Here is a 72,089-nt window from a genome sequence, read left to right as displayed (position 1 = left end):
ATGAGTAAACAAAATGTGCCCAATATTAACATACTTTCGACAAATATTACTGCACTCGGTTGTCTAATGATTTGTTGAAAAAAATGACTTCATCTCCCATGCGTAAGTTCCACTACAAGCAACTTCAATGTGGTATTTATATAACTATTGCGTTTGACATGAAAGCGTCTTACAATGTTTCTAATATATATATATATATGAATATCTTTCGATTAATTTAATGCTGATGTTGCTTTAACTATTTATTGAATAGTTTTAAAGCATCAATACATTGATTTACTGTCATTTACAGTAAACAATTTACATATAACGGTAAACGAGGCTGACAAAATTGGGTAACGACAATGCATTTTAAATATCTTTATACCGATGTTCTCATGTCACGTTAATCTCAACAAGATAAGATACAGAAAACCATTTCTCTCGACATTGGCAGGAAATACTTTATTACCGACCTCTTCAGTTCCCGCATTTTGTAGTGTTGATAATCGACCTTTCCATGTATTTATCACGAACTTGGCCTCTCCTATAGAGTTATTATTATGGGGTTAAAACCTATTTCAGGTGGATGGAATCGAAAGCCGCGAGCATATTGAAAAGCTCTGGAATCCGTTACCTGCGTATAACCAGTACTTGGTATATGTTTTGGGGATCTAAAGAACGCGTCGCCAGTGGGGCCGACCTCGTCGCCCACGGTCGCTAGCTTCACATATTCATTATGCTCCGGTGAGCTAAACAACTTCACCAGAGTGCAACCACACAATAAACTTTTCATCAATATCTTCAGAGGCTGTCAGTGGTAGAGTTACGTCTAAGTGTGTTGTTACGTCTTTGCCGTTTGGCAATCGGTTCCTGAGCATATATACAGCACCACATGTAAACATAAATTGACTTATTGACTTATCTTGTTTTTCCTCAGCATTATATATACGAGTTTAGCATTACCAATAAGTTTAACTGTAATTTCAATATAGAAAAAACATATGTCTACGTATCATTTTCATAACTTTTTGAGTGAAAGATTCATACTTATTTTAATGTTTAAGACTCGATACCATACACAATTGATTATTTCTTAATAGACTGCGTTTCATGTGTACACCTTTCTAGGCGACAATCTTGACAGAAGCCCAATTTACGAATTCTGCATACGCATGTACACAGTTTGTTTTATCTTGGGTCGTTACATATATGTGTCGCGTTCTGAGAAAACAGGGCTTAATGCATGTGCGTAAAGTGCCATCCGAGATTAGCCTGTGCAATCCGCACAGGCTAATCAGGGACGACACTTTCCGCCTAAACTTGATTTTCGGTAAGGAGGGACTTCCTTTAAACTAAAAATACCATAAAAGCGGAAAATGTCGTCCCTGATTAGCCTGTGCGGACTGCACAGGCTAATCTTTGACGACACTTAACGCACATGCATTAAGCCCAATTTTCTCAGAACAAGACACATATATAGACATATTTTCCTGTTTGGTACTAGGAAAAGATCGTCATGGGTTTGATGTACATCAACTTAATTGATAAATAATGCGGTACTCCTGCTAACATATTGACATTTACCTTCGGATAGGCAGTTTTCGATTTAAAATGTGTTTAAACAGTGGATTAATGCAAAGTTGAAATGCAGCCGCGCAAAGTAAGAAATGAGGAATTATTTTGGAATTTACAGCAGGAACGTTGAAGGAACATAAACACTTACATTTACAGCAAAGTCTTTTGAAAGTGTTGAGTAAATAACCTTAACTTCATTGACGTTGCCAATAAAATAAAGCTGTTGTCAAGAGAGTGCAGATGGTATAACTTGAAAAGTGGATTAAAATAGTAATTATCCCTGCATGCATGAGGAAACTGGTGCTTATTCAGTTTCCCATTTATGCTTGGAAAGTCGTCGAAGGCTGGAGAAGGGAAGTAACTGCGCGTGGACCAGATTATGGATATGAAAAACACATAACAGGGCTTGAACGGCACGTGAATCGCATTGTTAATACACGATTTCTCCCGTTCAAGCCCTCCTTTTGCCAAGTTTCTGCACCCCGCCAGAGGGCATTATAGATAGAGTCTATGCAATAATATTTGTTCTAAATGGTAAAATCCGACAAAGATGTTTTTAATTCAAAATAATATTCAGTACATGTCTTGCTTGTCAATTTAAAATAAACATTGTACAACGTTAATAGAAAAACAAAAGAAGATGTGTTTGTGAAACACTGTATACCCCCATAGATTTGACCTTTTACCTTGAAGGATGACCTTGACCTTTCACCACTCAAAATGTGAAACTCCATAAGATAACATGCATGCCAGATATCAAGTTGCTATCTTCAATATTGCAAAAGATATGACAAATGTTAAAGTTTGAAGCAAACAAACCAACAAACCATCAAACAGACAGAGCAAAAACAATATGCCCCTAGTATAGACCACACACACTCATAAGCCAGCTGTATCCCTCTGCTGTAAAAAGTGAAAATGACCCAAACAAGTATAAAATTCAACGTAATACGCGAATCGTCTTTTATAAAGAAGCAAGAAAATGCCAGCGACATCCTTCAGCTCTTATTCATCAGTGAACATATCAAATACATGTATACAATCGAACTAAATTTAAAATTCAGTCAAACAGCACCGAATGGAAATAATTAAGCAAATTGCAAGAACATGTACGCAAAATTAACGTGTTTTTAGTTGTGAGAGCTAGCGAGCAACTAATGTAGAGGCAGTTTTGCAAGTCAGTATGCTCTTAGCTACGCTAGGAACGATAACCACTGCCTGTTTATACTTCACCACTGGTACACTGCAGACAGCCTAGTCTGCTCTTAGCTACGCTAGGAACGATAACCACTGCCTGTTTATACTTCACCACTGGTACACTGCAGACAGCCTGTAAGTAAGTAAGTAAGTAAGTAAGTAAGTAAGTAAGTAAGTAAGTAAGTAAGTAAGTAAGTAAGTAAGTAAGTAAGTAAGTAAGTAAGTAAGTAAGTAAGTAAGTAAGTAAGTAAGTAAGTAAGTAAGTAAGTAAATAAGTAAGTAAGTAAGTAAGTAAGTAAGTAAGTAAGTAAGTAAGTAAGTAAGTAAGTAAGTAAGTAAGTAAGAAAGTAAGTAAGTAAGTAAATAAGTAAGTTGTTTACTTTCGTGACATGTGCAATATAACAAAACATCATATTAATATATATACAAATATGGTTTGCAACCGACCCGATGGGCCTATAAGTCACCAAAACAGAATAGTAGCCTGTATGTAATCAATAGTGTTTAACAGCTTGTGCGACAATATTGGCCAGTCTAGTGTTTATAACAGCTTGTGCGACGACATTGGCCAGTTGATCATTGAAATCTGTACATATTGGCTGCTTTCAGGGAAAACGGGGCTTAATGCATGTCAAATAAGATTAGCCTGTGCACACTGATTAGCCTGTGCAATGCGCACAAGCTAATCGAGGACGACACTTTCTGATTTTATGGTGATTTTCGTTAAAAGAGAGTCTCTGGTACTTGGATGACAATTAATGCACAACCAATTGTGAAAAAGAGACATATTGTTGTTATTTTGTCTAAGTTATCTCCATAACATAAAAATGAGGATAAACAGTGCACACACATCGCGACCTGTTCTTTAAGACACACTCTTTATAAATTTTAATTGATTGTGTTCATTTCAAACTTGCGATATAAAAAGCTATAACATAATTTTGAAAACTGAGTTGCGTCTAAGATTATGCAATATATAGCGAACAACTTTAGTGCCCTCAGCGCTTTGATTAACAAACGTCAAGTGTAACACATGCCGGACACACAAAACATTGTTCCAGCATGACGTAGTCCAATCAAGCACTCTTATTTATTCAAGTACTATAATTGCACGCACTTAAACATTCGTGTTAAAATTGTTCTAACTGGCGGGAATGGGTTGGGAATCGGTATTTTATCCAATGTTTTGTTCCGATGATCGATGATTGTTCTCAAACATTTCGCTATTGCAGTCGTACTGCAGTTCATACACAAACTGTTGGTTTTTACTATATTTACTAATATTTTACTTGCATTAAATAATATAAAAAAATCAATAAGGGCATTTTGGACCAGCCTTCATATTTGTGAGTACACGTTATTTATAAAATAAACACAACGACATCAAATGTTGACCTTTCCTATTCACCCCCGCACAGAGATTTGACTGGAAACAGCATAGCTGGATCAACTCCCTGCCTTCATAACAAACCACCTGATGATAGTTTAGCCACGTGGTACAATAATTTTACCGTATTTATTCATTTTTACTTTTTTTTTTTACAATTTATGTAATGTATTTTTTAGAATGAATAATACTTCAACAAAACAAATAAAATCCTACAAATCTGGTAGGATTTTCTAATGCTTGCAGAGATTTATGTGAGAGCAAGGAACGACAACACTGCGTGGAGATTGCGTTCCTATAACATCGTCCCAAGATCTTTGTTCTCCAGTCAAGATATAATGTGTGATAAACAATCGCGCGCAAGCCGACGGATCCGGATTCGGCTATGATTTACTTAAGCGTTAAATCATAATAACATCAGTTTGTAGTTTAGTTCAGATTGTATCAAGAGCAGATCCCGTTCAATGAGTACCTCTTCCCGATTGGTCCGTAAAATTTCCTGGTCGATATCGTCAAGCTATTTACCAGCTGCTCAACATCCGCGATACGTTAGATAACAGTGTAAAAGCGGTTCATTACCGTCGTAATTATGTATAACCTCATTTTATATCACGATATGTTGATTAACCCATTTATGCCTAGTGGACTCTCCAATCCTTCTAAATTGGATCAATTTATTTCCAACATTAGTGATGTCAAGTATATTTACTTCTATATTTATAATATTTCTTACAGAAATTCCTTTAAGCAAACAGCGCAGACCCTGATGAGACGCCGCATAATGCGCTAGGCATAAATGGGTTAATTGAGGAACAACACGTGGCCAAAGTCAACAGTGCTATTATGTGTTTAAAAATGTACTTTGCACGTCACAAAAGCATAATAAAGTCATAGTAAAACGTTTTTGTTTTGTGCTTAACTAACACTATATGTTTTGTATAATAGGCTACAGCCCACATATATCGAATAACAATTGTATTATAAATTTTGTACCTTATTTAAATGTATTTAGAAAATGTCACTAAAGAGTTCACCTCTGTTTATTTTGTATAGACAACAGATGGGTATATTAAGCAAAACACATGTTTTATAAGCATTTAAATGTCCAGCACTTCTTGAAATCCATACAATTTGAATAATGGCGATTACACTATCTATATTAACGAATTTCAGTTTTAATCTACCATAACTGTTTCGTGTTGATTTTGATAGAGAGACATGTAAACCGTTACGAAGATTAAGCGTTTTGTGTTACATATAACTTAGAGAGTACTGAAATGGTTAAACACCGTGAATATGTTCGCAAGTGTACAATGTACTTCAACGATCTTCTGACGTTGCGTGTCTTTGTTCTATGTGTTTAATGTGGTAATTCACAGATGCGAAACCCGACACTACCCTTATCTTTGTACACATATTCCAAAGTTATCCCAAATATATGCAATATATATTGATACATCTGCAGTAAATCGTAAAACCCGTATAGTATAGTACCAGCGTCGCGTATAGTATATTTGGCCTGGGGCGTAGCCCTAAGGCCATAGTAATGATACAAATTTCTAAAACAGTCAGAATTGGCTGGCTGCCAAAACCCACGAATGAATGAATTACCAAAAGCCCGAATTACCACTTGGCGGTAATTCATGCGAATTCAAAGAAGTTCTTCGCAGATCTCAATAACCCGCCTTGTTAATAAAGAACATCATTAAATAACATGACAGTGTCATAAAACGTGTAAAAAATATTATTGAAGCAAAATTGCTAAGCATTGGCTACGACATAGTTTTTACTATTGTTTGCATATTCATGCGAGAATAAGTTCCTCACTTGACGGTCTAGGCCGAAAAGATAAGAGTGTCTACGGAGAAGAATTTTTTTCTGATTCATTTTTTGAAGACATTACATTTGATATTTATAAACATATTTTAAGATATTGTTATTTTATTTTGCGTTCTCGTTCAAGAAAAAGAAAATGAAAACAAACAACAACAAATATTCATGATCATTCTCGGAAATATACGAAGTTACCGGATATGATATTTCAGTGTGCAGATCGAGCGCGCAAATCGAGCGCGGAAAGTTCTACGTGAGACAACGTACACAATCTGTACACCGTTCTTTATCAGGGTTAAGGCCCAGTCTCACTATGATGCCGACGGAGCCCATTTGCGTGATCCGGGATCTACCGGGATGAACCGGGGCTCTACCGGGATGAACCGGGGCTCCATCGGGGACGACCGGGATGAACCGGGGAAAACCGGGGCTCCACCGGGAAAGTATTAAAATGTTTAATACCTCCGGGATGAACCGGGAGTCACCGGGAAGGACCGGCAACGACCGGCGCGGCACCGGGAACAACCGGGACGCTACCGGGAACAACCGGGACGGTACCGTAGCTCCACCGGGGCCCATACAGACCCCGGCAGAGCTACGGCAACGCCCCGGCGAATGCCGTTAAAGTCCCGGTATAGCCACGGTATATAAGAAAACAGGAGCTCTGCCGGAACGCCACCGGCATTCACCGGGGCTCCGCCGGGGCATTACCGGCGACAACCGGGGTAAAACCGGGGCGTTGCTGTAGGTGTGCCGGGGTCTGATGCCGGTATAGACACGGTGAGTACCGGCGGTGTTACGGTATACCGGGGCTCTGCCGTCTTTCACCGGGGCTCAACCGGGGCACTACCGGCGACAACCGGGGCTATGCCGGGACGCTGCCGGCTTTTTCCGGGGCACTACCCGCGACAAACGGGGCTCTGCCGGGGCTTCACCGGGATAAACCGTAGCCAGTCCGGGTTGACCGGGACTCTGCCGGGCTGTTGACCGGATTCAACCGGGGCGGCACCGGGAAATAGTGTGACTACGTTAAAAAATTTCTACGAATCATCCCGGTCCTCGCCGGTCGACCGGCGTTAGCAAACCGGGATGGACCGGGGCTCTACCGGCAAAAGTGAGACTTGGGCTTAAGTGGTTTTTCTTTTGTATACACATTACAATGGAAGTATGAGTGTTTTCCTGATCTGTTAATTATGTAAAAGAAAGCTATTTTAGGCTTTTGAAAGTGATTTATTTGACGCCAACAATAACAGTTCTTCGCGGTCATGTTGTTGTTGTTGTATATCTTCACCGCCTATGTAGACGAACCTCTATGTAGAGTTGAACATATGTTATCGTTCCAACAACCAGTATCGTGTTGTCCTCCACCTTCTATGTACACTGTATAAAATAACACAACTATTGTCTTGTCTTACAGTCTCTGAGCTTCTGCACTCAGCCGCTAGGGTCAATCCGTATAAATTCGGACAAAGGGAGAAATTTGGACAAAACATCGTAAATGCATTTTACGTCACACAAAACCTAGCCACAGGCCTTCAGCGCCTACAGCGCTTTGATAATTATTGTATTACATTCAAACCCAGAGAAATCGGACATACACATGATTTTATGTATTTCTTACGAATAAAATAAAGTGAAGTTTCTTTCAGTGAAATGAACGACACTTGTATAAATTTAATTGGAATCCCTTCTAAATACATGGAGCTATTTTTTGTCAAATGCGACTTTAATATCTGAAGGGCGGCTGTGATGAGGCGCTTACTAGGTAATTGTATGTTTACGGATGTAATGCTATTATGCGTTGTATTGATGTGTCAATAGGATCCGGAAATTGAGTTCAAGTTGCACTAGGAAGCTGTTGTGATGACCGACTAGAATATGTTAGACTTGGGAGCTAGTGGAAAATGTCATAACAAATACAAAGCACCGCCAATTCATCTTTAAGGCGTATCATTTGAAGCGCTGAAATCCGTATAATATATATATAGAGCCCCACTGCATACATATCGATACTCTGCCGATATCATTACATACTAATTAACAGACGGACACCTCATGAACAACACAAACACGAATGATGGTAATTCTCTTTAATTACCTTCTGTAGCATACAACATCGCATACAGCCCATATCTTTCTCTGATACCAAGATACATTCATTTAACAACCAGGTATGGAGATATTGCATGACAATACATAGGTATAAAGAGCTGCATCAACAAAGTGTGTATATATAAAATTGATGTACACACGTGTATATACACGTGTACATTATCTAGTATTGAATCTGGATGGATGGATGGATGGATGGATGGATGGATCGATGGATGGATGGATGGATGGACGAAGGAACACACAGACGGAAGGACGGACGGACGGACGAAAGCGCGTGAGGGCGGGCAGCTGGAAAAGTCTTTTGTTTCTGTGGCGTCATTGTATGCTTGTCGTTGTAATTGGTTAGTTCTTCATGCATGATTACATGTAAGAACAATTTAAATATCAACGTTTACTTGTTCAATCTTGAAACATGATTACATACAAGAAAGTATAACACAACAGTCATAAAACGTTAATTGTTCTTTAAATCCTTCAACCTAAAGTTGTATAATCCTCACGACCACGTTATTAAAGGCACTAAGTCGAGCATATATAAAATACTTGCGGTAAAGAATGAACCTCCTGATAATGTGTCTGCAATTAAACTTTTCATATGTATATGTGTGTTGTAAAATCATCTTTTAGCACAATATTTACGATATCCCCAGTGTTTTAATAAATAATTATTTTTATGGTTTTGTCCCTTATTACGAACAAAACGTAGTATAAAACGTTTATTTCGCCGATGTTCTTGTACCATTCATTCTTTAACATAAAATAATTTATGTTTTTTTATAAACGTATTATCTGTTTTGAAAAAGTAAGACCGTGTTTACCGTGTGCCCTTTCCTTTTACAGGCTAATCTGGCATTTTATTCACATGCATTAAGCCCAGTTTTCTCAGAACGCAGCTCATTTACTTTCTGCTCTTCAGAATAAAAGACACTTTAGGAGATTCGGCTAAGACAAAACTAGAACAGCGGATTGGTAAAGGACAAGCACAGTTTAACCTGCTGTTCAGTGCGGGAACCCGCAAATTAAAGAAATTGAAGTGTACAGTGTAGCAGGTTCGACTTTCTACAATTTTGACTTATGTGGCAAAATAGAATTATCCACATTTTAACTGCTTTTTATATGTTAATACATAATTGTCGTTGTTTACCTAACTACATACCTCAATACGTGCCTACCTACTTACCTTCCTATTCCGGTGAAGTAACACATCTTCAGGTTATATTACGCCACTCACGATTATGTAATGCAGCTTTCGATGATGTAATGCCCTTTCTAGTGATATACTACCCTTGCTGTTAAGCAATTCCCGGGAATGTTTCGTCTTTTCCGGTAATGTTGTGCCTCTCAGGAGCATGATATGCTTAATACAGGGTTGTTAAGCCCTCTCGTTAATGTAAAGCCCCTTTAATTCATATTACACCCATTTCGATGATGTGACGCTCCTTATGGTGATGATCCATTACTTTCGGTGATGTTTTGCTCATATATTTAATAGTTTAGTATCGCGCCTCTTTTGGGAATGTGATTTCTCTTCCGTGGATGTAACATGCTCTCAGAGGATATTTAGAAATGTTTACTAAGCTTCAATTTGTACTACAGTTTAAACCAATCATCCATTAAAACACTTAAGTATTTGATAATACAGACTGGCGGGAAACAACTTCACGCAAGTCGCTGGAATGTCGATAAGCAGTTGTTTCTCTTTAAACAATATATTTAGGTTTTGTAACGTTGATAAATTACACAATTAAATACCGGGAAGCATTTGATCGCGGAGGAAATGTTTTGGAACATATGTTCACAAACAATTGAAATAAATACATGTACTTCAAGAAAATACATGTAAACATATTCAGTTATTGCAGAATAGACATACATAACTAATAAACACCTCATTAAAGTTTAAAGACATAAACGTTAACATAAGTATTTAGAGTACATACTTTGCCAGATATTTCAACACCATGATGTCGATATACGCAATGAGCCGATATCTTAAAAAAGCTATAATGACTGCGTAATATCCTTATTAACACCTGTTTCCAAACAAAAGATAATATAATTACTGCATTATTATCTTTATAGATAGCTGTGTCCATAAAAAGCTATACTTACCGCGTAATTGTCCTTTTTGTAACATAAATACTCAAAACCAACGAATATTTCGCAAAATGTTTCGTAAAATAAAGATAACCCATACAAAAGTAATGTTCCTTATAGCAACAGCCAAAATTAAAACGCAAGATGTGGTATGGTAACATAGATTTAAATAGATACAAAATGCTCGTTTTTATTTTTTTGTGGCACAATATATTCCAGCTTTATTTTCTGCAACGATACCTATTCATACGACACATGAACACTAACATGGTACATGAACATGTGTTGAAAATATTGTCCCACAAAAAATCAAAAAAGAGCATTTTCACATTTTTTTAAATAAAGGTGGTTTATTACATGGTTCTATAACATAATTTTCTTGCTATTTTAATGATAAAAAATCAGTAAGTTATTGCATAGGATATAAAACCATACAGTAATAATATTGTCATTATATAAAATTCATCTTCTATTTTATTGCTGTGTATTTCTTATGAAAATTATTTGAGGTTGCTCATTCTAGTTTATTTTGTGATAAATTATGTGGCAAGTGTGAACTTTTACGCGCCGTTATACCGCGTTACCTATTGATATACATGGGCCGTTCGAATGAGGTTACCCCAGTGGTTTTCGGGTTTGATGCATATTATTTTGAGGTAATACTTATCTTTAGTGTTCAGAAGAATGGTCAATGGTCTTAAGTAAAAGACTAGTGTATGGTTACAAGAATGCCTCTCTCTGTTATGATTCTACAGTATCATCATTTATTATATATTTGAGCACTGTTCTGAGAAAACTGGGTTTAATGCATGTGCGTAAAGTGCCGTCCCAGATTAGCCTGTGCAGTCCGCAAAGGCTAATCAGGGACGACACTGCAATCAGTGCAATCTTAAATTAGATATCCATAAGTAAACAGGTAAAACGGCTCGTCAAACTTTGAAGAAATCGCGAAATCGTATTTTTCAGATAATAATTAGATCAAAGTCAATATTTATAGTGAAAATAATGTTTTCTAAATGAATTAGGTAAACACATATCCACATTCGAAGTTTAAAAAAAAAAAATGCATCTCTCGGAAATAACCGATCATTGAAGATCGGCAATGATCGTAAAATAAATCGCGGGAAATCTACCTTAACTCAGAAGCTATTTTTTGAAAATTGCAAAAGACAGTTTTATATTTAAATCATAATCGATTACTGTCAAACGTAAAAAAAACAACATGCAATATGCGTGGGCTCTTGAGTGAATAAATGTTTAAGACCCAAAGCTAGTCTACACTGCTGTAGCTTTAAAGGCATTTTTACCGAGGTAAATCATTCAAGAATCATGAGAACAAAGCTATATAGTTCATTGTACACTTTTACTGGATACAAATCTTAATTTATTCGCTAAAATATTCGAGCATACGGTCTAGCTTTCGAGGATCTTATGTAATGATCGTGAAAGTGTGTAATGTTTTACATTTAAGTGCTCTACAATCCGACGGAATAAGACACCTAATAAAATGATACTAGCTTTCGTGATCTTATGTTATGATCGTGAAAGTGTGTTATGTTTTATATTTAAGTGCTCTACAATCCGACGGAATAAGACAAATAATAAAATGATACTAGCTTTCGTGATCTTATGTAATGATCGTGAAAGTGTTTATGTTTTATATTTAAGTGCTCTAATATAATAATCATGGCAAAGGAAATTCAATGGCCGGATTCTAAACAAAAGCATAATCGCCAAGACCGTAGCATCAGTTCAGTGCGTTAGGAACGCGCGCTACTTTCTTCCGCCTTCATTCCTTAATTACTTTCGTTTTTAAACAATTTTTTTTCTAGCGTATACAGAATTCTATTCTCCTAAGCAAGATGTAATTTTTAAAACTGAACTCCAAATATAAACGCTACAAATTGGTATTAAGAACGCACATGTCAACCGTAAATCTAGATTCTAAAACTCCAAAACGGTATAATATTTGCAAAAGTTAAAGTTATAACTCGCCGGGCTGTCGAAATCAGAAGAACGCTACAAATTGGTATTAAGTACGAACATGTCAACCGTAAATCTAGATTCTAAAACTCCCAATACGGTATGATATTTGCAAAAGTTAAAGTTATAACTCGCCGGGCTGTCGAGATCAGAAGAAAAACTTAATATATGTTTATATATCTGTTTACTACGTAACGTAAGCTTTCTAATGATATATAATTTGTCAAAATCGGCCGAGAATTGAAACTATAATTCAACAAAAGACGTGAGTGGGTACATCAAAATGTAGAACCTCGGCGCTTCGCTGTACGCTAATTGTAAAAGATCGATAGCCACAACACGGTAAAACGCGCGGTGGTAAAACATAAAATGTGTATTTCTTGTGTTTATCTCGCTATAAATCCATTAATAACAACGGGAGTATACTAAAACGTATATTTTTTGAAAGAGGAATTAATAAGCAACAAGATAACGTATAAACCAATAAAATCGGATGAATAGTTTTTGCATAAGATTGAATTTACTACAGTAAGGGTCAAATACTCGATTCATCTCCTATCAATATACACTCCGTAATACAACTGGTAGTTTTAACACACACATATAGGTTTCATTTAATAAAAAAATACAGAAAGCTAAAAAGTGATGTGGTTTGTTGTACAACAACAATTGTTTATGTGTAACCTATTCCAAAAATAATTTCGTTCAAGATAATTCAATGTAATTCTATAAACGACAAACACACTTCGTGTGTTGTGTATGTTTATTTTTAAAAATGTACATAAGTGGTTTAAAAGCACAATTTTTACACATTTAAGAGGTAATCGCTCACATTTATGTCTAATTAATGATAATTTTATGCATGAGCAAAGATTTAACGAGAAAAACTGAAGTTTAAGTTGAACTCAATTTGCTATAGGAAAACGACGGTAGCCGTTTAGACGTAAGCGGGGTAGCTTACGTCTAATTATTTGGACTAAGTCAAAGTGTGTCAGATAAGTCAAAGTGTTTCGAAGCTTCAGGAGCCCTGCAATTTAAGGGATGAAGATTGAGAAACATATATACAAGTCTTTGTGACAAGATTGTTATTTAAGATTTAAAGGTGCCTTTTCACAGATTTTGGCATGAAATGAATTTTATCATTAAATGCTTTATATTGATAAATCACAGCCATTAATCACGCGCGCCACCTCTTTTTTGCGATGCATTAATATATGAGCCAACGTAACTGCCAAGGTGGCGCTCAGGCCCAGATGTTTTGACATTTCATGGACAATTTTATAGGGTGAGTAGGTTTTATATGTTGTTTCAACATAATTCGCATTATTTTTAAAATCGGACAATGTAGTGCGATTCAGCGAAGATTGATTCGTCCAAAAATGTACAGATACGTACATTCTCAACCCATTTTAAAACGTGAGAACCTTTATAAGTTGTGGCATGGTTGAGTTTTAAAAAGCATTTCGATGAGTTTTTCCTGTGTGACAAGAAAATGTCCACCCAATTAAATCGCTAACGGCATCAAACGATTGCGTACAACATACATTAGATGCTGCATGCACACAATATTGGCTTCTTGTCGACGTAGAGGATAATTTTCCATTTTTCCAAAAGAGATGGAGCCAATACTTAGGAGGTGGCGCTAATGATAGGATGTGGCGCCAATGCAGGATGTATCAATTAACAGTCGTATCGCAATGACATTATCAAATGACGTAGATTTGACAGAAAATCTTATTTGTAATATAATATTTAATATTCTAAAATAAATAAGATGCAGTTTTTAAATAAATGAATATAAGTGATAAAATCAATTAAGAAGTCACCAACATGAATAAAACATGGTGTACGATGTATACCAAACATTTGTAATACTTAATCAAACCAATAACTTATTTTTCAACATTATCAAAATAATTAAGGTGTATACTGTATGATAATTCACGAAATAATTATACAATAACACTTCTTCTTGAAACTATGATTTGTGGCCATTTATCGAAATGCTTAATTTATTAAAAGGCCAAGGTCAACGAATCTTAATTAGGCTCATTTATGTTGTTTTTCCCACCATCAACTCCACAAAATTTAGATAGCTGGGTCTTTTTCCGTTTAGATTTTTGTATTATACATGTTTAATGTTGTTATCTTACAAAGACGAAAGTTTTAATCCATCAATATATTATTAGAAAACTTTTTTTTTCTCATTAAAAATGCACGCGACTCAAATGTGCTGAAGTAGTCGACTGACAAAACAATAATGTGAGTCCTGTAAACATAATAGAAACCATAATATAAAATATTTCACTTAAAAATAGCTTTAAATGTGCATTGGCGCCACATCCTAATCTGAGCTCCACCTCCTCAGCATTGGCTCCATCTCTTTATGAAAAAATGCAAATTTATCTATAAGTTCGGCTAGACGTCGATGTTTTGTGCACACATTAACTTGTACAGGTTGAAAGCAATCGTTTTATGTAATGAGCGTTATAATTGGCAGGGAATTTGCTCGTCACACAGGCAAAAGACATCGATTTGCTTTTACGAACTCTACCATGTCACAACTTATAAAAGTCCTCACGTTTCCAAATGGGTTGTGATTGTATGTTTCTGTACAGTTTAAGATTGATTTTTAATCGCTGAATCGCACTACATTGGCCGATTTTTATAATAACAATATTGCGACATGTGTTGAAAAACATATTAATCCTAATCACCCTGTTAAATTATCCGTTAAATTTCAAAACATCCGGGCCTGAGCGCCACCTCGGAAGTTGCATTGGCTCATGTATTAAATTATTAATGCATCGCAAAAAAGAGGTGGCGCGCGTGATTAACGGCCGTGTAAATGTTAACATTGGATCTAAAAAGCTTCAGTAAATGGCACAATAATAAAATTAAAGAAAGAAAAAAGTAACCCTCAACTAAGCTCAAACTACTGACCCCTGGAGTAAAAGTCTGTCACTTAACCACTCAACCATCCGCGCTCATACAATGGGTGATTAATTTTATACTTTATCTAAGCAATCCTCGTAGTATCCACGGAGCGTATAATGACAGGAGTTGAATCGAGTATTTGACCCTTACTGTAGTAAATTCAATTTTATGCAAAAACTAATCATCGGATTTTATTGGTTTGTACCCGGGGTTTGTACCTTATCTTGTTGCTTATAAATTCCTCTTTCAAAAAAATATAACTTTTAGTATATTTCCGTTTTATTAATAGATTTATAGCGAGTTAAACCACCCCAGGAAATCCGATACCTTGTGAGTCGTGTAATACCATAGGGGACAGTGCTGTGTATTTTGGCATAAACTAACATAGGGTAAGTAAATTGGAAAAAATAAAATTTTCAAAGTCCAATTCGAAACAACTGTGTATTAACATTGATAACATGTATCGGCCTACATGTAGAAAAAATCCTGACCATTTTTTTTCTTAAAAAATGAGCGAAATGTGGCTCCGTGAAGTAGAAGATCGGGCAAAACAGGCCATGTTCAGGCATTTAGGGGTGAAAAACTGCTTTAATTTGCAAGCCACTACAATAATGAAAGGATTTATACAAACTTTCACATGTCTAAGCAGGTTTTCTCCAGAAAACTATTTATTGTGGAGAAATTTTCGTTTTTAATGTCCATATTGGGAAAACATTTAGGGCTCTTGCTAGGATTTTTAAATTGGAGTCCATGGACTCCTTCCTTGGAAAAAGTAGGAGTCCAAAAGGAAAAAGAAGGAGTCCAAAAGAAAAAAGTAGGAGTCCAGTTTCATGTAGCACACATCTTCAAATTTTCAGCAAAATAAACACAATTTTCTTATTGGTTTTATTATTAAAAACCCACATTACACTAGTCCTTACTTGAATGTCTAGTTTAATCAGTGGTCATGATACAATTAACATAACACAATTTTTATCAAATGCCAAATTCGACAATCGGCAGAAAGGTGTAATATGAGCCTCATAGAACTAATTATTTAATTACCAATCATTACTTCAAATATGGTAAATATTCGGTAGAAAGATAAAAAGAGGTCAGCTTAGAAATATTTATTTACGGGTATTGTCACGTTGTTTTTTTCATTTGCTAATCTCTTTATACAATTTAGCGTCCGGTCGCTATTTTGTAGGCAGACGACGATATTAACTGTGTATTCAATGTATACAGTGTCTGCGCATGATTCATGAATGACCTAATATTATCCGATAGCTCCACCCATTCTCACATTTCATTTGACAACGTCATTTCATGTGTAAGCGAGCTTGATATTGATTGGCCCAGCTAGCCTGCGCGCTTCCATAACAAAAAGTTCACGCGTGGTCGCTTACTATGATGCAGACCGGGTTTCGCTTTTTGTTTGAATGCTTATGCTGACAATAAAACCAAATTGAAAACCAGTCCGGATTTGAATGGCAGACAATATTGCCACATTTCAGCTGCTTGATATGACGCAATTTTCGATATTTTTATTGCAAAATACGTGCGTACCAGGGACTCTCGATTGGTTTGGAACAAGCGTCCTTTTTGAAATTTATGCGTACAAATACGCATAATTAAGCGTTTCCGAGAGCCCTGAAACATGGATACCATCTGGGGAAGACCAGGAAACCTTATGTGGGCAGTGACTTAATCATTCTTTTTTCGTGACAAAAAACCTAATTTTCAGCCATTTTGTTGCAATTTATTTGCTTTGTAGAGGCCTACAGTAAGTGTATATGGGCACATATGCATACAAATGTACTTTTAATGCTTTTTAATACATTCTATGATATTCTTTGCCTTTCATCCAACATCATGTCAGAACCTTGAGTCCTTTGTTTGATATATAATGTGGTGACTCAATGTTCACTTTAGATATGTAAAGCTGATAGTTTTATCTTAATAACTAACTTGTTTGCCAGTCTGTGCTAAAATTACAATTGTATCACAATGCTAGTGTTGCCCACCCCCACATTACTATATCGCCAAAAACTCTGTTTGGGGGGGGGGGCTATATAGAAATCAGTTTGTCCCGACCGTCCCTGTCCCAAAACGTTACGTCCCTTCCGATTTTTTGTCCGTCTGTCCACCCGATTTATTTTTATGAAATAAATTTTGAACAAATGAACATACAACCTTCAAACTTCATATGTTGATGCAACCTTATTAGCTTTATATATACACCCCACCGTCTTTTAGGTCACTAGGTCAAAGGTCAAGGTCTCTTATAGAAAACTTAAGCATATGCTCAATATTTAAAATCAGTCAGCTCATTGAAATTAAAAGGTAAAAATGAACTATTTGTTTGATAGACAAATCCTTCCATGGCCAGTCTGTGCCGATTTTTATGTAACTTAAATACGCTAAACAGTAAAATCACAAAAAACATAAGGCAATCTAAACAAAATTAAGCGCAAGTTTAGCGACGTGAATTCAAATAAGTTTTTCTCATTATGACGCTTGCTGAATTAGCACCAAAAGTCTCTGAACACGCCATATAAATATTATACACACATCCCCCATATACACTTATTAAGACATCATTTGTATGTACCTAACCAATCAATTTATGCCAAAAAGCAGTCAAGTCTTTCTTTAAATTTTCCAAAATAGTGTTGGTAAAAAGAAATAAAACTCGAGAATGTTGAAAAGGCACTTGATAATATATAAGGCATTTAAAAAGTACATTTGTAGGCATATGTGCCCACATACACTTACTATCGGCCTCTAGAAAGCAAAGAAATTGCAACAAAATGGCTGAAAAAGAATTATAAAGTCACTGCCCACATAAGGTTTCCTGGTCTTCCCCAGATGGTATCCATGTTTTCCCAACATGGTCATTAACAACGCAAATTTCTCCACAATAAATAGTTTTCTGGAGAAACCCTGTTGAGAGGTTATAGCAGACATGTAAAAGTTTGTATAAATCCTTTAATTATTGTAGTGGCTTGCAAATTAAAGCAGTTTTTCTCCCCTAAATGCCTGAACATAGCCCGTTTTGCCCGATCTTCTACTTCAGGGAGCAACATTTCGCTCATTTTTTAAGAAAAAAAATTGTCAGGATTTTTTCTACATATAGGCCAATACCTTTGTTATCAATGTTAATACACAGTTGTTTCAAATTGGACTTTGACAATTTTAATTTTTCCAATTTACTTACCCAATGTAAGTTCATGCCAAAATACACAGCACTGTCCCCTATGGTATTACACGACTCACAAGGTATCGGATTTTCTGGGGTGTAAACACGATAAATAAACATTTTATGTTTTTCCCCCGCGCGTTTAACCTTGTCGTAACTTTGTCACGTGACCAGTAGCTATCGATTAGTGTACATCGAAGCGCCGAGGTTAGACATTTTGATGTACCCACTAACGTCTTTTTTCTAATTTTACTTTTATTTCTCCGCCGAATTAGACAAATTATATATCATTTGAAAGAATACGTTTCGTAATTTTCAGATATATAAATATATATGAAGTTTTACTTCTAATTTGGGCAGCCCGGCGAGTTATAACTTTAACTTTTGCAAATATCATACCGTTTTAGAATCAATAGTTACGGTAAACTTGGTCGTACTTTATACAGATTTGTAGCGTTTATATTTGGAGTTCAGTTTTTAAAACAACATCTTCTTAGTAGAATAGAATTCTGTATGCGATAGAAAAAAGAGTATAAACATGAAAGTAAATAAGGAATGAATTTGCACGAAAGTAGCGCGCGGTCATAACGCTCCGAACGTTTGGAGTTTTAGAATCTATGTTTACATGTTCGTACTTTATACCGATTTGTAGCTTTTATATTTGGAGTTCAGTTTTAAAAATTACATCTTGCTAAGGAGAATAGAATTATGTATACGATACAAAAAATGGTTTTAAAAATGAAAGTAAATAAGGAATGAAGACGGAAGAAAGTATTGCGCGGTCTTAACGCACCGAACTGATGCTACGATCTTGGCGCTTATGCTTTCGTTTAGATACCGGCAATTTAATTTCCTTTGACATAATTATTATATTTTTAATGGAATAACTTGAAATATTTTGTTCTAGAAACATATCAATTAAGCTAATTATTATTGAAGCTAAATAAATTAACGATTACAGCTCTTGTTTATAACACAGACAGGGTGTTAATTTTATGACGAGACATAAAATGGGTGTCAACACATTCATCGTTTGTTGCTTATTTTCAAAGAGGTTATTTTGTATAATTATATGAAAGGTTATTTACCTTTAATTATCAATTTATCAAAATTATTTAAAGATTCTTGAAAATCCCGGCCGAAAAATATCAAGAAAACATTTTGAGCAAAAAAAATCATATACAGTTGTAAATAAAAAATGAATATAAAATAATAAATAATATAATTTTTAGTTTCATTATTAAAAACCCAAATACAAAATGTACATTAGGAATCCCACTCAATATGTTCTCTTTATTGTCTGTCTGTCTGTCACACTTTTCTGGATCCTGCGATAACTTTAAAAGTTCTTAATATTTTTTCATAAACTTGCAACATGGATAGATGGCAATATGGACATTATGCACGTCATTTCATTTTGTTCCTACGTCAAAAATTGTGGTTGATATGGCAACCAAAAAAATATATTAGAAAATGGTGGAATTTCTGACAATGGTGGAGCCGGTAGGGGACCATATTGCTTGACAATAGCCTTGTTTTTATCTTTATTATGTTATCTTTATTTTTATTTATCTTTATTTACATACACACCCCACTCATATTCATTGACTTTTTTATAAACAAAACATTAGCATTACCTTGCAATGATATTTCCATTTTAAACACCAATAAAACCAAAAGTGTTACTGGATGACATGAATAAAACCTATGCCTAAAAAAACTGCAAGTTGTTAATGGTGTCAGCAGACATAAAAAGGTCTTTGATGTGAATAACCAGTTGGGGCAAGTTTCTAGGAAGTTAAAACTGTAAATTTGTAACACATCAGCAAGTGGCTATTTCAAAGGCGTCAATTAATACTACATTACTGGAAGCATGCTCCTACTGTCAGATAAAGCATCAGGGCTTAGCTCCCTAGAGGATGGGATGTGGGATACTATCGGACAATTTAGAAACATTACTGCACTTGATTTATTCCATGTAAAACAGGTGTGAGGAAATTAATTATGCTTGCTTCAGTTTAAATAGGAGGCAGTTAACAGGTTTTGTTTGTTAATGGATTGACTTGAAGAACCCAGTAATTAAAATTTTTTAATTGTGTTTGCTTGAGTTAAATAGGAGGTAGTTTACAGGCTTTATTTGTTAATGCATTGACTTGAAGAACCCAGTTATTCAAAAAGATGTGTCCTGGGGACTCTCAATCGGCTTCCAATTAAGGTCATTTTTCAAATTTATCGTACAAATACGCTTGATTAAGCGTTTTTGAGAGTCCTGGAAAATGTGTCAATCTGAGACAATTTTTTTAAATGTTGTCAATTTTCCAAAACGTGAAAAGGCCCTTTTAATCTGATCTCAAAGTTGTTTTGATTGCCTTTTAACACATGTTTTTGTATTGTACTAGAATTATTGTTCTGATATTTTACCACAAAGACAAAATTGCAAATTTTATATTTGGAATAACATATTCATAATCAAAACATAATATTTAATATCTTAAAAACTTGTTGCATTTAGGAATATAAATTATTTAAATTAGCCCATACATTTTATTTTAATTTATTTCAAATGCTGATTGCAATATAGCTTCCCCAACTTTTCAAAGTGTCTACTTTTACCCACTATTTTAAACTTACCAAATCCCTATCCGTGTATTCGTAAACAATAGTTAAGGATCAGATATTTGGTAGGTTATGTGAATACAATACCACATTGTTGCAATGTATGGAGTGTGTAAAACGAAATATGGTTGTACAGCGAGATAACCTTGTCGATTGTAGTCGATCTTCTCGCTCATGTGTCTTTAACATTAAAGAGTCTTTTTGTCTAGCTTTGAAGATATAGAAATTTACTGTCTTAATAAGATTGACAAATGTAAGTTACTAAATGTGTAATAACAAGAACAATACTATCAACACCAAGAGACAAAATGTTTGCTTTTGTTAAAAAATGTACGTAGAGTTGAATATTTGCCTATAAATAGCGATACTGCAAAATGTATTCTTAATATTCCTCTATTGTTCCCAAAGAAGTGGGAGGGCCTATATTTTTGCGATAATTATATGCATCGGGAGCATTGGGTTGACGTAGAATTATGTACATTTGCATGCTTGAATGATTCAAATGTACAAAAATGGTTAAGTCTTATTCAATCAATCAATCAACCAATTGATAAATCAGACAATTAGTTAATAATAAGAAATAAATAAATATATAATAGTATTAACATTACTAACTAAATAAATAATAAATAAATATATAAATAAAGATATAAATAAGGTCGACGTGGTGTAATAAAGGTCGCTGTCGCGTAATGGGTATGGTGTCCGTCTAACGACAAGGAGGTCACAGGTTCGATCCCCACTGTAGAGCTTTCTTAATATCTCCTTCAAAGACACCAAGTACTGGTTCTAGGCCCAGGAAACGAAATTTTAATAAGTAGTTAGTACTTAAAATGCAATTGAGCTAAAATAAATAGGTTGGAATCAAAAATGTATTCATAATTAAATACAAAATAAATGGATAAAAAATATGTTCATAGTAAAATGGACACCGGTTATTTAACAGACAGACAGAGGGACGGACGAGCGCGGGGGGGGGGGCAGCGGGAGGACGGGCGGGGCGGGCGGACGGACGGACGGACCTACCCATAACGATAGCAGTGGCAAACTTTTCCAATCTTATAACTTAATTAACAAATTGTTTATCTTCTTTATTTTAGTATACATTTGTATTGTAAATATTCATGTTTGTAGACGTTTATTTTCTGCGCATAAACATCTTGACATTTATCAATACCAACTACATGTGATGTTGAAAATGTACATTGTGCACGTCAAATAAAACTTACGAAGTACATAAAAATGAAATTTAGACACTCACGCTAAGTGATAATATAGGTTTGCCACTGCTATCGTTATTGGTAGGTATTTGCTTTCAGAATGGATGGCCAACTCAGCAAGTCAGATCAGACCCAACTTGAGCAGTGGATAGGTCAAGGGCCCAAAATGTTTACCCTTTTGTATAGCGCAAAAAAAGATGGTTGTTCTGCGGAAAAATTCCACGAGAAATGTGATTATCAAGATGCCACACTAACGGTTGTTTACAATAGATGTAATTCTGTATTTGGTGGATATGCAACCACCAGTTGGGCAGGTGAAATTAACGGATATATAAGGGATGACAAGGCATTTGTTTCAACTCAAATACACCGGAATGGAAACCTTTAGAAAGTTTCCAAACACAAGCACGACTGAAGACATCTTTTCGAATATATTTTATGGCCCAGTATTCGGTGGGAAATGCGGTCACGATATGAGTCTTTTTAGTGGAACTATACATGCCAGCAAAGGTAATTTCCTGCTCAACGGCGCATTCGACGTGAACAGGACCTACAGCTTTTCAGGTGTATCAAGCTGGCAACAAGTACACAATGGAGGTTTGCATGCTACCCGATATTGAAGTGTACAGTGTAGCACGTAAGTTATGAAAGTGCGTGTGATATTTTTGTCACCACCACAGCCAACGTCACCACCACCACCACCACATCATAACACAGTCGTTGAAACATCGACTGTGCATGTACTTTATTGTGTGTGGTAGTTTTTTAAGTATCTGCAAGTATATGAATTCGCAAATAGAATCTTCATAGTAAATGTATAATCTCTACAGCGGACCTATGTTCCATCCAAGCAAACCAATCTACTAACAAAATCACGATTGCAAATATGTTTTATTTGTAACAACGGCGAACAAAGGACGAAAGCGATTTTTTTTTGAAAGCTTTACTAGCAAAAATCGCTATTTTACGTTACCAAATTAAATTTACATTGATTTGTTTCTGTCTGGATCGTTGTAGTTAAACCGTCGATACAAGAACCCATACATCATATATGGAGGAACGTACCTGAGTGGAATAAGAAGGTCGGATAATAGGCATGCACATAGTCGCTGATTGTCTTCCGATTTGTAACCTTATAACCTTATAAGTAAAGTGACGTATTCAATAAAAGTCCGATATACCCAATAAAGGCATTAACATTTGTAATATCTAGCTTGTACAGGAGCTTATCCAGGAGGTTCAGTCTATTAAACCGAATCCTCGTCTGAAGATTCAAGATTATCGCATCGTCCTGATTGAGCCAGTAGGTTCCGGGAAATCCAGTTTCTGCAACACTGTCAATTCGATGTTCAGAGGACGAATCACACAGAGGGCAATATGTGGTGATGGAACACATAGCATCACAACTTCGGTTTGAATTAAATATAGTCTTACAAAAAGCTTATATATTTACCTGTGATGTTGATGCATTACGTATGGTAATTCCATATTTAGCTCGGCGTTTTCGAAGAAAACCCGAGGTATTGTCATAGCCAGCTCGTCGTCCGACGTCCGCCGCCGTACGTCCGCCGTCCACGTCGTGCTAAAACCTTAACATTGGCTCTAAAATCAAAATGCTTCCACCTACAACTTTGACACTTCATATGTAGATGCACCTTGATGAGTTCTACACGCCACACCCATTTTGGGGTCACAAGTTCAAAGGTCAAGGTCACTGTGACCTCTAAAAAATAAATTCTTACAAGCTTTCATTTATTCAAAATTGCACCCGTAGCCGAGCGTGGCACCCGTTATGCGGTGCTTTTGTTTATAATGTATGTTTAGTGTTGTGTCCTTTTTATGCCCCCGGTACGGTGGCATATAGCAGTTGAACTGTCAGTCCGTCTGTTTGTCTGTCTGTCAGTCTGTGTGTCCGTCCGAAAACTTTAACATTGGCCATAACTTTTGCAATATTCAAGTTAGCAACTTGATATTTGGCATGCACGTGTATCTCACGGAGCTGCACATTTTGAGTGGTTAAAGGTCAAGGTCATTCTTCAAGGTCAAAGGTTAAAAAAACAAAATCCAAGGGAAGTAACAAGCTTTAAAGGGATATAATTTCTATTTGATATCATTTGGCAGGTACAGATCATCTTCATTTATACAAGGGTAGTAATATAATTATGCCCCCGGATCGAATGATTGGGGATATATTGTTTTTGGCCAGTCTGTCACTCTGTAACTCTGTCACTGTGTCATTCTGTCACTCTCATTTTGTCCAAAAACTTTACCCTTGGTCATAAATTTTGCGATATTGAAGATAGCAAATTGATATTTGGCATGCATATGTATCTCATGGAGCTGCACATTTTGAGTGGAGAAAGGTCAAGGTCATTCTTCAAGGTCAAATGTCAAATATATGGCTTCAAAGCGGCGCAGTAGGGGGCATTGTGTTTCTGAAAAACACATCTCTTGTTTAATGGCATTTTTAGCACAACGAACTTAACAACATTAAAAAATATGTATTATATCAAAACATTTATCTGGTAAGCCATGTTGGAACAGGTCAACATAACTTCGCATTGAAACATGATTCCTTTTTTCCGCACCATATTAGTATTTAGAGTGCAATTAGTATTGTTTGGCGCATACAGGTTTTAATTTACCTAATCGCAAAATGATATTCTTAATTGACAGAACTTAAAGTGTCCGTTTTGTTCTGAAGATCTTCTTTTGTAGTACACACCATATTCAATAAAATGCAATCAACAAGAATCAACGCTACGTTTGCGACTGTGTGACACGAGAGGCCTGGGGCCTGAATTGGGTCTTGACGTGATGGAGTTCACCTACTTGTTGAATGGTCATATACCAGAGAACTACAAGGTACGTGCACTCTTCTCTTGGATTATCAAGGGTGCATATGTGGAAATAACGACTTAATCTCCACTTAGGAACTTAGAGCTTTCCTTTGACATTTTTGTATTCACGTTAAAATTGTTCTTATCACCAATAAAACCAGAACAGATTTGGAAAATGTGTGTTTAAAATTCTAATTTGTGGCGAACATTTAATACATGTGAATGGGGTTAGCTGTAATACGAGCCAGTACCCATGCGGATAAACCAATATCTTATTGTATGAAATTCGGTTTTGAATGCATGGCCAATGGCAGTCTTTGTCACTTAATTGTATTTAGGCAACACATGTCCATTAGAGCTGCTTTACTTTTTAAAAGCCCATCTATTAAAGCAGACATGATGGTATTGAACAATGCACAAGGTTCATTCATGCTACTGAATAATTCCTTCTTATTTACCTTACATAAGACCAAGACATACAATAATTCCATTTTAATTGAAAAAGACCAGGATCTAAAAGTCGTACTTGTGTTGATGTTCTTAATTTACTTGTCCCATATGTATTCAGTAATTCAGTACTCATTTCATGACTATAACAGAAATACATGATAACAGTAATAAATAATGTAAAAATTTGCATTTATTTTGGCCAGCTCAATATGTCTCAGATATATTAATAATGAAACCCCAGATATATTATCAGGATATAATGCAGAGAGACCGATTGTTTTTGACGATCCTGCTTTTGTGACGAAATCAGGATTACAAAACAGGATCCATTATGTGGTGTTTGTTGTTGATGCATCAAAGCTACAAAAGTTTGACCCTAAAGTCATGGACAAAATCAAAATAATTCGGACTTCAGCCACGAAGATTGGTATTTGTTTTACTTCTTTATGCTAAACTTGCGATCGTTATGTTTTATGTGACCATATTTTTTGCGAATAATGTTAAAGCGGGTATATACGATTTTTTATATGTGTTTAATTGTAATATATTGATAAAATATGTTACAATTACACAAAATAGACAAGAAAAATTATACATTAAAACCGAATTTCATAAAATGCAGCAAAGACAAATTAGCGGCCCGAGCCGATTGTGACGAACATATTTTCCTACAATAACCGAAGCATTCGTCTTTGTATTAGGATTAGAGTTAGTGTTCGTGTGTCGTATGAATAGATATCGTTGCAGGAATTCAAATAAACCGTTAAACTAAGTTTAGATTCACATCGTACATGTATGATATACATGCTGGCGAATTCGGCTGTACAGCCGTTTTCAATTTCAGAATTAAATATATGGCTTATTTCGCATTTTTCGACACATGTTCTTCTTAACTTTTATTTTAATTTATATTGAAATATATATATAATAAGTTTTTTACACATTTTATATAAATTCATAAATATTTGACAAAATCGTATATACCCGCTTTAATAAGGACGTGCAAAACACGTCATATGTCATGTTGTTTTTTCTCGCACAGTCTCACCTTTGTTTCTTGTTTACAAAGAAATACCACAGGCACTCCTCCTGACAAAAATCGACATCGAAGACAAAGAAGTAGCTAACAGATTAGAGACGGTATTCTCGAGCTCTGCTATTGAGACCAAAGTACAGCAAGCCTCTGATATGTTCGGATTTCCAAAGAACCACGTTTTCCCGGTGAAGAATTACGAAAATGAGATTATGCTTGAGGACGGGGTGAATATTTTGGCTTTATTGGCTTTGAGACAGATCCTGCTCTTTGCTGAAGACTACATGGACAATAAAATAACTGAGGGAGTTGGATGTCCTGATAAAGTCCAAGAACATGATTTAGAGACTGCATCAGAGTCTATTTAATTGCTTGACGGGAAATACGACTACTGTCATAATGAGCATTAGTGTGCATTCTACAGGATATCTGACCACATTTCAATAATCAATTTCTAGTGATAATAGTGTTTACCATGTACTCTATTCGTTTTATGCATGTAAATATTCTGATATTTACTACCATTTACAATGACACAATCTTTTGATTAATTATACGTTGTTTGACTTTGGTGTTATCACCGTATACATTAAATAACTTCATGTATGATAACCAGTGCATTGTTTCTGGGGGTTAAGTAATTAAAATTAGTTTGGAATCTATAATTGCTCAAAAGTCCTCACATGCCTTAATACTATCATGATCGATGTCACAACATCATATTACAATGAGAATTGTTCAATTGAAGTTTGTTTGGTATGGCTTAAACAAATAGTTTGTTGATATTGTTGGATGAAGTTTCTTTGATTACAATTACCAAATCATGCACACATGTTTATATAATAATAATAGTTACGTCCAAATTTATCTTTAAGTGTTCTACTACAATAATAAGTACTTAAAAACATTCGTTTGCTAGTTTAACAACACTTTAATTTACATAAACTGTGTAAAGGTGTTAATTTTTGACTGTATTGTTTCAATTGTTAAAAGCCTTTTTCAATGCGTCATGGATAATGCTTATACGTATAAATGCAATATGAATCAAACGCTGAAGGCACTGAAGTTGTTCGCTAGAGCATAATTTAAGACGCAACTCATTTTTCAAAATTAATCGCACGTTTGAAATCACAAGCCATTCAAATTTATAAAGAGTGTGTCTTAACGCACGGGTGGAAATGTGTGTGCACGTTTTATCATCCTATTTATTTTTATGCCCCCCTTCGAAGAAGAAGGGGTATATTGCTTTGCACATGTCGGTCGGTCTGTCGGTTTGTCGGTCGGTCGGTCCACCAGGTGGTTTCCGGATGATAACTCAAGAACGCTTGGACCTAGGATCATGAAACTTCATAGGTTGATTGATCATGAATCGCAGATGACCCCTACTGATTTTGAGGTCACTAGGTCAAAGGTCAAGGTCACGGTGACCTGGAATAGTAAAATGGTTTCCGGATGATAACTCAATAACGCATACGCCTAGGATCATGAAACTTCTTAGGTAGATTGATCATGACTTGCAGATGACTCCTATTGATTTTGAGGTCACTAGGTCAAAGGTCAAGGTCACGGTGACCCGAAATAGTAAAATGGTTTCCGGATGATAACTCAAGAATTCATACGCCTAGGATCATGAAATTTCATTGTTAGATAGATCATGACTCGCAGATGAAACCTATCGATTTTGAGGTCACTAGGTCAAAGGTCAAGATCACGGTGACCCGAAATTATAGTAAAATGGTTTCCGAATGATAACTCAAGAATGCATACGCCTAGGATCATGAAACTTCATAGGTAGATTTATCATGACTTGCAGATGACCCCTATTGATATTGAGGTCACTAGGTCAAAGGTCAAGGTGACCCGAAATATTAAAATGGTTTCCGGATGATAACTCAAGAACGCATACGCCTAGGATCATGAAACTCCATCGTTAGATAGATCATGACTCGCAGATGACCCCTATTGATTTTGAGGTCACTAGGTCAAAGGTCAAGGTCACGGTGACCCAAAAGAGTAAAATGGTTTCCGGATGATAACTCAAGAACGCTTACGCCTAGGATAATGAAACTTCATAGGTAGATTGATCATGACTCGCAGATGACTCCTATTGATTTTGAGGTCATTAGGTCAAAGGTCAAGGTCACGGTGACCCGAAATAGTAAAATGGTTTTCGGATGATAACTCAAGAACGCATACGCCTAGGATCATGAAACTTCATGGGTAGATTGATCATGACTCGCAGATGAGCCCTATTGATTTTGAGGTCACTAGGTCAAAGGTCAAGGTCACGGTGACCCGAAATAGTTAAATGGTTTCCGGATGATTACTCGAGAACGCTTACGCCTAGGATCATGAAACTTCATAGGTACATTGATCATGACTCGCAGATGACCCATATTGATTTTCAGGTCACTAGGTCAAAGGTCCAGGTCACATTGACAAAAAACGTATTCACACAATGGCTGCCACTACAACGGACAGCCCATATAGGGGGCATGCATGTTTTACAAACAGCCCTTGTATAGAGATAACTTAGACAAAATAACAACAACATGGCCCTTTTTGACGATCAGAAAGCATAGAAAGTATGATGAAAATGGTTATGAGAACTGAATGTAAAGACAATTTGCAATCATCATCATATTAAATGAATATTGTTGGAATATCGCATACCTATCTTACTAAGAATACAATTTCATTATAGAAATTCCCTGTACAAAACGTTTGATTTTCGATACCATTTATAAATTCAAAATATACAATAGGATAATTAATGAAAATAAATAAAATATAAATCTGCGAGCAATAATTTTTACTCACGAATTAGGTAGTCATAAAGACAGCCCTGTTGACCCGTACTTTGTTGTTTTTGCATTACTTGTTACCCTAGCAGTTCACACGGTGACAACAACTCTGACCTAAACATGAGTATAGAGCACAAATGCGCCATTTGGGCGTGGCTGTTTTACCCAGCCTTTAACCTTAAATGACTTTTACATAAAGCAAGCAGACACGCATGAATATTTCATAGGCTGATTCGAGATTAAACCTCTGAACTTTGGCTACAACACTTATTATGTGCTCAGCGCAAAAGATGTGTCACTATTCAGTGTAAGGCATTTCGGACTACTCTTTGTATGTTCAAACGACACAAATTGTGGCCCAGTTACAATTACGCGTTATGATCCATCTCACAGAATTTAAGGGTCAGTACTCGTTCACTAAATCGTCCGGGAAATATATTATTAACTATCGATACACACAATTATGCTTTCAATATGAGAAAACAATAAATAATATAGGGTCACAATAAGCGGAAAATCGTTTAATTATCCAACAACAAATGTTGTCCGTACTCGGTCAGCACGTCTGGAAATCGTTCCTAAACGCCTGGATAGGCTGCCTTATTAACAAGTTTGCTATATTGAATTTTATTTTGTATCGAAAAGCATTGTGCTAAAATATGCCATTTACAAATTGCAATGAGTTTTGTAATGAGCCACGTCATGCAAAAATGTGTCTTATTCCATATGCGCCCATCATATGTACAGTTCACTCAGCCTGCGCATCTCTCAGTCTGGTCAGGAGATGCATAATGACACCACAACACATTGAGTGATTTTATAGCGAACAGCATCGCCTCTGATCAAACTGCGCAAATGCACAGGTTGGGCTTAAGATACGCTGGTCGAAACGCATAAGACCCATTTTCGCAGGACGCGGCTATGAACGTGTGATTTTAATGTGTCGAAAGAAAACTGCGTGTAAATCAAACATTAACAAACGATATATTTCGATGGTGAAGAAATACACTCATAATAAGGTATGTGGGGACTTATATGTTTGCACTCCCGTAGTATACTTTTTATCTACTTACACTTGTGTGTTGTACTCCCGTAGTATTATTCTTTATCTCCTTACACTAATTAGTGGTTTGACAATGATAACACACATTTCATGCGGTGAATTTGCGACTAACAAGTTAACAAACACTATAAATAAACTATTGTTTTCAATTTAATTATTTAGAAACTATTGCAAACTTTATTTCAAAGTCAGCATTCACACCGACTACCTTTAAAAAAAAGATATTTCTTTTGATATTAAGTTGTTTTTATACGCTGGGCTTAACATATATTGTAGGGTGAAGACGTGAAAATTTAAGCTGTTACGTTATTATAATTTTGGGACATTAAGAAAAAGGAATTTTAGCAAAATAAATCGCACAGTGATAGGATTAAACCATTCCAGTGGAGACTCTTGAGATGTTTGGAAAAATAGAAAATAGCGTTTTTTTTACTCTTTTGTGCGTCTTTTCTGGTGTTTCACATATTTTCGTGGATATAAAATAATAAGCTACATCAGCAGGTGAAAACGTGGGATTTTGTGAGCATTTATCAGGTAGCTCGGACGTGTGCGACAGTGCGAAACGGTGTGATATTTAATTTGTGAATTTAGGTCTGGTGTTAAATAATGTGATTAAATTTCAATGGAGAAACATGAGCGAAATAGAAGAGAAAAAAGGAAAAAAAGCAGTGAAGGTTATAACAATGGACAATCACAAAAGGCGGGCCGTTTATCTGATTTGAATTCAGCGGACGCTTTGAACGTAAGTGAGGTTTTAAATAAAACAAACAGTGTACTATACAATGAAGTGCTTGCTGAAACGCTTAATTTATCTGACGTATTTTATAAGGCATCTTCACCTGAAACAAACCCTGGCAATATGGCCACCCTCACCCCACCCAAAACAGTGACATGGCAACAACTAGTACCTGTCCTAAAGAGCCATCAAATGCAGATATTGTGACATTTTTAAAGCGGATAGATGATCGTATTTCTTTGATGGATAACACATTCGAGGCAATTGATAAACTTGAGAAGAAATTTGAAGGGTTCAATGGTGATTTGAAGAAAATTTGGGCGTACCTGTATGATATTGACAAAAAAACAAGTGAAAGGTTAAGGTTGATTGAAACAAAAATGAAAGTGTAGATTTTGCATTAGCTCAGGCAAGCAGTAATATATATTCCCTCGAACAACAGAGAGATGAACTTAAAAATGAACTGACCTATTTACAGTCGTAGTATATGCGTAATAATCTTGTATTTACAAACATTCCTGAGGCCCCGACTGAAAATCCAGACACCACTGAAAATAAGCTACGATAATTCATGGTCGACAAAATGAAAATTGCACAAGATCTAGTTAACCAAATTTCTTTTGAGCGAATGCACCGTATGGGTTCCAAAGTTGACGGAAACAATCGTAGCTTAAGATTATGAAGTTTTGCTTGTTTTCAATATTTTTCAGAAACGATTTTTTTTTCGAAACGGTGTATCGTTCGTGAATCTCACCGGTGTACCTACTGTTCCAAAATTACGGCGAACATGTGTTATATTCTTGGTGGTTGGTCCACTGGTATAGCCATCAAATACGACTGTTGTGTTTCAATACTTTAGAGCAAAATATTGGTAATATTGTTAAAATATGGTTTCAAATGTTTCATCGTTTTTCCATTGTATTATATGTATCAAAGATCCGTCATCGATGACACAGCTTGACATTTTTGGACAGCAACACAGTCTCCAAGTTTCCACATTGCCTCAGCGAGTTGACTTTTTTGCGCCACTCAAGGTAATCCCGTGTTGTCAAATAAAGAAGATGGGTTGGAGCTCAATTCATACTTTACGATAGTGGCGATGTCTTCGTTACATCTATCTACAACTGTCATTAGCCTTTGGAAAAGTAGTTGAGGATCGATGCTGACAGTTTCGTCATCAATCTTCATGCATTATTGTCACTTAATGTGACTGACCTGTCCTTTTTTCTAAAAACGTATTCATCTATAGACTTTCCAACCATATTCTGAATAACTTTCTCTCCAATGTCAAGAGCCGATGCAACATCAACACATTTATCAGCTGTGACACCAGTGTCAATGTTTCGGAGAGATTTATCACTTTCGTCAAATTGAGATCTTTGTCGCAAAAAGCGCAATACTTGCATCGCATCATGGCTATTACGACTTCTACGAGAATGCGTGGCATCCTGATTTTGTAATTCATGCCAATAATCTCTTGCATGGCTTGATTCATTTCGGCACAAGCTGGAATGGACGATAGCCAAGATGTTCGCTGGATTTCTGACATGCCTCTTCCTCTCGTAAGTCCACCAGTTCTCTTCAGTGATCTCATCAGGACCTGTTCAATGATAAGATCGGTCGACAGCCCTACCCAATACTGATCAGTCCGCGGTAGACAGCCCTACCCAATACTGATCAGTCAGGTGCACAGTGTGGTGTCCTTGTAAAAACTGTTGGTGAATATCTGGGTGAGTTTCATTCAATCTCTTCAAACTTTGAAGGTATAAGTAGGCAGATTTCAAATACAGATAGTGGCCAGATGCAGCAAAGTAGGGCAAAATTTTTCTTATGGAACTAAGATGCCCAAGCCGATCACCGGTTCTCTCTACCCGTATATACTGTTGGAGTATAGCAATCATTCCCATATATTGAAACCATAATCTTGCTGTTCTATGGTTATGCAACTGTTCTTTCAATGCATTTATATTTTTAGACACCTCTGTCAGACTTTCATTTTGACACACTTTTTGTTTTGAAATAAGGTTGTTTTCCATTTTTTGATAAACTTCAGATAAGTTTCTTAATTCTTTTGGACAAGCGTCAGATATTTTAGGATCGCAATTAGTGTTTCCATTATGATCGACACCATGTCTTCCATCATCTTGTAGTTCGTCTTCAGTACTAATGTATTTGTCCTCACCATGTTCGTCTGAAAATAACTCCCATTAGTATATGTTTGAGAGCAAAATAGCATGCAGAGCAGTGTCCACTATAAAATGACCCCTTGTCGCGCGTGAAACTGCCCTTCCTGATACCATATGTGTTACTGCATTTTGCGCGTAAATTGTCTGAAGTACCTACTGTAAACCGGAACCCGACATGAGGACACCAACTGATCCCAGAAAACACATTTCCGTATGAAATGCACCCAATCTGAAAACAATGTTTTTCAATGGACAGTCACTTTCAGACAAAGTTACAATTTCCGTTGCTTTCTGAAATAACGGCTGATCAAAAGTGAGTACTGGTGTCACTCCATATCTCTTCGATTGCTCACATCCAAAGTGCAGTGTCGAATTTATACAAGACAAATCACTCGGACTTACGTCAATCATAGGTAAGTATGTGACAGAAGATTTGCCAGGACTCAGAGCGTTTTCTTGCTTGCTATACATCTGCATGAAACCTGACCAGCTTGGATCTTTTAAAGGCCAAATAACATTCGAGAATAAATCAAAAGTCCTATTTTCATTTCCCATTTCTGATATTTCAGTGGTTTGACCGAGTTCAAGAAAATATATTTTCTCTAGTTTCGGGTGGTCATGTCGATTGAAATATTTGATTGAAATAGTTCCTATGTCTGATAGATCACTGCGTTCTAGGGATTGTCGAGCTAACGTTCGACACGGGTGTTGTACAGGCAATTATTCCCATTCCGTTAAAGGTTCCATGACCATCAAGCGTACGGACATTATGGTCTACATTGTCTGCAACGAACTGAAGGAATTTTCCCAGGAAATATGATGGAATAGTTGTGTTCAATGTTGCTGCTGCATTCTTATCAAAAAGTTGAACTTCAAAATATGACGCACAAAACCCCACATGGTTATGTAAATCCACTAATTACATAGAACCAAAGTGATGATGCAGCTAAACTGCAAGGCCTATCTGTAAAGGCGCAAATACACTCCTTGGTCTACATGCCTGTATAACGGCTTGTCCAATCGACGCTAACTTGACATCTACGTCATTCCCACAAAGTAATATTGAATGCAATACGTGTAAACTGTTGGGTAAGAACGCTTTGTTTTCGGCTTTAGACGATACTGTGCAGAACGGCGGGTAAACTTTCTTGTTGGTTTCCGATGACATTGAATTGGTGACAGCCTTGCTTAACTTCGCCGCTGCATTAATTAGTCTGTTCATTTGTTCCTCTTCAGAAAGTTTTTGTGTGTTATTTGAAAAGTAATGAATTATTTCCGATGCTTTTCGTTTCATTGTGACATTGGTTTCAGTATTTTCTAAAGTAGTCATCGCTACAGAATTTCCAAAGTGGTCGATTATCTTTTTCTTCATACGTTTGTGTGAGAAAGCACGGTCCCCACATGTTTCTTCCATTACATCGATAAGTTCAGTCATTGTCAAGACACATCCCTCATTTTCCTCTATGTAAGCAACAACATTGTTGAATGCTTATGTTGTGTCTGCTGATTCAGGTCTACGGGGACATTTTCTCGGCGTTTTACAGGGAATGATATTGAGGTCAAACTCCTTTGGAATCTGACGATTCGTCCTGAAGTTTAAACTGCATCATTCGCCCACTGGGCATTTCGTTGCAAACAAACACGCTAAATTGATTTCTGGATTTCAATAATTCTAACTGGTAAAACATCATATCCACGTTGTCTGTGGTTATACTTTGCATTATGTGAAACAAATATGCATTTTTATTTGAAGTCAAATACACCCAAAGACCTTGTTACGCACTTTGACGATTTTCCGTTATTGTTCTTGTCAGAAATATTAGCAGTGTTTATTTTGTGTATGAAGTATCGTCTACATTCAACATGAACTTCTTGTCCTGTGAATACGTGAATATTTGACTGTCGCTCAGCACTGGCTTTGGTTATTGACTCGCTTCCTTCTTCACGTAGCATTACAGTAGTAAGGTCTGTGAGAGGTTTGTTGCATAATTCACAGTCGTCCATCTGAAATAAATAAACTGCAAGTTAACAAGAGTCATTCTATTCCTTAATAGTTGCACAATGTTAATGCATATTACTTCACATATGATAAAATGGGTTATACGTCTTGTATTCATTATAAGGGTCAGAATATATTATATATAAATCTTTAAAGCACCGACTCAGTAAAAAGCTTTAATTTCCTGTTTAATTTTGTGTATACTTATATATTTGATCTGTGTATGATAAACTTACTGATGAACGCTATAATATGTCATAAGAATAACTGTCATAAAATTATTAATAATTATACATAATTCTATTAATGCTTTTATATTTAATGTTAAATAGTTTGAATGAAAAACAAAACTTAAAGAAACATGAACCTACGTAAACCATCTCTTTATCTTGGTAAACAATATTACATTTGTGACACAAATGGTCTTCCGTAGTTTAAAAAAATGATCGAATATGAGCGTCCTACTAACTGCGTTTTAATATTTAAAATAATTGTATCAGCATTCCATTAACAACAATTGTTATAAAAAATAATGGTTAACTATCAAACGAGTATTTATATAAAGTATTTTTATGTTTTTGAAGGATCTTCCACGTAGCCTCCACGGACTTTCATTTGCGTAGTAAAAAAATAAATGCGTACATATAAAGTTCTTACACAGATCCTATCACAGTAACTAACTGACATTACATTAACATCATAAAACAAATATAAGTGTTACCTACCGTGCTAAATGTTTACATGTCAATGATGAAGTTTTGAAACCGTTCCGTCATTAAAATTGTGACGAATTATGACGTCACCGTACCTTCCTCTGAAGAGCGTTGACTATGGTGAACTGTACAAGCCATAGTTTTTAAATTACAATTACATAATTTGTTGATTACTTTTTAAGTCTGTATTTTTGTTTTGCCATATAGTTTAATGTGCAACTTTTTTTAGAAGATATTTAGACAATAGACTATCATATTATGAAAAGATTAACTTTGTTGCAAAATGTCTGAGTATATATTTTCAATTGATCAGGCTATCATTTCGAGGTCAATGACGTGTGACGTAGTTAAATGTTCATCAAGTGCATAGGCCTGAACACATTTACATATTGCTTGTAGTGGTGACAGGATGGCTTCGGGGTCTGTATTTAGTTTTTCTAAAACAATTATTACAGGTCCTGAATGCAAAATCGTCAGTTATTGTGTTACGTGGATTATTTATGAATTTAAAAGAATAAATTAATGGTAAGATATTTTTTCGAATGTTTTGTGTACTTTTGTTCATTTATTCTTTATTACTTTCGATAAAATGTTTAATCTACTGAGGCAGTTTTTCATTCAATTTTGTTTTTTGACAAGTGTATGGCTAAAATTTAGTAATGACCTAGTTACATTACCTTTATGATCGCATGTTGCTTGCACGTTGATGCTATGTTGGTGCTTTCTGTTGACGTAGCTGCGTTTTTGGTCTCCACCTGAGGCAAGGATTTTTACATGCGTTCCGTCTAAACAACCGATTACGCATGGCATACCGCGAAAAGAATTAAAAAATATGTCTGGGCGTCCTTCAGTTCGTCAGTCGAGGTCGGAAATCGTATAGTCCGGTCTTTAAGCTCAAATAAGGCGTCAGTAACTGCCGTCACATCCCTTGACACCGTGGCAACATCTTCCTCAAAAGTATCCCAAATAATTTGAAGGAAGTTCCACGAAGCATAAAATCTAAGCGCTATCATTATTTGTTGCCGCGATGTGACTGGTTGGTTTCGTCTCGTATGTCGTTGTAGCATACGCATGATCAAGTCACTAGTTTATCGATGTTTGTCGTCGAAAATCTGTATCGTCTCCGTAATTCTTCGCCGTCGAAACCCGTCAATTTTCTGTCAACTCGTCGAAATTGTCTGGGTCGACGGTGGTTAGCGTCTGTTATGTCGGCTTTTTTGTCTAAATAATGTCGCGCGACTCCGCCATTTCGTTTAAGTTACCTCTCGGTTACTTGACTTACCCACCTACAGCAGCAGGGTATGTTTAAACCGGATTTTAACCAACCGGTATAACTTAGCAAATTTTACCGACAAGTTACCAACAAGTTACGTGATTACCGACGGTTAAACTGTTTATACAATCGGGTTCGGGTGTTCTGACTTCTTTATAGTCATATCTTTCATGACTAGATATTCATTTTTTATGGTTATTTTAATTATGGTGTATTGGGCAGATTACCAGTAAGAAACCCCAAAACAACCTTCAACTCATATGTTCTACTTTATAAATCTGTTTTTTACTTTGTTCATATACAGGTTGGCTCAGGTCTCAACATTTTAAAATAAATCTTGCATGTGCTTTAATTTTTACTATGGCCCATATTGATGCAGATCATTGGGAGTGGGGGGGGGGGGGACGCACATGCATGTTAAGTGTATTGTCTGGCTGTTACATGTAGGTTTTATGTACGTTTGTGGGGAGAAATATATTGGAATCACTCAATCGATCGGTTGGTTGGTCATTTGGTTTGTCTGTCACATTTAGAAGTCGAGAAGAAACAAACAGTCAAACATCAACTTAAAAACAATCAAATATAAAGAGACAACTGTGAGTGTATACATTTTTTATCCGTTTCTGAGATTAATCGCCCCTTATTGATGACATTCGATCAAAAACAGAAAACTAGATCATAAATATTTAACGAATTTTAAGTTAATGTTAGTACAGGTGCTGCTTTCTACGTAATATAACACGAAAGGTTTATCTATATACCAGAATTTGATGAGCCATGCCGGTTAAAAAAATTAATTTATGGCACAAGTTTCCCGTACACAAAATTAAGCGAATTGTGCAAATCGTTTTCCTGGACTATCTGGATCGAAAAGAATAATCAGGTTTGAATACTTTTGAAACAGATATATTGCAGTGTAAAACAAATTATTGTTCAAATGCACAGAATGTATATAATAAACATTAAAAATCTCTGTTCAGTTTATGCCGTAAACTCACTTAAAAGAACTCCTTTCTTTTCTGCCTTGGCCAAAAACTGAATATTTCTTTATGAAATATCAAGATAAAACGAACGTTATCTATTAAACATTGGTTAAGGAATAACATGCCTCGATTGATTAATTCTGTTAGTTGAGGTGAAATATAGAAATAAATAAGCGTTGTGACAAAATACAGCGGTAGACTACGCTTCACTAATTTTCCCAAAGGCGTCCATCTTAATTGACTGGTCCTCAATTACTGAGCTTTTATTTGTGTCCTATAATAATTTTGATAAAACCTAAAATGAAAAGTGCAGTTCTTGTTGTGTTATAAGACTTTTTAAAATTATTTAATTCATGCGATTTTTTTTTAATGTGCGGTGTAAAATAAGAAAAAGTCAATACCTCTACGAGCCTTCTGTACTTTTTGTGACCTCTCAGTAACAACTCAAACATAAGATATATTAAACATGACCGATGACCTACCGGCCTTTTAGTAACCTTCCAGAAACCATACAAACATTAAAAAAATATCAGTCATCGGCTTCGGTGCGCTTTATGTTTACGGGTTACTGGTCAGCCACTAAAAGGCCCACAATCTTTGTTACTATTTATTATATAGAACGATGTTATGGACGGGCGTTAATGTTTTATACACAACATTTTTAAATCCACTTTTTCACCAAGTAGATATTTGTGTTTTCTTCGGGTGTGCCTTTCTGTTACGGAGTATCTTGCATTGCATGCAATAGATATATGCAACACACATAGAAAGAGAAACACTACCAAAAATAAATTATGCTTCGTTAAACATAATTTTTTATAGATTGCGCCTGCATTTGTTGCAAGTTTCGTCAACACGTAGGTGGCACTCTGTCATGAGTAAATATGTGCATATGTTACGGTGTCTCGTCTGTGACAAACAGTCGGCCCTAAACTGACAAGCTCGACGCTTTAAGAAACACATTTTACTGCACAGGCATTGTCCCCTACCGGTCTCACCGGAGGGGACTTATGGTTTGCGCTCTATTTGTCCGTCAGTTAGTCAGTCAGTCCGTCAGTCCGTCAGTCTGTCACGCTTTTCTGGATCCTGTGATAACTTTAAAAGTTCTTAATAGGTTTTCATGAAACTTTAAACATGGATAGATGACAATATGGACATTATGCACGTCATTTCAATTTGTTCCTACGTCAAAAATTATGGTTGCTATGGCAACAAATAAAAAATATCTGATAATGGTGGAGCCAGTAGGGGACATATATGGCAATAGTCTTGTTAAGTCGTGATCTTTAATAACTTACTCCTGCGACCGATTAAGCAAGTCCCAATGACTAAATAACTGCAGTTTGGTAACGCCTAATTTAGCTGTATAACAGAGTAAAGTTATTGCTAGATTAAGAAAGTACATTTATATGTGGGAGACGAGTTACTAAGGCTAGCAACGATTCAATCATTTATGCAAAATACACACGATTTACATTCTATACATAGATGGTGACGTCACTACGTTATTGTCACCTCTATACTAAGACGCACCACATTCCCCTGGTTTGGGGAATTACGCTTCCGCCAAAGTAGTTATGCATAGGAATGAAAATGTTAATAATGAAAGAAAAATCGTTTTTTATTGTGTGTTTAAAACGGAAAATTGTTTAAATAAATGTTATTTAATTATGTTTAAATGTGATTTTAAATATCTATTAAAACTGATAGCGATTATCAGAAGCACGATTACCTAACCTACTTTCGCTTTCACTTTTCACTCGTTAAAGGAGTGCTACCCACAATTACTTTCGCGTTAGTACACAGGTCAGTAAGACCGGTGTTTACACAATGCATGATTTGCACAATCTTGGAATTGAAATAAATTCAAACAAGCATACCACATTTGTATACCATTACTTTAGACTTCCATTCAACTATGACATACTATGATCATTATTTGCTAACAACATTTATAGTTGTTTATGTATTAAAAGGGCTAAATCAGTTTTGTAAGCCTGATTGACCCAGTGGTAGAGCGTGATCACCTTCAGGAACTAGAAAACATACAACGCACGGCAAATATCTTACATAGGTTACCTCCCATACCAGTACAAGCAGAGAAATAAATTGAAACAATGCGACGACAACTTGCAGTGGTGACCTACCCTAACTGTACAAGCAGACATAATTATGTTTCTTAATGTGTAGATAATTATACCCCAATGGGGGCTATATAGGAGTCACTTTGTCGGTCTGTCTGTCCCGAAAATTTCATCCGATCTTCGCCAAACTTGGTTAGCAGTTGTATCTAGATGATGTCTAGGTCAAGTTTGAATATGGGTCATGCCGGGTCAAAAACTAGGTCACAGGGTCACCTAGTGCGTTTTAAACCAAAAGTTTGTCCGGTCCATAACTATGTCATTTATCGTTAGATTTTAAAATGACTTGGCACATTTGTTCACAATCATGGGATGGTATGTCATGCGAAAGAATTACGTCGATATCTCCAAGGTCAAGGTCACACTTGGAGTTCAAAGGTAAAATGCTTGACCGGGCCATAACTTTGTCGTTCATTGTGAGATTTTAAAATCATTCGGCACATTTGTTTACCATCGTTGAACGGTGTGTCGCGCGTAAGAATTACATCGATATCTCAAAAGTCAAGGTCAAAATTTGAGTTCAAAGGTCAAAAATGGCCATAAATGAGCTTGTCTGGGCATTAACTATGTCGTTCATTGTGAGATTTTTTAAATCATTTGGTACATTTGTTCACCATCGTTGGACGGTGTGTCGCGCGAAAGAATTACGTCGATATCTCAAAGGTCAAGGTCACACTTTGAATTTAAAGTTCAAAATGGCCATAAATGAGCTTGTCCGGGCCATAACTATGTTGGTCATTGTGATATTTAAAAATCTTTTTGCACATGTGTTCACCATCATTGGACGGTGTGTCGTGCGAAAGAACTACGTTGATATCTCCAAGGTCAAGGTCACACTTTGAGTTCAAAGGTCAAAAATGGCCATAAATGAGCTTGTCCGGGCCAAAACTATATTGTTCATTGTGAGATTTATAAATCATTTGGCACATTTGTTCGCCAAAATTGGACGGTGTGTTGCTCAAAAGAATTACGTCGTCATATCCAAGGTCAAGTTCACACTTTGAGTTCAAAGGTCGAAAATGGCCATAAATGAGCTTGTCCGGGACATAACTATGTCGTTCATTGTGAGATTTTAAAATCATTTGGCACATTTGTTCACAGTCATTGAACGGTGTGTTGCGCCAAAGAATTACGTCGATGTCTCCAAGGTCAAGTTCACACTAAGAGTTCAAAGGTCCAAAATGGCCAAAATGAGCTTGTCTGTTCATAACTATGTCATTCATCGTGAGATTTTAAAATCATTTGGCACATTTTTTTCACCATCGTTGGACGGTGTGTCGCGCGTAGAATTACGTAGATATCGTTAAGGTCAAGGTCACACTTTGAGTTCAAAGGTAAAAAATGGCCCTTAATGATTATGCCATAATAATTATTAAAAATCGCCATAAATAAGCTTCTCTTGTGATGTGAGGACAGCATGCAAAATAGTCTGTGTCAATGCAGCATGTGGGGGTATACGTCATGTCTGTGACAAAGCTCTAGTTTTAGTTTATGATAAATATGATAGTTTATCTAGTGAATACTTTGATTGACATAATGACAAATGAACACGAGGTATTAATCGATAGTTTGATAGCTCGAGCTATTTTAAACCGACATTTATGTAAAATTTAAGATTAAATAGAACAATCATGTTTTATAACTACTCTTATATGTTAAAAGGGTTTGCGTTTTGTTAGGTAAGTACGCTTAATGTGTAGTTTTGATTCGAGATTCCGCTCGTTAAAATACCTAATTGGTACCATGTGTGCTCTATTCAAAGAGTTATTTACATTCGTACACGATATTATTTAAAATGATTGACCAGGTTATAAAATTTGAACATTTAAACGCGAGTCTCAATTATTTCTTGTGAAGAGACAGCATTTTTGCTTATTTTACATTAACGACAAGCTAATTCGCGTGGACCTATATCTGATACAACCATGAAATAAAACGAAAACGATTTATGTTTCACCTACCGTTATTTTCACAAGATAAATTATCGAATCCCGGGGATACAAACTCACGTATCGAAATGTTTTATGTACTTTATATTACTGGTTCACCGGTGTTTTCGGCTTTTTTGTCTGAGTGCCTCGTAAATACATTTTAAAAAGCGAAAGGTTAAACATAATAAATTAAAAAAGCAACGACATGTTTTAACCATTGAAATCCAAAAATAACGTATTCTTAATTACCGTATAAACGTATCGAACAGCTAAAACGTTGACATTGACCTAAAATTGAGATACCCTCTGCAACGATATTTCCAACTATTATTTTCAGATAATTATGTTCATACGACTCATCAACGCAATTTTCGGTTTCGCAAAACATACGAAACATTGTTGGTATCGATATGTCGCAATTGGTTTTGTTTTTAAGCTAGCTAGTCCCTTTACTTGATGTTCGAAATACATAAAATACATCAACATGATGTTTAAGAACGAAATCAATCGGAATGTTGATCAGATAAACTGGGTTTTATGTTAAAGTGACGAGTAGGTATTTGATCTGTATGCCTTTAAGCACTCGATCTGGCGATTTGAAATATAACAATGTTCGTTTCAAAATCCAGAATTTATATATTATTATGTTTTGATCAAGCTAAGGCCCTTTTTTTCAAAGCTGAGAACTCCATTCATCGTTTTGTTCAGTTTTCCGACTGTTTGTTATATAATTACTAAAACACGAAGAGTACATTTAATCGGAACATTGTTCACGCTGTATATAATAACAAAACCGATGAGTACATTTATCAAAAGATTGTTTAAGGTTTATATAATTACGAAACCGAGGAGTACATTCGACAGAACATTGTTTAAGCTTTATATAATTACCAAATCGAGAATTGTATTTAACAGAACATTGTTTAAGCTTTATATAATTACGAAACCGAGGAGTATATTCAACAGAAACACTTTAAGCTTTATATAATTACTAAACCGAGGAATACAGTTCTACAAGCTGTATACAGAAAAAGACATTGACAGCACAAGCTTTCTTGCATTCTGCGCTATATACACGACATGTCTAGCTGTATCCGTTATCAGGGGAAACACTCAGAGTGGTTCGACGTCCTTCAAGGCACGAGGCAAGGTGGACGCAGCTCCCCGTTGCTCAACTTACTCTACATCAACGGGCGTATTAGTACCTTAGAGAAATCTGGGGCTGGCATCTGTGTGTACGATATTCGAGTCAGCTCACCTTCAGTCGCCGATGACATGCGGTTGCTGTCATACTCTGTTAATTGGTTAAATGCAATGCTGGAAATCTGTAACAACTACTCAAAACAATGACAGTACCAGTATGACCCGAACAAATGCTCAGTCGTCGTTTTTAACGAACGCTTGAAGGGAGAGACGAACCGAATTTTCAAACTTGGTACTCACACAATCAAAGAGGCATCTTCCTACGTTCACCTCGGTTTGAAGTGCGACCCGTTTCTACGTTCTACAGGAATGGTTGATGACGCTTGCAGCAAGCTTCGAGGGGCATATCTGAGTATTGTTAATGGTGGGATATCGCCCCTGTCACTCAACCCATCAACATCTATAAAAGTTTTCAACTCGATTATGATACCAAAAGCATTATATGGTTGTGAACTATGGACTTCAATGAGTGCAGAGGATAAAATAAAGTTAGAACGCTCTCATAGAATTTGCCTAAAACACATACAGGGTCTGCCACAAAACACTGCAACTAACTTTTCTTTATGTGCTATCCATGCCGTGCCTATGGAGACAAAAGTCGATTACAGAAAGCTGGTTTTTCTCGGACAACTTTGCAACCTGCCAAATACATACATGGCCAAACACTTGTTTAACAGCAGACTCGTACATTATGGAAACTTTGACAAACAACATCATTGTTTCATTCCGACATCCGTGCGATATTGTGCAAGTACGAACTTCACCACATTATGGATCAGTACATTGCAGAAGGCCTGTTCTTGGCGAAAAGTGTGTGGAAAGCCATGCTCCGGCGACATGTTACACAAAAAAAGGAATTTAGATCTGCTGCAAGAGTGTTTAGTAAAGTACTCCTTTCTTGGCTCAACAATATTACGATCCGACGGAGTGTGTGCTTTATGGAATATAGCCAGAAATAATTCCGAACTCTCCTCTCTCTGTAGCAAGACAGTGCGAGTAATTGGGCGACTTACTATGCCCGCGTATTTAAATACATGTGCACTTTGGAATGAATTGAATTCAAATATAGTGCACCATCGTATTCTGCTCTGTAACGCGAATTCAAACACTCGTGAACAGTTATGGAATACCATACTGGACACCAATGGTCTTAGTGGTTTCAACCAGATGTGTCGCTCTTGTCTTTCTGAGCAGTGCAATAATATTCTTCGGATGTTTCTTGACATAAACTATGACAACTTCATTCATACAAGACTTTCATCTCTAGTCTGCAAAATGTTTTCACAGTAGGGAACTCTTTAAATGATTAACTTGCGCGAGTATACATGTATGTGTGTGTGTTATGTATATATGTGTGTATATATATATATACAGTATATATTATACAGTTCAATTAGATATTGGTTCTCACAGCCATGAATCGTCTGTTTAGCAATTTCGTGTTTCGGTGCTAGGCTCGAGATTGGCTTGTTATATAATTTTCTAACTTTACATAATGATAAATATAACACGATACTCCTGGCGCCTGAATAGAATTTTGTTTTTGCCTCCTAGATAGGACAACCTGGAGACTCTGTTAAAAAACAAAAATAACAAAGCATCGAGATTTTACTCAATAATAATGTTTATACTTTTTTCTCTTTTTTGCTGATGTTGTTGTTAACATCCATGTAAATCGTTTGTTCGTATTTACCCGAACCCTTGCTTATTTATAGTTATATTGTGTTTCAATCTTGTATCTTGTATATGGAGGAATAAAAGTATATATGAAGGCGTCCTGCTGAATTGACCTGTCCTCAATTACTTAGCTTTTATTCGGGTCCTTTATTTATTTTGATGAAACGAAAAAAAAAGTGAAGTGTTTGTTGTTTTATTAAGCGTAGTATTATTACAATTATTCAATGTATTCAACATTTGTTTAATGTGCTGTGTAATATACAAAAAGTCAACACCTCTTTGAGCCTTCTGTACATTTAGTGACCTCCCAGTAATCCCTCAAACATAAGAGTATTAAACACGACCGATGAAGTACTTTCCTTTTAGTGACCTTCCAAAACCATACAGTTATTAAAAAATCATCGGCCTCGGTCCGCTTCATGGTTACGGGTTACTGCTCGGCCACTCAAAGGCCTGCAGTTTGTGTTACTATTTCTTAGATAGAAAGATATTATGGACGGGCATTAATTAATATTATATACCGACTTTAAATCAGCTTGTGGCACCAAGTAGATCTACGTGTTTCCTTCTGGTGGTGGTTTCTGTTTAGGGCGTATCTTTCGTTTCTTGCGATAAGTATATGCCACAAGAACTGTCAAAGAGAAACACTGCCAAAAATAAATTATTGTTCGTTAAATCATGATGTATTAAAAAGGCTAATTCAGTTGTTTAAGCCTGACTGATCCTGTTGTAGAGCGTGAAAACATAAACCAGAGTTCAAATCACAGAGGTTTCCTTTCGGACTAGAAAACGTACCACGCACAGCAAATATCTTACAGAGGTTACCTCCCATATCAGTTCAAGCAGAGATAGGACATTGACATAATAGTAATCCTTAATATGTAGATATATTTAGTTTATGATACATATACTCGTTTTGTTAGTGAATACTTCGATTGGCATAACGAACAAATAAAAACGAGGCATTGTTTGATAGTTCGAGCTATTTTAACCCGACACATAATGTACAATTTAAGATTCAAATATAATAATTTTGTATAACTACTCTGATATGTTAACAGCGTTTGCGATTTGCTCGGTAAGTAAGTCTAATGTGTATTTTGATTCCAGAGTCCACTCGTTAAAATACGTCATTTGTACCATGTTTGTTGTATTCAAACAGTTATTTACATTCGTACACGATGTTATTTAAAAGGATCGACCAGGTTATAAAATTTGAACATTAACTCGCGACACTCAATAATTTATTGTGATGATATAGCCTGTTCGGTTATTCTACATTAACCACAAGCTAATTCACGTGCATCTACATCTGATATAACACAGAAATTAAACATACCGTTTTTTCACAAGATAGATGATCGAATCTCGGGGATACAAACTCACGTTTCGAAACAATGCGTGTCAGTCGTTTTGTTTGATTGAGTTTGTCCTTTAAAAACGAATGAACTTTCAGTTAGTTTTATGTACTTTATATTACTGGTTAATCGGTTTTTAAGGCTTTTTTTCTGACTGCCTCGTATATAAATTTAAAAAAAAGAACGGTTAAACAAAATTAATTGAAAAATCAACGACATGTTTTAAATATTGAAAGCCAACTACATATATAACGAACTGTGTATTACCGTATTAACGTATCGAACAGCTAAAACGTTGATGGATAGCCATCGTGAATAAAGGTTCAGAGGACATGACACATGAACATCAACAATATCATAGTTTATACACTTGCATTAACTGCCTGTACAGACTAAAAGTCATTCACGTAAAATTGACATGCACTCTGTTAAGATATTTCCAACTTTTATTTTCAGAAAATTATGTTAATACTACTCATCGACGCAATTTTACGTTTCACAAAACATACGAACAAAATATGGTATCGACATGCAAGCGCGTTTGTCTTTAAGCCAGCTGGTTTCTATATTTAATGGATGAAATACGTAAAATTCACAAAAATGATTTTTGGAACGAAATCATCAGATAAACTGTATTATATATTTAAGTGACGTGTAGTTTTTTTAATGTTAATGCCGTTATGCACTCAATCTGGCGACTTAAAATACAGCAGCATTCGTTTCAAAATCAAGATTCAATATAGTACTATCATCAAACTTATGTTTTGATCAAGCTGAATGTTCTTTTTGCAAAGCTGAGAAGTCCATTCATCGTGTTGTTCATTAGCTGACTGTTTCTGATATAATTACAAAAAACAACGAAGAGTACAGATAACACCATATCTCTTATATACAGTAACATAAAACATGACAAAACGGAATGCTAGGTATGTATTTATCCTGTTCTATAAGTCCAATGTCAGAACTATGCAGGAAATTAAGTACAAGATAACAGAATATTTAAAAAGCCGTTTCCCCGAGTTGGGCATTTTTTAAACCTGGCGACATGATTTTAACAAACTTAGTTGAGGACCGCAATAGTGGAGTTTTTGTCAACCCAATTCATCCATTAAATGTTCAAAAGAATCACTGGTTAGTTTCGGGGTCTGTCCCCGAAATTAGAGAATGTCAATTAAGTAGCGTCAGTGGCGGTCCGAGAGCGAAGAGGGAACTACTATTTGGCGTCTTGGTTGGCCCCAGAAGGGAGAAGGAATCACTTTGTAGCGTTGGGGTGATCGCCGTAGGGAGATGGGATCACTAGGAATCGTCGCGGTGGCCCTCGATGGAAACTTGGTTCACCAGATAGCGTCGGGTTGGTACTTGAGGAAAGAGGGGATCACAAGGAAGCGTCGGGTTGGTTCCCAATGGTAAGAGGGGGGTCACTTGGTAGCCACGGGGTTGGTCCCTGAATAAGATAATGGATCACTGGGAAGCATCGTGGTTGCCCCCAATAAAAGATGGGATCTCTGGGTAGCGTCGTGGTTGTTCAAGAGGGGAGATGCGATCACTGGATAGCGCCGGGGTGGTCCCAAAGGGGAGATGGGATCACTGGACAGCACTGAGGTTTACCACGTCTGGAGAGGTAAACAATGGGTAGCGTCGGGATGGTCCTCGAAGAATAGGGAGGGTAGCATGGCGAAATGTCCCTGGGCGAGAGAAGATCACTGGGTAGCGTCGGTTTTACCTCCGAGGAAAGAGGAAATAACTGGGAAGCGTCGGATTGGTCCATGAGGAAAGAGGGGATACCTTGGTGGCGTCGGGGTGGATCCGATGGGACAGGGGATCACTTGGTAGCGTCGAAGCGTCCCTGAGGGAAAGAGTAGATCACCGGGTAATGTTGGGCTTCTTTCGCCGATAGGGGAAGGGTTCACTGGCTTGCATCGGTGGTGGTCCCCGAGGAGAGTGGGAAACACTGAGTATATTCGGGGTTGTATCTAGAGGACGAAGGATCACTGGGTAGCGTCGACGTGGTCCACAAGGGGAAAGGATGCAACATCGTTGCGTCGGGGTGATCACCGTGGTGAGATTAGATCACTGGTTAGCGTCCGATGTTTAATCGCCGAGAAAATGAAATAGCTTCGGAAATATCACCGATAGGATAGGGATCAGATGGTAGCGTCGGAGGTAATCCCCGAGGCGAGAGAAGAGATCACTGGGAAGCGTCCAGGTTTGTCTCTGAGGGAAAAAAAGATTACTGGGTAGCGACCAAAGTGGTCCCCGAAGACGGAAGGGATCACTGTGTAGCGATTGAGGTGGTCCCCAACTAGAAAGGTGTGGTTTAGTATATTTGGGGAAGAAGTGAATGGGATCAAATGGTATAGTCTGGTGTGGTCCACGAGGAGAGAGGATTAATAGGAATGCGTCAGGGATGGTCCCCGAATGAAGAGGGGATTACTGGCAAGCATCGGGCGTAGTCTCTAAGAGGAGAGGGTATTACTGGGATGCAATTGTGGTTCCCGAGCGGAGAGTGGATCACTGGGTAGCGTCCTGAATGGTCCCTATATGGATTGAGGATCACTGGGTAGCGTCGGGAGGGAGTTCCTTATATGAGAGGTGATTACTGGGTAGCGTCAGGGGTTGTCAACGAGGGGACAGGGGATCACTGGGTAGCGTCGGGTGGTCCCCGAGTGTCAAGGGAATCACTTTGAAGCGTTGGGATCGGTTGCCGAGGGGACAGTGGATCACTGGGTAGCGTCGGGGTTATCCCAGACAAGAGAGGAAAGCGCTTGGCAGCGTCGGCATGGTCACCGAGGGGACAGGTGATCACTGGGTAGCGTCGGGAGGGTGGTTCCATACGTGTAGGGGATTACTGGGAAGCGTCTGGGGTTGTCACCGAAGGGAAATGGGGTCACTTGCTAGCGTCCGGTGGTCCTGGACGGGTTGAGATATCATTTTGAAGCGTCAGGGTTGGTCGCTGAGGGGAAAAGGGATCACTGTGCAGCGTCGGAGTGGTCCATGAAGGGACAAGGGATCACTGGGTATCGGCATGGTGATCCCAGACCGGTGACGGGATAACAGGGAAGCGTCGGAATGGTTGCCGAGGGGAAAGGGGGTCAAATGGTAGCGTCATGATGATCCTAGACAGGAAAAGGAATCACTGAGCAGCGTCGGGGTGGTCGCGGAGGTGACATATGATTACTGGGTAGCGTCGGGGTTATCCCACACAAGAGAAAGATCACTTGGTATCGTCGGGGTGGTCGCCGAGGGGTTAGGTGATCACTGGTTAGCGTCATTGTGATCCCAGATAGCAGAAGGGTTCATTGGGCAGCGTCGGGAGGGTGGTCCGCTACGGGGACAGCTGATCACTAATAGCAACATGGTGATCCCCGCCAGTAAAAGGAATCACTGGGTATCGTCGGGTTGTCGCCAAGGGGACAGGGAGTAACTGGGCAGCGTCATGGCGATCCTAGAAAGGAGAAGGGATCACTTGACAGGGTCGGGGTTGTTGCCGATGGGACAGTGCGTCACTGTTAAGTGTCATGGTGATCCCCGACAGTATGAGGGATCACTGGGCAGCGTCGGGGTTGTCGCCGAGGGGATAGGACGTCACTGGGTAGTGTCATGGTGATCCCAGACAGAAGAAGATATCACTGGGCAATGCCGGGATGGTCGCCAAGGGGACAAGGGGTCACTGGGTAGTGTCATGGTGATATGATGATCCCAGATAGGAGAATGGATCACTGGGCAGCGTCGTGGTGGTCGCCTAGGGGACAGCTGATCACTAATAGCATTATGGTGATCTCAGACAGTAGAGGGGATCACTGGGTAGCGTCGGGGTGGTCACCGGGGGACAGGTGATCACTGGGTAGTGTCATGGCGATCCCAGACATGAGAAGGAAGGGATCAATGGGCATCGTTGGGGAGGTCGCCGAAGGAACAGGGGGTCACTAAATAGCATCATGGCGATCCTAGACAGAAGAAGGTATTACTGGGAAGTGGTGGGTTTGTCGCCGAGGGGACAGGGGGTCACTGAATAGCGCCATGGCAATCCTAGACAGAAGAAGGGGTTACTGGGAAGCGGTGGGTTGGTCACCGAGGGGACAGAAGGTCACTGGGTATCGTCATGATTATCCCAGACAGGAGAAGGGATCGCTGGGTAGAAAGGAGAAGAGATCATTTGGCATCGTCGGGGCGGTCGCCGGGGAGACATGGAGTCACTGGGTAGCGTCATGGTGATCTCAGACAGAAGAAGGGATCATTAGGCAGCGTCGTTGTGGTCGCCGAGGGGACATGCTAGACTTGTTGTAAATAACCGGCAGACCGGCAATTATTTTATTAAACGTTTACTGTAAATAGTATCCTCAACGATCAAAATAACAACACAAAATACAAATTGTACATACATTGACAGCAGAAATTCTTATAAATAACATTAAACAGATTTGTAACTTTAAATTTATTTTACTCACGAATATTATTTTGAAAGTCTTTTGTTCGCCAGAATGTTAACAATCCCTTTATAAACAGATCATTCTGCATAATATTCCCCTATTAATTTTCAACAAAAACTATTTACAAACAATCGAATTAATGAATTAAATTTAGTTATGCTCGGGCATTTGTTTCTTCTATACAAATATATATTATTAAATTAAAAAATGTATTGCTTTAAAAAAACATATTTTGAGACAACATAATTTGATATTTACCCATCTTAATATGCCTCTGTTTTTATTGCCATGATTGTGCTGAGTTTATTCAATTCATCTAAAGTCAACAAAATATAAACCAAAAACTAGAAAATAGGTAAGTGTAAATAATAGATAAAACTAGAAACTTCTGCGAATTCAATTTTACACAAACTGTGTTAAAGAACACATCTATTTTATAAGGAATTCCCTGCTTTTTCCAGTCTTTATTCATACAAGAAATAATTATTCAATGTGTCAGCCGAACTACCCAGTGTAGAAAATCGCAGCTAAAAATTATAACTGAAGAAGAAGCTGCCTTCAAAATAAATGCTGTATTTAAGTTTATTCGAAGTTGAGACTATCAACAATGTTTACGTCAGGTATTTAGAAGACCATGTATGATATCCCTAAAAATATATGCCTTTTACCTTTATGAACACCTTTAAATTTTTTGCCTGACTTTATTACTTGAACTGTCCAATGCACAACTCCTAAAAGTACAGCTTAATGCTGGTAAATGCTGGTATTATTGTTTAAATCACAATATCATGAACACCACTAGTAACATGTCTTAAGTTTTACTTGTCAGTTGATACCAATCGTGAGAAAAAAGCCTAAATATTTTTTGATAAAATGCGCTCTTCGGTTTCGTAATTATATGAGAAACATTTGGCCTAATGTTCAAAATGATTATTACATATTTCAGGTATGAACAAAGTAAGTACAGATTTACAAAAACATAATTTAAGTGATGGTACGTATATTGAACATACCTACTGGCTATCTTTATATAAAAACAGTTTATCTTAATGACATTTCAATTTGGAGATGATACGTATATTGAAAATACCTTCTAGATACCTTAATATAAAAACAGTTTATCTTAATGACAATCACATTTATAGATGGTACGTATATTGAAAATACCTTCTAGCTGCCTTTATATAAAAACAGTTTATCTTAATGACAATCACATTTATAGATGGTACGTATATTGAAAATACCTTCTAGCTACCTTAATATAAAAACAGTTTATCTTAATGACAATCCAATTTAGTTCGTTCAAAAGAATCACTTTGTGTGATATTTAGAGTAATTTATGTTTCGAATATATTGACTAGCTGACTTAAAAAGCGACGCACTTTTTGCGACTCACTGTTACTGACAATGATATCGTGTGTATGCAAAACCGAAAAAATTGTGTGTCGTATGATCATTTTTATGTGAACAAAATTGTTTAAAATATCCTCATAGAGTACATGTTAATTTCGTATGAATACTTTTTTGACCGCACCAACAGTATATGCGACTGTATAAACTATGATTTCCTTGATGCTCTTGTGCCATGTCTTTTAAGTGTTATTTTTGTTTGTTATTTGTTAACGTTTATATTGTTTGCTATGTGAAACGGTAATACAAAGAACGTTATTTTTGATGTTCAATAAACAAAACTTTGTTTTGCTTTTTCCCATAATGTATTATTTTCAAACACGTTTTCCAATAATTTATTATTTTTAAACTTCGATTGTTAACAATATTCACGATGAAGTTGGAAATCAGAAAAAAAGATTTATCAGTAATACAAGGTACATACAAACATCTAGAAAGTTCATTCGTTTTTAAAGTAAAAACTCAGTAAATCGAAACAACTGACACGAATTCAGTGAGTCAACACTTGAACTTTTATAGCTTAAAACTGTATATCCTTCTGGTTCGATCATTATTTTTTCGTGCTATTGCCTCGTTATATCAAATGAAGATCCCATTGTTCTAGTTTGTTGCTGACGTAGGCTAACCAAAAATGCGATTTCATCACGTAAACTTATTGAATAGGACCAAGCATGCGTGAATCACGGGTTCAATATCAGCGTATCGGGTAGTACACTTAACCGTTAACTCCTCCTTCGGTCACTGTAAAAGATTCAAGAGGTGGAGTATTTGGCTATAAAATAGTAAAAGTTGTGTTGGTTACAATCATCAAAAACTTCCGACATTCGAAGAGGAAACTCAGCTTTCTGTTCTAGAAAAGGAATAGTGCGTGTAAATCTTTTACATTTAATTATGTTTGTTTGTCTGGCTTGTGATGCAGAAAAATATTATTGTATTCAATGATTTGTCAATAATAATAATTATGATTATAAAATAGTGCGATGCATCAGACAAAAAAAGCTTTTAATACAAAGATTTATCAAGAATAATAATAATAATAATGATAATAATAATAATAATAATACTAATAATAATAATAATAATAATAATAATAATAATTATAATAATAATAATAATAAAATAAATAATAATAATAGTAATAATAATAATAATAATAATAATAATAATAATAATAATAATAATAATAATAATAATGAAAAAAAAGTATATTCATGCAATGTCACTTGAATTACTTTATTTTTTACAAATAAGTTTATAGATGATCGTTTGTACTTTTTATCGTTAGTTTACCTAGGTTTTGAATTACAGTATGTTTATTACTTAGAAATGTGCGTAAGTTATTTGGTTCGAGGCATTCGTTTAAGAATTGTACAGTTGTTGTTGTGGAGTGCTGAAAATGTCAGTTTTATATTTAGTTTTTACTTGTTTTTATAAATTGAATATTGAACGTATTGCGATAAATGAAGAATAATTTTTAGAGTTGGTATTAACTTTATTATTGTAAATAAAGAACAGTTTTGTTAACAATAATATCCCCCACCTTATATTTGTTTTCATATTCAAATAATATGTGTATGTCGGCAAAATTATGAACCTCAGTATTACATATGCAAGTGATGGTTTATGACAGCTTGTCTTTGAGGAGGGTTGACGTTACACACATTTGAACCTCACCGTTTATTCCAAGTGTAGTGTGATCCCTGTGTGTTTAGTAGATACAATTACCGGTTTGTGAATGTACTTAAGGATGTTCATTCTCCCGATTGGTCACAATTTCTCGTTTCAAAGCTTGTTGGTTCGTTGTAGAATCAATGCAAGTTACATCGTTATTTTAATGTCCACACATAAAGGTATTTTATACTAGTAACATGTCATGGAGGCCCATTGATTAACAAATAGGATTTTTCCATTTTCGTACTAAGCATGCTTTACTATCGTTTGCTAACATTTTTTTTGTTGTGACGTAAGTTTAAAATATACGGCATATAACAAAGATTGATGATTATACATATCAATTCAAACTTTTTCCTATGCAATGTCATACTCGCCTGCCATCACACAAATAATTAATATGTTACATGTCTTATATACTATATTTTTACAAATATAAAGATAACTTTAAAATACCAATATGAATCAAAGAGAAAACAAACAATGGTGTTCACGTTTTCTGTCCGGTCGTATGACAACATTAATACACCTATGTGCACGTGCATAGTTCTGCCATAAATTTGATTTATGCATAAGCGAGGTTGCTAAACATTAAAAAATTTACTTCATCCATAATTAATATCAATCCATCATTGACCGCACTTCATAATACTGATATTTACTCGTCCCACAAAACAATAGTGAGACGATAACAAGAACTTACACAAACCTACTGAAAATACAGGAGATTCTGAGTAAAACAAATCCGAAAGTACATCGTGTATTTCGTTTAAATTATCAATCATAGGAAATAGAATAAAATATGTTAAATATGTATAAACGTTCTTATTACAGAACACATTTTGCTTTGTTTGCACCTAAACAGATGGTAGATGACATCCGATGAATAAAAATATAAATAAAATTTAATAAGACACACATTCAACACCGTTTTTGATTGATTAACGCTCTATATAGTTAACATTTTGATAACGAATGAAATATATGTACATTTAATTTAAATTAAAAAAAACAGAGCAGCAATTTACATATATTTTAGCTGGTGAAAGTAGTCGACAGCTTAAATATACCGACCACTTGCATGGAATATATTTTATGGCTAAATGTACATCAAATGACCAGACACATGTAAGTTAATACAACTAAAAAATGCGGCACGGACAAAGGCACACAGTTTTCTTTACACAATTTCACTATCAGAAGACATTAGTTATATGACATACGTTATATACATTTCTGAATATTTGGTCTGTTGGTGAAATATGAAGGTATTGCTTATGTGATTAATGCATCAGAAAAAGAGCCACAAGGCGTAAATATAACGCCACGGTAATTAAACTTCGTTACTATCTGGATTTCAGAATTATTGTAGTGGAATGAAATTATGTTTGGAAACCACCCCCCTGAATATCATGAATTAAGTTGTATCGGTGTAAACTACTTAATTCCAGCGTTTACATTATTCATTGGATACATTTAGATTATGTTGAAATTCCTCAGCGTTAATTGAAGAAATAACGATATCATCTACGCATCACAAGAAATACAAATGTATCGGTAAATAACAACGACTTTAATATTTTCATGGAAGTAAAAAGGTTCATTTTTGAATGCAAGAAGAATAAGGTTATCACAAGTTTCTATGACTTTAAGGCTAGCCTAAGATTTGCTATAATTTTTTATACAAAAAACATATGAATCGAATAAAGGAATTTTGTGACAGTTGTAAGACTAATATGTTATTCTATATTGCGTGAATGAAAAACAACTGTTGTTAACCTAGCAATTCTCATTATTTTATAAAACTTGAAACATGTGTTTTATATGATTATTTTTTGTAGATATGCTCCCCCAAAAATTTTTTGGGGAGCATATAGTCGCCGCTTCGTCTGTCCGTGCGTGTGTCCGTCCGTCCGGAAATGACGGTATTGCTTGTGTCCTTTGTGCATCAGAGAAAGAGCCACCAGGCGAAAATATAATACCTTGGTAATTAAACTTCGTTACTATCTCGATTTCAGAATTAATGTAGTTGAATGAAACTATGTTTGGAAACCATCCCACTGAATATCATGAATTTAGTTGTATCGGTGTAAACTACTTAATTCCATCGTTTACATTATTCATAGTATACATTTAGATTATGTTGAAATTCCTCAGCGTTCATTGAAGAAATAACGATATCATCTACGTACATCACAAGACATACAAATACAAATGAACCGGTAAATGACAACGATTAAATTATTTTCATGGAATTAAAAAGGTTCATTTTTGAATTCAAAAAGAATGAGGTTATCACAAGTTTCCATAGATTTAAGGCTTGCCCAAGACTTGCTATAAATTATTATACAAAAAAAAACAAGTGAATCGAATAAAGGAATTTTGTGACAGTTGTAAGAATATGTTATTCTAAATTGCGTGAATGAAAAACAACTGTTGTTAACCTAGCAATTCTCATTATTTTATGAAACTTGCAACATGTGTTTTATATGATTATTTTTTGTAGTTTTCATAATACAATTATACATAATACAACCGGAAAGTATTATCTCTGATTAGCTTGTGCAGACTGCACAGGCTAATCTGGGACGACACTTAACGCACATGCATTAAACCCCCTTTTCACAGAGCACGACCCATATAGACTAGGTTGATGACTATTGATATCAAGTCACAGCTTTTCTATGCAATATTAGACTCGTCTAATATCACAGCAAACAGGCATTAAAGTTAAGAACATATATTTTAAGATAAATCTTGCAAATCAAAGTGAAAACAAAAATGAACTAAAATGTAAAATAATATCATCAAATATTTTAATATATTACCAATATGTGTGTTAAATTGCAGCAAAGTATACACAACAAATGGAGCAATAGTCAAAATCGCAAATACATTAAGTGCGTCCTCTACATTTGTATAAGGTGTCGCGAGGTTAGCAGATTACATAAATTTATTGTAAAAACATTCTAAAGTAAAATTAAGTAATCGTGGGCATTAATTGATTGGAAGTAAAATAAGTACAGCGCCCGTTAAAATTAAAATATCAATATACTGTTTGAATTGTTTCATGTAAGTACTATTTTATCAGTATACAATAAGAATGCATATTCAACCATTGTCACTCAACCCAATGTCAATTTAATCCAGAATAGTAATAATTTGACGACATATAAAGGTGCTTTTGCCACAAACAAGGCTTAATTTACCTGACGTTACGTTGTGTCAAATTTACTACGCATTATGCCTTTTTGACATAACAGAATGTGTCAAATGACTAAACACAATTCAATTTTACTCAATGAAAACTGGGAATACGTAAAGCAAACTTGACAAAACATAATGTCAACTTGTTTCATAAAAATGCCTGCTTGTCTAAACTTAATGCCAAATAACCAAACATATCAGGTTCTTTCAAATAGAAGCAGTTTCGCCGTTACATAGTAGGCCGTCTCGTGGATCGGAGTCACAAGCTAATGGGAAGGAAGTGACGTAACCTCTACGTGTAAAATAGTATTCCCAGAAAAACTCAAGACTCGGAAAGTCGGACTTTCACTGCTAAATTTTAAAAAATAGATCTAATAACACTATGTGAGCATGATGGCCAACATGATCTCAAAAGATGAAAAAAAAACACTCATAGCTGAGTAAGAACATTCACCTGAGCACGTTCGTTATGACCCAGGTCTTTCGAATGTACGGCTTATTTATTTTTAACCTTATAATTATGAGAAAAAAAAACAATTACACGTGAAACCAATTTCACATAATTAAAAAATCATGAATATTACTTTGGCGTGCTTGGAGAGATTGGCGCCGACTAGTCGAATAGACGTCTCTACGTTTTAACATATACATAAAATATAAATTAAAAATAAAATGAAATGTATAAGTCGTAAATTGGATATCAACCATTCTGTAAACAAATGAACAATTTATGTGTGTAAATTGAGTAAACAAGCTTTCGTTTAAGGAAGTAAAATTCTGTATAAAACTGTTCAATAAACTTCAGTACCGCCTTGATAGAACCTATGTGTTGTTACCATCGATTGTATTAATTTGTTTTTGTATTCTTTAATGACTAGCATTTGTTATTTAATGTAATGTTGTTATGCCTAGTAACGTGACAGAAAATATTGTACTGTCTGTCTGTCTGTCGTTCTATCTGTCTGTCTTCCTGTCTGTCTGTCTGTCTGTCTGCCTGCATGCATGCCTGCCTACCGGCCAGACTACCTGCCTGCCTGCCTCCCTGTCTGTCCGTCTCTCTGTCTTTCTGCATGTCTGTATGTATGTACATCTGTGTGTATGTATATATATTTCTGTCTGTCTGTCTGTCTCTATGTCTGTATGTCTATATGTCTGTCTGTCTTCCTGTCTTCCTGTCTGTCTGTCTCCCCGTCTGTCCGCCTGTCGGCCTGTCTGTCTATATGTGTGTCTGCCTGCCTGCCTGTCTGTCTGCCTGTCTGTCTGTCTATCTGTTTGTCTATCTTTCTGTCTGTATGTTTTGATGTCTGTCTGTCTATCTACATGCCTTCCTGCCTCAATGTCTGCCTGCCTCCCTGCCTAATCTGTCTGTCTGTCGTTCTATCTGTCTGTCTTCCTGTATGTCTGTCTGTCTGCCTGCATGCATGCCTGCATACCGGCCAGACTACCTGCCTGCCTGCCTCCCTGTCTGCCCGTCTGTCTGTCTTTCTGCATGTCTGTATGTATGTATATCTGTGTGTATGTATATATATATTTCTGTCTGTCCGTCTCTATGTCTGTATGTCTATATGTATGTCTGTCTTCCTGTCTTCCTGTCTGTCTTCCCGTCTGTTCGCCTGTCGGCCTGTCTGTCTATATGTTTGCCTGTCTTTCTGTCTGTATGTTTGAATGTCTGTCTGTCTGTCTGCATGACTACCTGCCTCCATGCCTGCCTGCCACCCTGTCTCATCTGTCTGTCTGTCTGTCAGTCTGCCTGTATGTCTGTCTGTCTGTCTGTCTGTCTGTCTGTCTGTCTGTCTGTCTGTCTTCCTGTCTGTCTGTCTATCTGCCTGTCTGTCTGTTTATATGTCTGTTTAACCGTTGTTCCGCCTATCTGTCTGTCTGTCTGACTGTCTGTCTGTCTGTCTGTTTATCCGTCTGTCCGTCTGTCTGTCTGTCTGTCTGCCTGCCTGCCTATCCGCCTGTCTGCCTGTCTCTCTCTCTCTTTCTGTCTGTCTTTCTTTCTGTCTGCATTCCTGCCTTTTTGTCTGCCTATGTGTGTGTCTGTTAGTCTGTTTGTGTGTGTGTGTCTGTCTGTCAGCCTGTCTGTCTGTATGTCTGTCTGTCAGCCTGTCTGTCTGTCTGTCTGTCTGTCTGTCTGTCTGTCTGTCTGTCTGTCTGTCTGTCTGTCTGTCTGTCTGTCTGTCTGTCTGTCTGTCTGTCTGTCTGACTGTCTGTCTGTCTGTCTGTCTGTCTGTCTCTCTGTCTGTCTATCAGTCTGTCTGCCTGTCTGTCTGTCTGTCTGTCTGTCTGTCTGTCTGTCTGTCTGTCTGTCTGTCTGTCTGTCTGTCTGTCTGTCTGTATGTATGTATGTATGTATGTCTGTCTTTCTGTCTATCTGTCTGTCTGTCTGTCTCTCTCTCTCTGTCTGTCTCTCTCTGTCTGTCTGTCTGCCTGCAAGCCTGCCTGCGTATCTGCCTGCCTCTCTGTATGTCTGTCTATCTGTCTGTCTGCCTGCCTTCCTGCCTGCCTGACTGCCTGTCTGCCTGTCTGTCTGTCTGTCTGTCTGTCTGTCTGTCTGTCTGTCTGTCTGTCTGTCCGTCCGTCCTTCTTCCGTCTGTCCGTCCGTCCTCCGTTCGTCTTTCCGTACTCCGTTCGTCCGTCCGTACGTCCGCTTATTTTAAAAATGTCCCCGTCATTTGTTTTGGTGTAATATTACAGCTCAACAATGAACAAAATCTTCCTTGTGAGCCTGCTTGTATGCTGCGTCGCACAAGTCACAAGTGATTGAAGGTGAGTTAATGTCGCTATGCTGATTCTGACACAGGTTACTTAAGATGAGTTGATGCGCTCTACTGACTCTGCCACAGGTTACTGAAATTGAGTTGACGCGCTCTGCTGACTCTGCCACAGGTTACTAAGGTAAGTTTACCTGTCGCTCTGCTGACACTGCAACAGGTTACTTGAGTCGAGTTGACGTGTTGCTCTGATGACTTTGCCACAGGTTACTGAAGGTTGGTTGATGCGTTCTGCTGACTCTGCCACAGGTTACTGAAGCTGACTCTGCCGAAGGTTACTGAAGGTGCATTGACTTCGCTCTGCTGACTCTGCCACAGGTTACTGAAGGTGAGTTGACGTTTCACAGGTTACTGAAGATGAGTTGACGCTTCACAGGTTACTTAAGGTGAGTTGACGCGCTCTGCTGACTCTCCCATAGGTTTCTGAAGGTGAGTCGACGCGCTCTGCTTACTTTGCAAAGGTTACTGAAGTTGAGTTGACGTGTCGCTCTGCTGACTCAGCCACGGGTTACTGAAGGTGCGTTGACGCACTCTGCTGACTCTGCCACAGGTTAATGAAGGTAGGTCGACGTCGCTCTGCTTACTCTGCAACAGGTTGCTGAAGTCGAGTTGACGTTTCGCTCTGTTTACTCTGCAACAGGTTGCTGAAGGTGAGTTGACGTTTTGCTCTACTTACTCACCACATGTTACTGAAGTTGCGTTGACGCGATCTGCTGACTCTGCCACAAGTTATTGATTGTGAGTTGACGTGCTCTGCTGACTCTGCAACAGGTTACTGAAGGTGAGTTGACATGTCGCTTTGCTGACTCTGCCATAGGTTACTGAAGGTGAGTTGACGTCGCTCTGCTGACTCTGCCACAGGTTACTGAAGGTGAGTTGACGTCGCTCTGCTGACTCTGAAACAGGTTGCTGAAGGTGAGTTGACATTTCGCTCTGCTGACTCTGCCACATGTTACTGAATGTGAGATGACCCGCTCTGCTGACTCTGCAACATGTTACTGAAGGTGAGTTGATGCGCTCTGCTGACTCTTCCACAAGTTACTGGAGATGAGTTGACCCGCTCTGCTGACTCCGCCACAAGTTACTGAAGGTGAGTTGACGTCGCTCTGCTGACTCTTCCACAAGTTACTGAAGTTGCATTGACATTGCTCTGCTGACTCTGCCACAGGTTACAGAAGGTGAGTTGACGTTTCACAGGTTACTGAAGGTGAGTTTACGTTTCACAGGTTACTGAAGGTGAGTTTACGTTTCACAGGTTACTGAAGTTTTTGTTGAGGTGTTGTATAATTTCTTAACTAGGTAAATCGCATAGATACTTTTGTTTTGGCTTTTTTTTAACAGACATGGAGGAAAGTTGTAAAAGCCTGGTAAAGTGCATGCTTATTTACAAGTTATTTGTTTACCACATAAACAAGAATCGGGAAAAATCAATAAAGTTAAACACACAATATTGTTTTGCCTTTGTTCTAGTTGAAAAATCCAATAACCATATATGACCATCCGGATCGGTGTTAATTCCAAATAGCAAAAGCGTTTTTTTCAATCATCGCGACGCCTAGAATCAAGGCTGCTTTTTGATCAGCAATAATGTGGTGATGGAATGTTTTTGGCGAAACAATACTCGAACATTTAAATTAAAGGCGACGCGTGACATCTGAACATTTTATAGTCGAACTCTCGTGCTTATATTTGCCATGAAAAGCAGCATCAACAATTGAGTGTCGTCTTAATAAATCGGTTATCGTTGTAAAATGTTTTAAGTCATGTCATGTGTCGACCTCGGCAACAGGCATCATTCAAACCGACGCACAATACGGCATTTCAAATGATGAGCGTTTTATATCACTCAAATATAGGTCAATCGTCAATTGTCGACTTAAACCCATGGAACACGGAACACGACATTCAAAAAGATGCGCGACATTTCAAACTACGCACGACATTCTTTCGAAGTTGCTTGTGGAAGGTTGTTTTTGTCAAATAAGGCATGTTGTAGCATCGGTAGTAAAAATAATAGATGTACTTATTTATTCAATGTAATTCCATGTAATATTTTGGCTCCGGTTTCCTTTCTTACACGAGTTTTCCTAATGTTTTGATTTTCGTCCTGAAGAATTCTGGGAAATCGAACAAGAACTACAAATGCTAAAATGCGCTATATTATACGTGACGATTTTGCCCTTCCTTTTCAACGGAATGTCACACAAATATATATTGATAAAATAAAATAAGATAAAATCGATATTAATATTTACACATACGTAAACGGTATTTATCTTTATTTTAGCTGCGTTATTAACACGTGACGTTCACTAAAGTGTATATTGCTATGACGTCATATTGAATCTGGGATTTTTATCTATGAATCGGACGTCTTTTTTTAATTTTCTACGAACTAAATTGACGCAATATTGTTCTGTTACGTACAAAAGAAATACAGATTAAGAAAAAAACGACGCTGATTGAATCAATATTATAGATTAATTGTCATAATTTGTTGTCGAATAACTCGCGGTCAAGGTAATAGATGCGTGTTATAAAATGATGAAAGAACGTTGTTTTCTTAAGTCTAACACGATACGTCGCTAGTTTTTTTTCAAGACAAGGAAGGAAATCAAGTTTTGATTTTTATGCCACGATTATGGAAGGAGCCTTATGGTTTGACAATAGTTCTTAAGAATTCCGGGAAAATAAACCGAGAACTGCACTTGCTAAAAGGCAACCTATCACATCGTTAGAAACTTAACGCTCTATTTAACGGAATGTAATACAACACTTTATATATTGCTATAAAATATTTTATGATATTGATATAAAACGTAAACATTATTAATCTTTATTTAAGCTGTGTCTGTTAGCATGTTATATTAATTAAAGTATCGATACATATGACGTCATATTCGATCTTTGAGTTTTATAACATGTTGAACCCTAAAATAAAAATATTCACGTCATTAGAACGATTCAGATAAAAAATGTAGCACTTTAACTATAAATTGTATCTATTTACTCAAGTTATATAAATGTCATGAAAATACATCTTTGCAGTGTGTAATCACTTCCCTTTATTGACCCCAAATACGGACCTCATACATACGCATGCGCACATGAAACAACTGTTTTGTTTACATTCACTTGTAGAAGACGAACCCAGGATATATCAGTATTTCTTATTATTAACGAAGATATCCAAGAAAAAACATATATTTCGTCCGACAAATGCTCTCTAACCAGTATAGATAATTCGGAATTGAACTTTATTTTCTACGCATCCATACTCCTGAACGTGATTTTTTCGACAGAAATTTTTTTAAATAAAAATAATATTTCTTTACTTAACGTCGATATGCCTCTATGACTTGCGAAACTTTCACTTTCTATATCCTGTTTAGGCGTCCTTCTGTATTTCGCTTACTATATCCTGTTTCAGCGTCCCTCTGTATTCGCTCTCTATATCTTGTTTCAGCGTCCGACTGTCGTTGCAAAAAAGGCCCTTGTGATGATTCATATGAAGAAGATGTCGGCCCATGCACGTACAAGCGAGGGAGAAAATGGAGATTTTGCTGCGTCAGTAACCCGAGTGGGTAGAGAATGGCAAGTATTCATCATACCTTTATTTCCACATAGAATTTCTGCTCCTTTTACGGTATACGGTGTTTTTTATAACGCAAATTAAATGGTACAGCTTCCGTACGAATTCGTATTGTTCCTTCACCACGAACAACGTAAGTTATCGCTCAAATTAAACCTTTAGCTTCCATGCAGATATGTCGATTCGTTTAACACGTTAATCTCTGAACTGTTTACATTTATCTCAAATTTCAATACACAACTGTGTGTATTGTCAACCTCCGCGTACAGATTTGATTGTTTCGGAGCATAGATCTAATCTCATCACACACACTTTATGTGATTACGTCATCGAAGTACAGCTCGTATATAGGGTTAAGGTGCACTGTTTCAGCGTACAGGATGCAGCTTGCGCGCCTGTATTTGTATAATATCAAATCGTCACTTGCATAATTGTACATAATTTGATTATTTTTCAAAATACACAGTTGCTTATTGCGCTTGACAATGCTATAAAACTATAACATAATCATTGTTCTAACGGTGCCTGCAGAGTGTATTGATTCTAGTTTCTTTGTCATTTCGTTTCGGATTAACACAAATACGGCGAACATTTGGATACAATTATTTGACATTTTCACTTTAAGACCGGACATAGGTAATTACAATAGGTCACATTGAGCCTTCGTGTCCGAGAGCGAATAAAATGAATATTTTACACAGTATAAATGTACTAAAGTCATGTATATTTTATTTCAGATTCTCCAAAGGGGACTACAGAGAAATGTTCTGACATTTCCGTCGTTTTTTTAAACGACAACATATTGCAAATGCAAGTTGTTTACATTCATTATAACCACTTAACAATACTATGCTTCACGCTTTTATGTTTAGTTTAATTGACTTCTTTAATATACTTTATATAACTTCACAATGTCAAAATGATGGATCTTGATTTGAATCAGAACAGAAAAGCATACTTTCATGGTGTTTTTTTTTTCTTCAACACGTACACGTTCAATCAAATGTTGAAGACTTTAACTTGCCTCGAGTACCTTACATGATAAAATACAAACCAGCTACACTCGTATATGTGTGCATAAACAAAGTGAATTAAACCCATTGACAGTACATAAACCGCGCTCTGTGAAAAGAGGGTTTAATGCATGTGCATAAAGTGTCGTCCCAGAATTGGGTACGACGCTTTCCGCCTTAACTGTATTTTTGCTAAGAAGAGACTTTCTTTAAACAGAAAATATTATTAAAGCGGAAAGTGTCGTCCCAGATAAGTCTATGCGGACTGCACAGGCTAATCGGGGACAACACTTTACGCAGATGCATTATACCCCGTTTTCTCAGGGCGCTATGTATATATAGTATGTATACATGTCCTGTGTGACGTCGTTGGGATTTTGGGTTAAGAGCTTTTCAATAAAATTATGCTTGTTTTTCTCACCAAAAGAAATTTAAATAGTATCGTCCAATGTTATCGCAATTATACATGAAGAAAAACTGAAATCAACGTCTCGACGTGCTTTTTAAGTCTACGTCTAACTATGCATAGTGTAACAATAAGTGATTTAAGATGCTTTAATATATATCTATAGACACGGATTCAATAAATTAAAGAATATTGACAATCCACAATACGTCTTTTTGTCAAACAAACAAAAGCGAATAACGAGCTAATTACTAACCAGGTACGAAAACAATATGCCATTATACATTTAATTGAAATCGATATATCTTTTTTAAAACAAACAAATAATTCATGAAAGTCATAAATGTTTAATGCTGCAGAATAAAAATTGTTTATTTAGCAATTAGCATATGTAAATAATGACACGACTAAACAATCTTAGCCGTTCTTCGAGAACCGCGTGAGTCCGATTTCGTCATATTTTTCAGAAAACAAAAATATTGATATTAAGGAAAATTGAAACTTTATGTTTTGCCAGAAGTTTTCCGTTGATCATTGTATGCGCGATTTATAATTCACATTGATCTAGTCTTAAATACCAGTTAACTAAACTATACGCAGTTTTTCCCGCTACATTTTCACCAATGGTTTTCCAAGATTTTCTCACAGACCATATACATGTATATGCCTTATAATTGGATTTATCCTGCCTTTGTTGCAAACATTGACCGAATAAAGCAGGGTCGGATAAACTACTTGATCTCCGGCAGTACCTCACGTGACCGCGATCTAACCGTATAACGTATTCCTACGCGCCGATTAAAACGTTATAGCTTTTGACCTTTTACAAAATGTACATGCGAAGGTTCTTGCAAATAGTTTTGTAAAAAAATGATCTTAAAAGTAATAAATGCGTAAAATTTAAGCAAACATATGGCAATGAAGTAATCAATTTTGCCTTTAAATTTATTTACACATAACCTTCAATATACGGCGTTTCTTAATATAAATAGAAAGGTTACACTCCACTAATACACACAATATACTATTTCAGTCGTCTGCATTTTTTTTCTCAAAGAAATATCATTAAAATTTAAATAAAATAAAAATATCACTATATTTGAATGGAAAAATGTCGGACTATATTGATCAAATGTATTTTGATGTAATTTGGGAAGATTTAATGGCTGGAAGTGAAGAAAATAAAGATGCAACTGTCAAAAATAAGGAACACGATGTTGATAAGAACATGAAGGATGAAATCAATAAGGAAAACTCTACAGGCATGGTGAACATTGAAAATGTAGGTCTAAACAATGTTGAAAACTTTAAAAAAAAGTCATTGAAATAAGTCTATCTGATTTTCAAACAATGTATGGCATTGATTTCAATGACTTTGACTGCCATGAGCCCTTCGAAATTGATCAGATAAATACCTCTCCAGTTAACAAGTCCTCAACCCTCAATGTAAAGGACTGTTTTAAACAACTAACAAATGATGAAGCAAAACAACAAATATGTCAAGCAGACAACAAGAACACTCTAAAGAAAACAATGATTGATGTAAACAAGTTCAAAAGATTCTTATTGACAAAACAAGAAAAAAGAGAAATACATGACATAGGCCCCGATATGTTGGACGAATACTTGGCAAATTATGTTCTTTCAGTTAGAAAATGTGATGGTTCGGAATATGAACCAAGCACAATAAGAAACATGATCTCAAGCATCGACCGGAAACTCAAACGCAACAAATAACCTGTGCAAATAATGCAAGAAACCAACACAAATCACTTTCAGCTGACAAGGGATGCTTTAAACGCAAAACAAAGAACTCTTAAAAAAATGGGAAAGGGAAACAAACCAAATGCCACGGATCCAATAAGTGACGAAGAAATGGATATACACTATGACCGTGGAATCCTGGGCGGTACATCGCCAAAGGCTTTATTAAACACATTGTGGTTCAACAATTGTGTTTCACTTGGATTACGAGGAGCTACGGAGAATTATAATTTGAGGTAATTATCCCAAAAACAGACACTTATTAATCAAATATTATATTGAACTGTCTTATTGCAAAGTCAAGTGTAAACTTTCTGCTGAGACTTGAACTCACCTATCCCTATCTTTATGAAGACAGGTTGTTCTCCATTGAACTACAGAACTGATTTTACAATTTAATGGCTTTGCAATAAGTATTAAATATATCAGCAATAACTATCAGATGTAGCATGATCACAATATCCAGCAATTAGGCTATCCTTCTTTTATAAAGTACCAGAAAATGGAACTTTCTTCATACCCCCCCCCCACCCCACACAATTATCCCAATTTTAATGCTGTAAAAAAATTCCAATTAATTACTAATTTTTATTTTTATATAAATGTAAAGATTTTGATAGTTTCCCTATGCAGCTCTTTGGCTTGAACCTTAATCAATATAATATTGACAACTTGAAAACACTTATTTAACAATCTTTAAGTCTTTTGTAGCGGCAGCCAAAACTAAATAACACCAATTCCCTATATGAATTCTTTTTGCGATTTCAGGGTTTTTTAACAGATATTTTCTGGATTGGGCTGGTACCGGTACTTTTTCCAAAAGGGCAAATAAAATCACTGATATCTAATAAGTTACAATTAAAATAGAATAAAATTAATCAAACTCCCACGGACAACATCTGTCATTTGATGCGTCTCAATAAAATTCACTTAGTGCTCCAGCTAGCAATAAATAGAGGGGCGCCGCGCCCCTCTAAAATTTGCCCACTTAAAAAGCGCCCTCTATTTTTCTGTCAAATGCCCTTTTGATCTCTCAATTCCTGCTTTCAGGCCGTATAAATCGCCAGAAACATCGACATAAATACACAGATAACATGACTGCCTGGGGTGTATTAAGTCAACACATTGTGAACAAACAATCCCCAAGGGCATGGTTTGATATCAGATCACTAATAAGCCTTTTGTTGCAGACGATAGTAACATGCTGTGAAAGATTATCTCTGAGGTCACGCTTGGTTAGGCACAATCACACTCGAATGAAATCAAACTTAGCACTATTGATTTTTTTAAACTTCTGAATTCTTTGGCTTTAATTATTTGTTTGCAAAAATAGTGATTTTTATTCAAAATACCTATTAACATTTGAAAAGTTATCATCTTTTTTTAATGCGAATATGCGGTTAATTTTTAGTTCGAAATTACGGCATGGAAAACATATTTGTGCTTGGATTTTATTTCTGAACTTGTAAACACTGTCTGTCCTCAATCATGATGAATTTTAACATGAATAGGGGAAGACAGTTGTTATTTCAACAAATAAAGAACTTGTTTGGAAGGAGGATTTATCACTCTGCAAGTAAAATGTAATGTTGATATTGTCATATATTTTCGCGACCTAACAAAACTGTCAACGTTGTTGACATTAGTTGAAATAACGTGTTGTGAAATAAATATATCCTATTATTAACAATAACAATGTTTCATGTTTCATTTTAATCTCCAGACTGGATGCTATTTCATGGTGACATTGATCATTCATTGTTTAGACTTTAAATTTGTCAATATAGATTTTTGTTTTAATTAATATTATTATTGTGGCCAAACATTGGCTCAAAGTTATTTAAAGCAACGAATTTAAGTAGTGACAGTCACAACGTTTTTTGACCCAGTAAAACCCCTGAATTCATTTCATGTTTTCTTCATTTCATTTTCTTCTAAAAGGTCACTGATGCTGAAACTGGAACCTGAAAGATTAACATGCAGTTCAATGATGATAGGTGAAACAAAAACATCAAAATCCCCCTCCCCCACACACATCCAATGCGCTAGTGTTTACAATTAATAAGTATATAGTATAACCAAAGTATATACTTAAGTATATTTATAACCAAATGCCCTTTTTTTCCAAAAGTACGCGTGCACTGATTGTAATTTCAAAACACAAAATGAGGAACAGCACACAATTGGTGAAGTCATGCCCCAGTGTTTACAATTAATAAGTATATAGTATAACCAAAGTATATACTTAAGTATATTTATAACCGAATGCCCTATTTTCCAAAATTACGTGTGAATTGTGCCCTTTTTGGGGAAGCTCCCCTCTATTTTGAAAAGCTGGCTGGTACACTATTATTATGTATCCGAAATAAAAAAATATTCAATTCCTCTTATAAAATAAAACTTTCCATTAAGAAGGGAATTAAAATGGAAAAATATCTATAATAGTTACATTTAAACGCTGCTAAAAAAAATTATTTAAATATGTTTCCCTAGATCTATTATAGATTTCTAAACACATTATATTATTATTATTGAATAATATTGCAAAATTATTGCAGTGAATACATGATTATAATAACAAGAGAGGCCCGTATTCACCAACCCATTCTTAGACTTAAGAATAAAGAAAATACTTGGAACCAAGAAAAATGCATTCAGTGTTTGAATATATAGATGCCTTTACTGGTAATAATGTCATTAGCAAACTGTTCTACATGAATAATGCCATAGATAAAGGTGTTTAATAACAAGTTTTACTAAAAAATTAAGCAATTATTGAATATATCAATTTAAAGAAAATTCTATATTCTTAGACTTAAATCTAAGAATTGTTTGGTGAATACGGGCCCAGGGCTTTTTTCCTTCTGTGAGAATGGCTAATTTTCCCACTTTTGACAAAATTTGCGAGTCAAATTTCACAATTTTGGGTAATTCGCAACTAAAAGTTTCACAATTTCAAGAAGTTTGCGACTAAAATTTTCACAATTTCAAGAAGTTTGTGGCTCAATGTTATGTTCACAATTTTAGAAAGTGCGCAACTCATTTCTTCACAATTGTCATTAGTTTGCGACTCATGTTTTCACAAAATGAGGGGGCCAAGGCCGCTTCACAAAAACAGGGGAAAAGCCCTGAAGTTGAACCATTATAAACATAATTTAAATGATTGCAAGTAATTAAACACAGAAAACTAACTAGAGCCAACATACCCGTTACAAACTAAATATTTTTTAAAATAATTTATCACATTTTGTTTAAGTGAACACCTACAAATACGACCTGAAAACAGATGCAAAGTTTGGTTTGGTCTGGGTTTTCATAGGTTTTCAGTGTTTAGTCATACTGTTTTTAACTAAATTTAACAAGGTTACCTTACTTATCAGGAAACAATTTTCACTAACAGATGGGGTGATGTAACTCTTCAGAAAAATTCAAATGGGGATGAATACCTTCCAGGGATCGACAAATCCACTCGCCCGCTCGCAATGACGAGTAGAAATCGGCTCCGGACGAGTTAATATTTCGGCAGCGCTCGTCCTGCATGGCGAGTGGCATTTCTGGCAGAAAAGATTAAAATTCAAGTTTTAAAACATTTTTGCCAAACAAAACAGCGTTTAATCTGTGATTAAAAATTTACCGGATGTTGATTATTGCACACTGCGCTTAATGAAAAAAAAAGTTAAAAGTGTGTTAAAACAGTTTATTAACTTTTTTGAAGTTCATGAGTTTACACTTACCAATAGAAAATCACAATAAAACATATAAGTTACTGTTTGTTTTCAATAAATTGCAGGGCAAGTACATATTTCAGCAGGGCAAGTGGAATTCTTAGCTACTTGCTCTGCAGGGCAAGTTGCTGAAAAACAGTTTGTCGATCTCTGCCTTCAACTTAATGAAAGGCAGACAAAAACTCGCACAGGCGATATTGTGTCCGATGTCCGGAAAGTAAGGCCTAAAGTGTGGGCGACCAGCGACCCACAGAGATGCCCTGTGAACATGTACAAACTTTATGCTATTAAAAGACCTGAAGAATTTTTGAATCCAGAAAATCCATTTTATTTGGCTCCTAGAACAATTCCTGACACCAATGAAGATGACACATGGTTCACAAAAAATGGAGAAAAAAACTTATTTAAAATTATTGAAAGTTATGTGCAAAGAGGCTGGTCTTGACAAAAAGAGGGCCATGATGGCCCTGTAATCGCTCCACTGTTTTTTCTTTGCGAAAAAAACGTACAATGAGCATGGGTTGAAATGTACTCAAGCATGTGACATTCTCTTTCTATCCCTCGTCCTACTGGGGGTTTAAAGTTGGAAGGGTGAGCATTTTTTATATATGGAAAAAGTTACCACCGTGTTAACTAAACAGACTTTAAAGCCCGGGAATTGTTGCACAGATCCTTTGCTTATAACGTAGGTACATTTATCTCTCCAAAAGATTTGTCGTTCTTTCTATGTCACATATTTTTAGATGCTGAAGATCAAATCTACGCATTTAATTTGAAACAGATTCACAAGACCCATAGGAATCAAAATGCCTTAACCCTTTACCAAACGACACATTTTGGACTTTCCCAATTTGAAAGAGGTTGCAGACGTCAATCAACTTAAAATGGAATATGAAGGAATGATCAGGTAGGGTAGAAATCATTGTGATTAAAGGAGAAATTGCTCATCAACCCACACATCCCTAAGACCAACAGGCCTGAGAATATTATGATAATCTAAAGATTATTTCTTTATATTTATAAATGTATTTAATTAAGTAATACATTTGGACTTCTAAGATCAATTCATAACTTATATTAAGACAATTATAAAATGGTCAGAAATATATATGGATTGTTGAGCAATTGACAATCATATCCACAATTCATGAGTCACGATTCACAAATGGAACAATGAATCATTAGTTATTAAAAAGCAGCATATACGATAGTTAAGAACATTGCACTTCTTTAATTTCAACACCTTCTCTTGGATACAAAGTTTGAGTTTACCGTGCAGTATCATATATTGACTTTTATTGAAATAATTATGTTCACGGCAGTTGTGTTATTAAAATCAATAATATATTATTTAACTGGTTTAAACACTACAAAAAAGACATGAAATTAACATGTCATCCAAAATATTTTCATCCGGATTTATGGTCACTTTCGACATATTAAAATAAAACCCGACCTTTTTCAGTTTGTAAGAAAAACATTCATAACACATGTCTTACTTCAATGCCTTTGTAAGCAGTCACCATCTGACCTAAAATGGCACTAAAAGACAGGGTTTATCTCATGTTTTCAAGATGTTGATGT

General features: G+C 36.3%; 1 protein-coding gene and 1 long non-coding RNA gene across 2 annotated transcripts; both read left to right on the top strand.

Moving 5' to 3' along the window:
• Positions 1–23,057: 23,057 nt before the first annotated feature.
• LOC127837696 (uncharacterized) lies at positions 23,058–25,015 on the top strand. The gene is made up of 3 exons (XR_008029429.1): positions 23,058–23,205; positions 23,337–23,534; positions 24,842–25,015. It is a non-coding gene; the product is annotated as an uncharacterized LOC127837696 (long non-coding RNA).
• Positions 25,016–25,677: 662 nt separating this feature from the next.
• LOC127837695 (uncharacterized) lies at positions 25,678–27,058 on the top strand. Its single transcript, XM_052364971.1, has 2 exons — positions 25,678–25,840; positions 26,483–27,058. The coding sequence occupies exons 1-2, from the start codon at positions 25,798–25,800 to the stop codon at positions 26,812–26,814; spliced, it is 375 nt and encodes a 124-aa protein (XP_052220931.1). The 5' UTR covers positions 25,678–25,797; the 3' UTR covers positions 26,815–27,058.
• The last annotated feature ends 45,031 nt before the right edge of the window (positions 27,059–72,089 follow it).

Source organism: Dreissena polymorpha, chromosome 7 (genome assembly GCF_020536995.1).
Source record: "Dreissena polymorpha isolate Duluth1 chromosome 7, UMN_Dpol_1.0, whole genome shotgun sequence".
Classification (NCBI taxonomy): Eukaryota; Metazoa; Mollusca; class Bivalvia; order Myida; family Dreissenidae; genus Dreissena; species Dreissena polymorpha.
Note: the sequence above shows the minus strand (reverse complement) of the source record. Positions and strands in the feature narration are given on the sequence as shown.

What these genes read in the sequence shown, in the direction of transcription:
- LOC127837695 (XM_052364971.1), top strand. Translation starts at nt 25,798, where the DNA reads ATGGACAAAATCAAAATAATTCGGACTTCAGCCACGAAGATTG. An exon ending in GACTTCAGCCACGAAGATTG is followed by an intron (nt 25,841 to 26,482) that starts GTATTTGTTTTA and finishes TTGTTTACAAAG; the next exon opens with AAATACCACAGGCACTCCTC.